The sequence below is a fragment of the Ictidomys tridecemlineatus genome, chromosome 3 (genome assembly GCF_052094955.1).
Source record: "Ictidomys tridecemlineatus isolate mIctTri1 chromosome 3, mIctTri1.hap1, whole genome shotgun sequence".
NCBI lineage: Eukaryota > Metazoa > Chordata > Mammalia > Rodentia > Sciuridae > Ictidomys > Ictidomys tridecemlineatus.
Genome location: NC_135479.1, coordinates 107181354 through 107253442, shown reverse-complemented (window position 1 = coordinate 107253442; position 72089 = coordinate 107181354).

The window sequence follows — 72089 nt, the reverse complement described above, 5'->3', positions numbered from 1 at the left end:
TCATTCCCATCATTACTAACTGTCCTAAGTTTGGGCAAGAGTTTTATTAAACATTTGGTTAAAAAAATATAATTGTTATTTATATAAGAATTTTATGTATTTAACCTAAACTATTTTTTTTAAAAAAATTAAATAAAGCTTTTCATTCATGCCTCTGTTCTCATGAAGTTTTGGGATGTAGATAATTGAAATTCACATGAAAATAACATTTATGCAATGTTAATTTCCCATGGACTAGATTCTTAATTAAATATCTAAGAACATCCAGTTCTCTAAAATAAGAACATATCCTTTGAATCTGACTTATACAGAAAATATCACTGTCTTTTCACTGATGGATTAATCTTCTGATACTCAAGAGTGTTTTAAATATATCACTTTGCATCTTTCAAACACATACCTTTTTGATAAGCCCTGGAGGAAGGGTTACATGTTATAAATCCTCATTTAAGCAAACATGTGGCAGAATATAACAAATGTTGGCTAGGATGTGGAGAAATTGCAACCCTTATGCATTATTGGTAGAAATACCAGATGGTGCAACCAATAAAGAAAACATTATAGTGGTTTCTCAAAAGATGCAAAAGAGAACTACAATACAAACCAGTAATCCAACTTCTGGATATATATCCAAAAGAATTGAAAAAAGTGTCTCAAAGAGATATTTGCATTCTTATGTTCATGGTCGCATTAGTCTAAATAGCCAAGAAATGAAAGCAACCCAAGTGTTCATAAATGGAAAAATAGACCCAAAAATGCAGTATATGCATGCAATGGAATATAATTCAACCTAAAAAAAGTAAGAAAAGTCCGGTCACATGCTACAAGATGGATGGAACTTGAGTACATTATGCTAATATAATCAGTCATAGAAGTCAAATGTTGTATGACTTCACTTATATGAGGTATCTTAAGTAGTCAAAATCATAGAAAAAGTAGAATGATGGTTATCAAGGGTTAAGTTGGGTGAGGGGGAATGGAGAATTGTTCAATGGGTATAGAATTCCATGTTTGCAATGTAAAAATGTTCTGGAGATATGCTCTACAGCAAGGAATGTAGTGAACACTACCATATTATGCACTTATAAAGGATTAAGATGGTATTATGGAATAGATGTTTGTGCCTTCCAAGAACATGTTAACACCCCCACATGTTATGGTATTCGAAGACAGGCCTTTAGAAGGTCATTTAGGGATAGGTCATTTAGTTCATAAGGTTGGAGCCCTCATGGATGAGATTGGTGCCCTTACAACTTCATCTCCCTGCTCTCCAGCATTGAGAGAAATAAATAGTCTGAAAATCAGAAAAGGGTCCTCACCGGCACTTGACCATGCTGACATCCTGATCAGAACTGCAAGAAAAAAACTCTATTGTTTATAAGCCACCCAGTCTCTAGTTTTTGTTACAGTCACCTAAACTAAGATAGGTGATAAATTTATGTCATGCGTTTTTACCACTGCAATTTAAGAGTATAAATAGGATCTATTACAATACATCAGTGTTTGATGCACATTGCTATTTGAACTGCAAACATTATCTTGGATGAATTTTCTAAACTCACAATAGCAAACTGAAAATAGACAATGGATACCATTTTTTAATTACCCAAAGAAACTTATAAGCTTGATGTGAAGGAAATAGAAGCTATAGAGGGGAAGAAAGAATTATTTGGATGATAAATGATAAAACATTTATTTTAATAGTTAATGCTCTAGGTTTTACAAGAATAGAACCAGATATTAATGGCAGAATTAAAGATAGTAGTCATTTGATTTTTACATACAGTTTTAATTATTTGATTATGAACCAAAGTATCATTTATAGCAGGCTACAAAACTGTAGTTTAGATAATCCTTTAATTAAATATTGTGCAATTTCTTGGTAGTTGTTTAATTTATATATCTATGTTTATATGTATCTATACAATAGATATATAAGACAACAATTTATTGCTATTTGTTATATTTTAAATATATAATAAATAAACATGTCAGGAAACAAATTTTAATTACTTTGTGATGTTTCTTTCTCCCTTTATTGCTTACTGCATTGTTTAATAAATAAAACATTGGCAAGGAAAGGATTACCCTAATGCACTAAGGAACCAAAATTTGAAAATTACCATATCAATCTTAACTGTAAATTATTCATGGAAAATGAGAACTGTAACATATTCTGAAGGGACAGAATAAATGGAGAAAAAGTTCATTCTTTCTTGTGAGACAGAACACTGAACTTTAACTTTTTAAATAAAATATTGTTAAAAATAACTTACAGGTGATATAAAATTCAATAAGATAGCAAATGTACAAAGATTTTAACTCAATCTGGTGAAAATGGCAATCATGGAAAATACAAATACTAAATGCTAGAGAGGATGTGGCGGAGTACAATTATACTTTGTCAATAGGACTGAAAATTAATACAAGCACTGTAAAAATCAGTATAAAGATTTCTCTAAAGACTGGGAATAGAACCATCATATGATCCACCTATTCTACTCCTTGGCATTTTTCCAAAAGAACTAAAATCAGAATACTATAGTGATACATGGACACCAATGTTTATAACAGCACAATTCACAATAGCCAAGTTAGGGAATGAGCCTAGATGTCCATCAGTACACAAGAAAATATGGTACATAAAAAAGACAAATAAATTTTAAGTTTTTAAAAATTATTAGGAAATAATAGGAATGATCAAGGACAAAGAAAACGAAATCTAGTATATTTTGCAATGTTCTAAATTCAACAAATCCAAGAATAGGAAGCTACAAGGAAGAAGAGTCCAAAAAGATGCAGCCAAATCCTTTCAATTACAAAATAACAATAATGCTTACTCCACCTAAACATCATTTTTCATTATAAATAAATCAATCCTATATAAAACAAAAGATGTTAGAGGATGTGTGAAGACAGGCATATCCAGCACAGACATCTCTGAGGTTGAGTAAATAATGCTGTTCTCAAGGGTGGATTAATTGTTAATGCTCACCCTTTCTTCCTCATGCCCAATGGCAAATCCATGAAATATGCCCATCTGAAGTTCCCTTCAGCCAATGATGATTCTGATTCCTGATATTGTATCTTCCAGGCTAGATTTTACACATTCTTGCCATTGGGCTCCCAGGATATGCAGTTTAGTTATAGATGCTGCTGCTATTTTGTTCCTTGATATCAATTTTTATTTAAAGCATCTTAGTGATCTTGAAGAATACATAAAAATGAAAAATTCTTTCCATCCAAGCTACAAATAATACCCATCACAATCAGAACATTCTAATTGGATACAATTAGCATTTCTCAACTGCTAGAAGGTAACTGTGATTGTATGACTTTAAAGTATCATTTTCTCATGATATTTTCATTTCCGGTATCCATGATAGAAAATTATGATAATTAGATAATTTGCTTACAGTAGCTATAAGTTGGAAACATCTTTCTCAATAATGTGAATGCATTATTATCCTTAGTTTCACAATTTTTTGGCACAACAGAATATCTCTCAGGATCAGAATTGTGACTTCTCTTGGTGTTATGCTCTCAAATCTCCAAAGCAAATATTTATCTGTACCTGGATTTCTCATTGGTCCTGCCTCATTTAATTACAAATTGGTAATAATGCTATTTCCTAGGACCTTCACTTTATACTGTCATAATAGGCATTGGAATTATCCCACATCTGACCTGAATGTCCTTGGAACTTCTCTTTCAGTACCCGTCAAGGGCTAGTTAACAGAATAATAGTTAAAGACAAATGGACCTTCCGGGTAATCCTAGGATTGTCACTTACCTTCATAATTCACCTACCTTTTCTTCTTAAAATTTTAAATATGCCACAGTTTTCTCAGGTGTAAAATGAAGAAATAATGCCCAATTTATGTTTCTTTTAAATATTTAAATTATATAAACATATGCAACGTATTACAGAGAAATAGAACAAACAGTAGCTGCCATGTTCCCCTTATTAAAACAGTCCAAAAATAACTAATATTCATCATTTTACCATTGAGGCAAAGATCCTGAAATGCCTAAAGAATAGTAAAATTACTCTCAAATTAGACTTAAATGTAATTTAAATACTACCTTATTCTTTTTTCTTTTAGCATTCCATGTTAGGTAACTTTTAGCAAGTGAAAATACATGACAAATTGATGCAAATAAGTATTTATTCAATCACACAAGCAAATAGGTTGTTAAATATCTGCCTCTGATCATTAATGAATAATTATTATACTTTACTTAAAAATCACAAAATTTCAATTGTTCTAATCTTCATTTTCAAATGTATTTTTTTTCCAAACTTATGTAGCCAATTTTTTTTATTATTGGTTGTTCACAACATTACAAAGCTCTTGACATATCATATTTCATACATTAGATTGAAGTGGGTTATGAACTCCCAATTTTACCCCAAATGCAGATTGCAGAATCACATCGGTTACACATCCACAATTTTACATAATGCCCAATTAGTAATTGTTGTATTCTGCTACCTTTCCTATCCCCTACTATCCCTCCTCCCCTCCCCTCCCATCTTCTCTCTCTACCCCATCTACTGTAATTCATTACTCTCCTTGTTTATTTTCCCATTCCCCTCACAACCTCTTATATGTAATTTTGTATAGCAATAAGGGTCTCCTTCTCTACTAAGTACTATATATGTATTATCTCATTGAATTCACTCACCCACACAAGGTAATTGTTATGATAGCCTTTTTTAGATGCAGAAAATATAGCTAATTTTTCAGAATTACATTTTCAGATATTAACAAGAGAGAAACAGTCTCGCCAAGTTATAGGAGGGAGATGAAGGTAGAAAGAATTGCACAGAGAGATATGAAGGAATTTTAGTACTAAAAGGAACCAGAAAGATTCTATTTCCCTAAAATGAAAGTAGTTTATGCTTGTAACTTATAAGAGAAAATTTTTATTAATTATTTACTTAAAAAAGACAAAAACCAGGGGATTTTTTAATCTGCTGTAATTAACAATTTGTTATTAGATACCAGTTACATTCTATGGGCTAACATGTGACCCCCAAAATTCACATATTGAAGTCCTAACTGTAGTACCTCAGAATATGGCTACATTTGGAGAAAGAACCTCTAAGTAGGTAATTAAACTGAGATCATTATAAGTCCTAATCAATTATGACTAGTGTTCTTTAGGAAAAGGATATTAGGACATAGACACCCACAGAGGATAGACTATGTGAAGACATAGGAAGAAGGTGGTCATCTACAAGCTTAGAAGAAATCAACCCAAGTGACTTTTTTTTATAGTATTAAGGATAGAACCCAGAGCCTCACATATGCTAGACAAGTTATTTACCACTGAGCTATGCCCCTACCCCCTGCTGACATGTCAACCTCAGAATTCTTGTGAGACAATAAAATTTTAATGACGTTTAAGCCATCTAGTTCACAATACTTTGTTATGGCAACCCTGGTAAACCCATAAAAATACAACATGACAACAATCTTAAATAAAATTAAATTAAACCTGTGGACTTCTATGAATACTACCTTTTATCAAAGGTCAAGGTACACATAACAAAAAAATAGGACTTACAAATTTATGGCATCCAGCTAACTCCAGGCATGTGTGAAATGAAAAGATTTACATGATTAACCCATGTGGAGGAGGTCAAGTAAAGACAAACTATTAAAGTGAAAAACTAGTGTAATCAAGGTCTTTATGAGATACTATCTCATAACAAAAATTGTGTGTGTATATGTGTATTTCTAGAGAACAGTGATCCATAATTTTAAAAAGTCTCATGTAAAAAGTAAAGAATTTTTTGAGTGTTAACACACTTTAAAAAAGTGTTAACCAAAATTAACTGCATTTAAAAATTGCCTCTGGACAGAGGATAAAATTATTCATCCTAATTAGTATGTAATTATATATATTCTAAATAGTGCATTACTTTGAACCTCAAGGATTTGCCTGAACTACAATGCTCACATTCAAAATTTATCCACTTTTATTGGATTAAATTTTACTAATTAATTTTTCTAAATCATTTCTGACACCACAATTAATGAAACATGTATGATAAAGTCTATGTTAACAAATGACATTCCAAGAATCTGGTCAGAATTTACCATCATGTTCCATGATGATGGTTCTCAACTCTGCTCTTTATAGATGTGCAAAAACTTAATGAAAAAAATTATAATCTGAAAATATTAATTTCACTCTTATATACAATATTTGTGGGAAAATATCTTTTAAACTTTTCTAATCCACCAATACTGGGTAATTTCACAAGATGAAATTACACACACACATATACAGAGAGAGAAAGATACATAAGCAAAATGTTGGTATTAAGCACATCTATTATATTCTTACATAAATTATTTGGTCTGTTCAACAAGGGTATACCAATGATTCTTACCCTAAAGAAATACATAGGAGATGTACAAATGACCTATGTCTCTGAATATTTAGGTAATACTAAGTCTCTATTTCCTGGTCTGCTCTCAACACCAGTCATTGCTACAATGATGATGGTTATTTCCAGATCTTTTCTGCTGCTTCTTTTATTGTTTTTCTTAATTATATTCCTACCTTCTGATTTTCTATAGCAATCATATTTCAGTTTTCAAATTCATTCCCATATATATTCCATTACCAATGTAAGACCTCTATTGTTAATAGAATGTAAAGGCAATATACTGTACAGACTTAGGTGCTTTACAGACAAAAAGACAGACCTCGAGTCTAATATAGTTTCACAATTCCAATTTCTGAAGGCACAAAGAGCACACATAACTATTTCCCTTACATTCCTAAGTTACCTCTTATAAACCCCTAAGCCTACTAAGAATTATATCCCTAATAAGACTGATTTTTAAAAAAAATAAGTAGAAAAAGATGAATTAAACATAGTGTTAGAAAATAAGAATCCAGAATCAATCCTTGGAATTAATCTACATGAAGTATAAGGTAAAAGAGTTTTGGTTGTTGGAAAAGAGAAAGCAGAGAGGTCCATTTGGAGACAGAAAAGAACAGATAGGAATGGTATCCACCAAAGAACTTTAAGCTCAGAATCAAATTATAATTTTCTCCAGCAAGTAATAGGTGGTTCAAAATGAGAAGATCTATCAATATAATTTATCACCTTGTAAATTAAAGAATAAAAACAATCAAATTATTTCCAGATTATAACATGGAATTTTTTAAACTAATCAGCTAATTAAATGGAAGTCAAATATTAACAAAAAGAAATTACTTAGAGGGGCTTTACCAAAATACAACAGCAAATTTCATTATGCATGTCCCAAGAAAGAATGACCTACATCCTCATCATTATTTGGCATTGCTTTTGAAGTTCTAGTAAATACAAGAAAAAATAAAATTAAACAGTCAGTGTCAATATTAGAGGAAAATAGAATATTTGAGGATAACTGTGTATTTAGAAAATCCCAAAAATTATACTAAGGAAAAATCCTTACCAAAATTAATAAGAGAATTGTTAAGATGCCTTTTTCAATTTAAAGGTATATAAATGCTTAACTTTCTTCTTTCACTACATTAATATATGGATGTAGAAATAGGAAAAAAGTTTTATTCTTTACATAGTCAAAATAATAAAATATCTAGAAACATGTTTAATGATTAAAAGATAATTTTAAGGAAATCTGAAAATTTAATTCAAAGATATAAAATTAAATAAGCAATATATTTGATAGTTATTCTCTCATAAAAAAAATCACACATGAAAAATGAGTATATCATTTGAGCTTTCAAGTTAACCTGTCAAATAAGTAAAAACAAAAATTATTAAAATATTACTTCTGGGATATGAAGATTGAGGTATGAAGTAAGTGGGAAATGATAACCTTTGATTTTCATTTTATGCTTCTCTGTATTGTTTAAATTCTTCTTTTATCATATGTGTTATTGCTATAGTAATAATTACTTCTTTTTTTTTTTTGGAACAAAATAGCAAATGTTTAAATAAGCCAGAAATAAATGTTTTAAAAAAACAGAACTTTAAGTCTGCCTTTGGCACATACATGATATGGAATCTTGAAGAATTTACTTAATTTCTGTAAGCCATATTTTCTGCATCTAAAAAAGGCTATCATAACAATTACCTTGTATGGATGAGTGAATTCAATGAGATAATACATATATAGTACTTAGTAGAGACCCTGTCACATAAAAGTGATAAGTACCTTAAATAAGGGCTGGGTTTTTTACTTTTCTTACCAATCTCAATTAACCGTGTAGACTTACAATAGGTAGATATATGTCTTAGTTAACATCTACATCCCAGACTAATTTTTTTTTCCACTGGTGATTGAACCCAGTGAATTGAGCCACATTTCTACCAGACAGGGTCTTGCTAAGTTATTTAGGACCTCGCTAAATTGCTGAACTGCCTTTAAACTTGTGATCCTCCTGCTTCAGCCTCCTGAGCCACTCAGATTACAGGTGTGAGCTACCACATCTGGCTTCAGAGTAATCATTAATTGTACCACTGTCACTCTCAAAAGTATGCCAATCTGGTTGATAAATTTATATGATCATCCCACTTACTAATAATAACACAAATATTAGAAAGAGAAGGAAATCAGATATTCTTTTCAAGTCATAAGTTACTTGTCTTAGCATGCTACCTATATACAATCTGATGAATGAATACTGTCAATCACAGAGAGTATAAATTTCATATATATCATATAATCTATTGAAAGATGCAACTCAATAGTATCTTTAAGCAACCAAAGTGGAGACTACCATTATTAAGCTATAAGTTTTACAACAACACAAATAAATTATTTTGAATTTGGATTTGCTTTGGGAAAGGTTAAATTGAATAGTTATGTTTGGTATTTTTCCCCATCAGAGAACATCCTAGGTCACTCCATGTAGAGAAAAAACGTTCCCTAGGGAGACAGGATTGAATGCAGTTATTTTTGTCCTTTTCCTGCCTATGCAGCTTACTTTGCTTCTTTGAATCATATTTCAGATTACTCACATACAAAAACATAAAATTAGCCTTTTCATTATAACAAAGTCCTATATGAACACTGAATTAGTATGAATTGGCTCTCTTCTCTTTTAAAATAGGTTTTATCTTTTGAAAGATTTTACTGTAAAGTTTTCATTTTTAAAAAGGAGGAATACTATCTACTATTAGAATTGAATTGGTTGAACAGAAACAATTAGAATTTTACCTGTGCATTTTTAAAAGCCCTATCTGTAATGTCTAATCACCTCAGACAAAGATATTATGTTCTAACCAAGTTGTACTTTGGCAGTGCCTCTGCAGTGCTGATCTTAGTAATTAGTACTCAATCTTCTAGCCATTATGCACACAGCTACCAACGACCCAGAAAACTCCTGCTGACATTAGAGTAATATAACCAATGCATAATAAATAGCCCATTCCCAACATATCGCCTTTTCAGTCTGTGTATCTCGTCCTTACACAGAATTCTTTTCCACCTAAATAAAAAACATCAAATGCTGAAATACAGGCAGCAGAACTAAAGAGTATAATGTTATAAGCAAACAATAACTTAAATGATCAACACCATAGTACTGAATAAGAGGTTTTTAGTGTGAGTTGTAATAAAGGGTCCTTATTCCATTTTGACCTCCCTAGTCAATTTTTAAGTTTTCTTAATCTCTAAAGGAACTCTGCCATAGCCAACAAATCCTTTAATTCTCCCTCAAACAGATCATAGTTATTTTTTACCCTAAACACTTGCTTCTTAAGTTCTCTCCAAAAAGAGTATATTTACCCACAATTTCTGGATACCAACTCTGTATATTCCACTCGCATATTTCACATTTGATGTTTTTCCTGGGCCATTTCATTAATAATGTCTTTCACCAACCAGTTTCCCAGCTACATCACAGACTCCTATCTTTCATATCAGTCTCTGAGACAATTGCTGAATGCCTAGTATTCAGTTTACCTATGTAGCAATCTGTGTGCTCAGAAAGATACAATTATAGCAGGCACCGATTATCTTTTCATCAAACTCATTTTCTTTTCACCCTACGCTTATAGCTGCAGTACATTTTCCAAGTTTCCTTGCAGTCAATCAAACGTGTATGAAAAATATGTGTGGCACTGGGCCCTACCTCATTACAAACCTCCTTCATGCAATTCTCTATGCTTCCTTTCCATATCTCTCAATTTGAGTCAATCACATCAGCCTTAGAGGATAGGAATTTGAAGATGGTACAGCCACAAGATGTATTCTCTCTATGGGGAAAAATGCTTCCTCCCCAGGAATACTTGTTTGGACTGTTACATGAGTGTTCTATAAATGTGTTGTGTTTATTCATTGGTCTTGTGTAATTCTTGTTTTAACTGCTGGTGTTACTGAAACTAATACAGACATTGGAATCAGAAATAGTGTTAACTAGTGGTTAGGCAGTAGAGAGCAAAGGAATTGACACTGAATGCTGAAAATATAGAGACCAATGTTACACAATAGCAAACATGAGCAGAACTGTTACCTGAGATAATCTGGAGTGCAAATAACATGCCTACTGAGCCTGGAAAACGGTTGCAAAAAGGGAGTGTGGATTACTTTTTCATTCTACTTTTTACAAAAGTATATCAATAAAAGAAATGTGCTGACAAAATAATTAGGCAATTTGAAGGAAAACAGAGGGGAATATAGATAGCCCAGCAACATAAGGCCTTGAAGATTAGAAAATGAAAAAGATGCGACTGCTTTTAGACTTCAAATAAAAGAATAAAAGGCTGAAAATGATTTCAAAGGACAATAGCTCGTTATGATTGCTCAGTTAAGCAAAGTGTCTTAACTCTGAGCAAATCAGATTGAGAGCATTTCCTCCCCATGAAAGCCTATCTGTGCTCCATCAGACTGAGAAATAGGGGCAAGATGAATGGAAGTCCTTTCACAAACAACACCAGGAAGGCATAGTGATCAAGAAAATGTGTTTATTAAGCTTGCAGTATTTCAAAAGCTGAAAATTGGGGGAATTTAAGAAGGTTTTAGGGCCTGGATTGAGTGATTTTAGGGCAGATATTGCAAAGGGAGGATTTGGTTTAGAATGAGCAAACTCCAACTTACTAGTTTTGGATGTGCAGACACAGAGATCATGGCTTAAAGTAGCAGCAAGCTGCTGCTCTTTTTTTTTTTTTTTTTTTTTAGAGAGAGAGAGAGAGAGAGAATTTTTTTAATATTTATTTTTTAGTTCTCGGCGGACACAACATCTTTGTTTGTATGTGGTGCTGAGGATCTAACCCAGGCCGCACGCACGCCAGGCGAGCGCGCTACCGCTTGAGCCACATTCCCAGCCCCAAAGCTGCTGCTCTTAATGAGTAAGTTAATTATTGCAAAGCCTTATATTCCAAGTGGGGAAAAAAAAGTATTTTATGAAACAAACAACTAACTTATGTTTGGTCTCAGAACTATTTAAATGGGGATGAGATATATGCCCAGTTTCATTGTTGCTTAACTCAGAGAAAATAAGCTATGTCCACAGGCACAGGAAAGTATATCTAAGTAATGGTCAACATGGATACAAGAAATTATGTTGGCTTTAGTTATTAATTCTGACTTCCACTCATTCTTCAGCCTATTCTAGAGGACAGATCATTTATCATCCAGGGTCACGATCAATCCAAATGTCCACTGCTGTTTAATGAATCATGGTTCTGTACTAAATTTGTTAGATGATCATTTATAGGACCATTTTTTCAACTCCAGAGCTGCAGAAGCCCCAACATACTATTTACAGATCCCAAAGAGAGAACTTAGAGGACTTCTCAGAGAGGCTTTAACATTTTATTACTCACAAGCTCCTTGGTGATGGCATGCCAAGACAAAAGGGAGGGCTTTACCATATCTACAAGCAGGAGGAATGTATAGGATGGGTTGCTGCCATATCGATGTTCATAGCAGCACAATTCACAATAGCTAGACTGTGGAACCAACCCAGATGCCCTTCAATAGATGAATGGATAAAAAAAAAAAATGTGGCATCTATACACAATGGAGTACTATGCAGCAATAAAAAATGACAAAATCATAGAATTTGCAGGGAAATGGATGGCACTAGAGCAGATTATGCTTAGTGAAGCTAGTCAATCCCTAAAAAACAAATACCAAATGTCTTCTTTGATATAATGAGAGCAACTATGAACAGAGCAAGGAGGAAGAGCAGGAAGAAAAGACTAACATTTAACAGAGTCATGAGATGGGAGGGAAAGGGAGAGAAAAGTGAAATTGCATGGAAATGAAGGGAGACCCTCATTGCTATACAAAATTACATATAAGAGGTTGTGAGGGGAATGGGAAAATAAACAAGGAGAGAAATGAATTACAGTAGATGGGGTAGAGTGAGAAGATATGAGGGAAGGGGAGGGGGGTAGTAGGGGATAGGAAAGGTAGCAGAATACAACAATTACTAATTGGGCATTATGTAAAATTGTGGATGTATAACCGACGTGATTCTGCAATCTGCATTTGGGGTAAAATTGGGAGTTCATAACCCACTTCAATCTAATGTATGAAATATGATATGCCAAGAGCTTTGTAATGTTGTGAACAACCAATAAAAAAAATTAAAAATTAAAAAAAAAAGGATGGGTTGCATGCCCAGTGCACAGGGGATTCCTTCAGATGTTTTATGAGTACGCTCTTTTATTTGGCAATCAAGGCCATTCTGCTTTGATGCCTACCTAAAGACTGGAGCTAAGAGAAGAGGCCAGCTTCCCTTCTCAGTTTTCTTTCTCAACACATTCTTTGGAGTCCTTATGTCACTACCAAGAACAACAAGCATTCCTAGGTACTGAATTGTGTTTACCCCAATGCTCCACCCTTTAAGTGCCTCCAAAATCCTTTAATGTCCCTCGCCATCCTGTACTGCCCCAAATCCATCTTAGAGGTGTATTGCAGCCATATCTCATAATAGCGGTACAAAGGAAAAGAGTCTCTCATCAGGCATGCTAAGCTAATTAAAATAGAATTTATTTGTTTAGATACTTGAGTTAAAGTATGAGTAATATTGTGTTTTTAGATTAGTTCTGTGTCAGCAAAGCCCATTCCATATCATTTGCAAGTTGGACTACCCAGGGAAATCCTTTTGGTGCAGTCACAGGGAGTTCTGAGCAGACTCAACAGTCAAATCTTTTTAGTCTGATATGCAACTACTATTGCCCAGCCCAGAAATAGATTACTTGTTACTAATATAATGGAAAATATGACATGTTTAATAGTTACCAAAAATGGCAAGTCAGCTTGATGAGGCACCTAAGTTAATTGTATAACTTTCCTGGGCAAGTGTACCAGACCAATCTATCTATTTGAATGTTGAGGGAATAGAAAGAATATATATGGAATATATAACTGCCATAAACTGAAATAAAGCATTCATTGGGGTACACCTGAGGATAAAACCATCTGTATTTGTGAGAGTCAGGCTCCAACACAGTAGACTTCACTTGTAAATTTAGATGTTCTCCTTTCCCTCAAGGGATCAGTTAAGTTAACCGCTGGGGTCTTACTTATAAAGTCTATGACCAACCCATGCTTATTGTCTCAGATGTGATGCCTTAAAGGGATAACAACAGTAAGTTGTTACTTGTGCCCCAGCATGGTTTAAGAAAATATTCTATCGCCCTTCTCGGACTATTCCCTGAGGATCTTAAAAGAGCGTACTATAGGGATACTGCCACATCAATGATCACAATAGCTAGACTGTGGAACCAACCTAGATGCCCTTCAATAGATAAAAAAATGTGGCATATATACACAATGGAGTATTACGCAGCACTAAAAATGACAAAATCATAGAATTTGAGGGAAATGGATGGCATTAGAGCAGATTATGCTAAGCGAAGCTAGCCAATCCTTAAAAAACAAATGCCAAATGTCTTCTTTGATATAAAGAAAGCAACTAAGAACAGAACAGGGAGAAAGAGCATGAGGAAAAGATTAACATTAAACAGAGACGACTGGGGGGAGAGAAAGGGAGAGAGAAGGGAAAGCATATAGAAATGGTAGGAGACCCTCAATGTTACACAAAATTACATATAAGAGGTTGTGAGGGGAAGTGGGGGAGGAAACAAGGGAGAGAATTGAACAACAGCAGATGAGGTAGAGAGGAAAGATGAGAGGGGAGGGAAGGGGGGATAGTAGGGGATAGTAAAGGTAACAGAATACAACAGTCACTAATATGCCATTATGTAAAAATGTGAGTGTGTAACCGATGTGATTCTGCAATTTGTATTTGGGGTAAAAATGGGAGTTCATAACCCAATTGAGTCAAATGTATGAAAGATGATATGTCATGAGCTTTGTAATGTTTTGAACAACCAATAAAAAAAAATTTTTAAAAAGAAAATATTCAGTAGATGTGTAATCTTTTTTTGTTTTGTTTTTTGTTTTTTTCTTTTTTTTCCTTTTTTTTTATTGATTGTTCAAAACATTACAGAGCTCATGATATATCATCTTTCATACATTTGACTCAATTGGGTTTTGAACTCCCCAAATACATAATGCAGACTCACTTCTGTTACATACTCACATTTTTACATAATGGCATATTAGTGACTGTTGTATTCTGCTACCCTTCCTATCCCCTACTATCCCCCCTCCCCTCCCCTCCCCTCCTATCTTCCCAGAAGTGTAATCTTGATGCTGGTGACCATGGGCATGTTAACCCTGAAATACCTGCAAGTTACTGGTGTCTGGGTTTTACATTTAATGTTCTCAGTGCCTCAGGTAAATGAGCAGGCCACCCCTGCATAGAATCATTATTTTTCATCAGGTCATTTATTCTTTCAGTTCATCTAGCTCCTGTTGGATTGTACAGCAAGTGGAAAATCCATAACATGTCCTGTTCTTGAGCCCACTGTTGCATGTTGTAGCATGTGAAATGGATTCCTTGATCACTCAGTTACATGTGGTAAAGACAGTAGAATGAATCAAACATAACTTTCCCATGTTCATATATGAATAGATGGCCAGTGTAACTCCACCTCAAGTACAACCACAAGAATGGGATCCTATTCAGAATAAGTTATACTTCATAAATGTATAGTATGTCAAAATGTAGTCTACTGTCATGTATATCTAAAAAGAAAAAAAAATAATAAAAAATTTACATGTGGTATGTCAGACCTGGCACTCATTTGGATCAACCCCTTAATAGTGCCTTCTGATTGGCTCTTTTACTGGGGAAGGCTTGCATCAAGTCTGTTACTGTGTCCACACAAGTCAATGCATATTTGGTCCCTTCTTAGAATGGGAGAAGGCCAGTGTGGTCTATTTGCTCTCACTGAAGAGACATATCACCTCCCTTGATATAACCCACAGTGTCATCCAGTCGTTACAAGTAATACTGAGAACAGGCAAGATAGTTTTGGCATTTAACAACACACATCTTTAGGGGAAGTCCCCAGCATGTCACAACTGCCACATGGTCTTTCAAAGTATGGTATGCTTTGGTCTATGGTGAAACCAAGTGGCAATTTCCTCTGCTGGGGCTTCCTGTAGCCACATTATTTTCACCAATTGTATGACCTCTATTACTGCTTCCTGGTGATAGGCTCCATGGTGAGGATGACCGTATAAGTAGAGTTGGTTTTCAACAGGTTTTAATGTTCCTCTACCCCCTTCTATAACTGTGACCAACTTCCAACTGGGGCCTTATCTCCCATTATCCTCCCATAAACCCTATCTGGGGTGACATGGACAGTAAGCTCAACAGGTTCCAGTGAGTTTGATGATGTCCCAGGAACGTGGGCCTAACTGGTTTTTTAATTTTTGAGGGGCCTGATTAAATGCCTCAGTATACTGGTAAGTTCCATCCCATCCTGAACCCCTCCTACACAAATTATATAGGGTCCATAACAACTAAGACAGATGAAGGACAAAAGCTCAGAAGCCTCAAAATTCTTATGATTCAAGAAGTAGAATTGACTGATCTTTAGCTACTACAGTCTGAGGCATAATCTTTGTCTTACTCAACTAGACAATACCCAATAATTTAATCAATAAGCCAGGACCTGGCCCTTTGTTGGGGTTCTTGGCTCATTCTCTCTCTTGCTAATGAGTCAAAAGCCCAGTATTTGCCTCAGTGAGCACATAAATATAATGAAATGGTTTTTTTTTACCAGTAGAAATCAGAACCAGGTTTCCAAATCTTATGCTACCTTACCATAACATACAACGGGGCTTTGGAGATCCTTGAGGTAACATAGTAAAAGTCCATTGTCTGCCTTTCCACCTGAAAGAAAATGGATCTTGACTCTCAGGAGTTACATCTGTACTAAAGAAGGCATTATTAAGGTCTCGTACATAATGATATGTTCCCAGCTGAGTGCTAAGCTCCTCCAGAGTGACGACTGTGTTGAGAATGGATGCATAAAGTGGCATTATATATAATTGACTGTCATGTGCCAAGTTCCTCCAGCTTTCTTACCAGCCACACAGAGGAATTAAAAGTATTATAGATTGAGAGAATTATGTTTACTTTAGTTAATTCATGTATGGTCTTTATTAGCTCCTGGTGATTACTGGGATCCTGAATTATTTGGTGGTAATTATCTGTATAGGTTTAGGCAAAACAATGGGAGCAGGTAGCAACTCCCTTGATGTTGGATTTTCAAATGACATGTGCTTAGTCTCCCAGCAATGTAAGTGGAATTCACCTATGTAGTTTGATGCATGCGAAATGGAAAATATGAATACTGGGAAGGAGGTGGGCAGCAGGTGTTCAGGCATTACAGCTAGAATTCTCACTGTTTTCCCCCCATATCCATTAATGGCTGTTAACCCACCTAAGAATTTATCAGGGTAAATATCGGTGGGCTCCTGTGCCCACAGATGCTGTTGCTCACTGAATAGTTTTTAAAGAACTGGCAATGCGTGGTTGGGCATGGTGGCACACGCAGCTCGGGAGGCTGAGACAGGAGGATTTCGAGTTCAAAACCAGCCTCAGCAATGGAGAGGCACTAAGCAACTCAGTGAGATCCTGTTTCTAAATAAATTACAAAATAGGGCCGGGGATGTGGTTCAATAGTTGAGTGCCCCAGAGTTCAATCCCCAGTACCAGGAAGAAGAAGAAAAAAAAAGAACTGGCAATGCATTGCCAATTCTCTCTATACATTGTCTTGTTGAGACATGGCTCAGACCCCTGAACCTTGACCTCCCCACTAGCTGTCCCACAACCGAGGACCCAAAGTCTCCTCAGGGGGAGCCATGGACTCTGCTTTCGTTACATTTCCTAATAGCAGATGTTTGTTTTTGCCTCCTTTTGAAGTAGGAATCCATGATGCCTCTGTTACGCACCACCCTTTTTTTTTCTTTTTTGGAGGTGAGGGCTGAAATATTTCTTTTTTAAAATATACTTTTTGTTGTTGTAGATGAACATAGTACCTTTATTTTATTTACTTATTTTTATGTGGTACTAAGGATCGAACCCACTGCCCCACGCATGCTAGGCAAGCACTCTACCACTGAGCCACAACCTCGGTCCCTGAAATCTCTTATCATTGGCAGTTATTTCCATAATTGTACCAGAGTGGATTTTTTTTTTTTCCTTTTGTCCACTCCTGCAGCTATTAAGTGCACCCCCATCTTTTATGGAGGACTCAAAGAGACCTTTCTAATTTTGGCTGGGCTTTATGGACTCCAGTGTTCTGCCAGAGTCTTCCCATCTTTCCTAGATCTATCAGCTGTGCTGCTTTCTGAATGGAATACCCTACTAATGGGGGAAATACTCATACCACAGCACCCTAAATGGGTGGAGGTGCCACATGAAACATTATGTCCCTCATCTGGCAATGAAAGTCATACTGTCTGGTTCTGGAAAAGGCTACATATAAATAGCATATTCCATTCCGAGTTCTTGGAAAAAAGCCTATGGTTCTTTCATAGAGGCCCAGGTACCCTGAGCATAGGAATATCTCCTGAATTTGGCCACATATTGCAAGTGGTGAGAAGCAGCCAAACAATAATGACACCACACTTTTACCAGCTGCATTAGAATAAAGACATTGATGTAAAACAGAGCGGGCTGTTACTGAAGCCATTTTAGAAAATTCTATACTGTTTGACATTGTCCCTTTTGTTCTGGTGTGCCACAAGCAGAGAAGCCATTCGAGTATTCTTTCTTTCATTTTCTGCCTGAACTTGGACCCCAGCTCCACTAGCTCTACTCAGACATATGGTATCAGGGTGGTATGTAAATTTCTCTTCAGAGTGGGGAGTAGATTTGGATCAGCCTCCTCAGCCACTTCTGCTAGGTCTTTAACTTTTGGACCATTACACATCTAGCTTCTCTAGCAGTTTAATCCTCTACCAAAACTTCTAATTCACTGGAGCTAGTGGATTCCTTGACTGATCCCACACCTGAGTGTCCAGTTTCCATTTGTCACCTTTTTATCTCACTGCCAGGAAAAACAAGCTTTTCTACACCCATTTGATAAAAAAAAATGGTTTTATGACAGAACTTAAGAAACTAATGATAAAATATGTGATCTTTGGAACCTGGGAAAATATGATCATACTATAAACCATGATCCTAGTTGGTAATTTACTTCTAAAATAAGAGTAAAAAGTGCCCAAATGTTAAAAAAAAAAAAGTGAACATATTTAATTCCCAGTGTGAAGAACCTGTAGTGCATAATTTACTTTTTGGCTTTCTAGGTGTTTTAGAAATAATAAGGACTCCAGGAAAGTCTATGAAATTGAAGAGAGCAGTGTTACATCTAGGGCTGCTCTGCCTTGAATCACCATCAATAGGTGTCATGACTTTCTCAGGCACAGAACTTTTGGTCTTAGATGGATGGTCAAGCTCTCCCGTCAATATATGAGCTATAACATGTAGACATGTTCCTACTTTGAAGGAATATTGGAAAGTAAGAAATGGGCAGACTTGGGACAGATGAAAGAAGCTTCAAATCCCCTCTTAGTAGTTAAGTTGGGGGTGGAGGGTCTCAAATTGAGACATGTTCTTTCTTCTCTTTGAGCCAACTTTCGTAAAGATTTCTCTCTCTTTTTTTTAAATTTTACTTTGTTTTTGAAAAGAGGAAAAATGCATCAAAATGGATCCCAGTGACTTAGGTACCATCCTGATTATAAGCATTAGTGACTGAGATAATAAAACCTTTTCCAGTTTACAGGTAGTAGATGGAAAATTTTCCATGCACAAATCCAATACGTTTGTCATCAATCACCTAATGTTTTCCTTTTAAGCAAAAATATCCATGGGGTTATTTAATTATTTTACACATTTATTGTACTGCTCAGTAAGTGTAGATTAGAGTGAGATGGTGAGGTTTAAGTTAGGGAAATCAGCAGATGGATGTATAGCCAAATAGCATAAGGTTAAGCTTAATAAGCCTTCCTGCAAGTCTGTTAAAATGAGATGGTGTCTTAGTCAGTTTGGGCTGTCATCACAAAATACTATTTCCTGGTTGCCCCCAACAATAGACATGTATTTTATCACAGATTTAGAAGCAATAAATCCAAGATCAAGGTGTCCGTATGGTTGGAGTCTAGTGAGAACTCTTCCTTTCTTGCAAAGAGTCTCTTCTTTCTATATCCTCACAAGAGGGGAGACAAACAGACACGGACACAGAGTGAAGGAACATGATTATATCTCTTCTTATAAGAGCATTAATCCCATCCTGATGATCCCACCGTCAGATCTCATCTAAATTAATTGTCTTCTAAAGGGTCTCATTCCCAAATATCATTGTATATTAGGAATTAGGGATTCAACATATGAATTTTGACAGAAAAAAAAATTCAGTCTGTAACAAGTGGTTTTAACTTGTATAGCATATTTTTTAACTTTATTTTTAACTTTGTTTTTTTAGTTACACATGACAATAGAACATATTTTGACATATCATATATTCACAGAGTAGAACTTCCCATTTTGTGGTTGTTCATGATGTGAAGTTACACTGGTCATGTATTCATGTATGAATATAGGAAGTTATGTCTGATTCATTCTGTCTTTCCATTTCCAATCTCCTTCCTTCCCCCGACTCTGCCCTGTCCAATCCAGTGAACCTCCCCTTCTCTCTCCCTCACCCACCACCTATTGTGGGTCAGCATCTGCATATCAGAGAGAGCACTTGGCCTTTAGTTTTTGGGAACAGGCTTATTTCACTTATCATAATAACCTCCAGTTCCATTCATTCACCAGAAAATGCCATAATTTCATTATTCTTTATAGCTGATTAATATTCCATTGTGAATGTATAACACATTTTCTTTATCTATTCATTTCTTGAAGGACACCTAGGTTGGTTCCATAATTTAGCCATGTGAGTTGAGCTCCTATAAATATTGATGTGGTTATGTCACCATACTATACTGATTTTAAGTCTTTTGGGTATATATCAAGGAGTAAGAGAGCTGGATCAAATGGTGGTTCCATTCGAAATTTTCTGAGGAATCTCCATAGTGCTTTCCAAAGTGGTAGCATCAATTTGCAGTCCTACCAGCAATGTATGAGTGTGCCTTTTTCCACACATCCTCATCAACATTTATTGTTACTTTTATTCTTGATAATTGTCATTCTGAAAGGAGTGAGATGAAATCTCAAAGTAATTTTAATTTGAATTTCTCTAATCACTAGAAATGTTGAACATTTTTTATATATATTTATTGACCAATGATATTTCTTCTGTGAAATGTCTGTCCTTTCCTTAGCCCATTTATTGACTAGGTTATTTAGTTTTTTGGTGTTAAGCTTTTTGAGTTCTTTATATATCCAGGAGATTGATGCTCTATCAGAGGTGCAGGTGGCAAAGATTTTATTCCATTATGTATGCTCTCTCTTCACATTCTTGATTGTTTCCTTCACTGTAAAGAAGATTTTTAGTTTGAATCCATCCCATTTGTTGAATCTTGATTTTACTTCTTGTGATTTATGAGTTTTATTGAGGAATTTGGTTCCTAAGCCAATATGATGGAGAATTGGGCCTACTTTTTCTTCTATTGGGTGCAAGGTGTCTGGTCTAATGCCTTGGTTCTTGATCCACTTTCAGTTTTGTGCAGGGTGAGAGACAGGAATCTAAATTCATTTGTGTATATGGATTTCCAGTTTTCCCAGCACCATTTGTTGAAGAGGCTATCTTTTCTTCGATGTATGTTGATGGCACCTATGTCTAGCAAAGGATAAATGTACTTATTTCAGTTTGTCTCTGTGCCTTCTATTTTGTAACATTGGTCTTTATTCCTGTTTTGGTGCCAACACCATGCCATTTTTTTTACTATAGTTCTGTATTATAAGGTCTGGTATTGTGATGCCTCCTGCTTAACTTCTCACACTGAGGATTGCTTTGGCTCTGCTAAACAACTTATTTTTCCAAATGAATTTCATGACTGCTTTTCCTTTTTCTATGAAGATTGTGATTTATAGAAATTGCTTTATAGGAATTGCATTAAATCTGTATAATGCTTTTGGTGCTATGGCCATTTTTACAATATTAATTCTGACTATCCAAGAACATGGGGGATCTTTCCATCTTCTAAGGTCTTGTTCAGTTTCTTCTTTGGAGTTCTGTTGTTTCATTGTAGAGGTCTTTCACCTCTTTTGTTAGATTTATACACATATATTTTGTTTTCCTTGACGCTATGTGAATGGGATAGTTTTCCTAATTTGTCTTTCAGTTGACTCATAACTTATATATAGGAACACAATAGATTTATGAGTGTTAATTTTATCTTTTGCTACTTTGCTGAATTTACTTATGCATTCTAGAAGTTTTCTAGTGGAGTTATATCTTTTTTGGGGGGTTGGGGTCTTCTATAAAATCATGTCATCTATAGAATAGTGTGAGTTCATCTTTACCTATTCATATCCCTTTCTTTCTTCTAATTGCTCTGGATGGAGTTTCAAGGATTATGTTGAATAAAAATGGTAAAAGAGAGCATCCCTGTCTTAGAGGAAATGCTTTCAATTTTTCTCCATTTAGAATGACGTTGGCCTTGGGTTTAGCATATATAGCTTAACAATGTTGAGTTATGTTCTTATAATCCCTAGTTTTAGTTCTGTTTTGAACATGAATGGATGCTGTATTTTGTCAAATGCTTTTAATGTATATATTGAGATAATTATTTGATTCTTGTCTTTAAATCTATTGATGTGATAAATTATGTCTATTGATTCCCATTTGTTGAACCAACCTTGCATTCTTGGGATGAACCTCAGTTGATTATGGGACACTATCTTTTTAATATGCTTTTGTATATGATTTGCCAGTATTTATTAAGAATTTTTGTATCTATATTTTTCAGGGATGGTGGTCTAAAATTTTCTTTCCTTGATGTGTCTTTGTTTGGAGTCCGGGTGATATTAGCTTCATAGAGTGAGTTTGGAAGGTTTTCCTTCTTTTCTATTTTATGAAATAATTTGAGGAGGATTGGTGTTAGTTTTTCTTTGAAGGTTTGGTGGAACATGGCAGAGGACCTGTCTGGTCCTGGGCTTTGCTGTCTTGCTAGAATTTTTATGGCATCTTCAATTTTATAGCTTAAAATTGATCTGTGTAAATTTTCTGTGTTCTCCTGATTCAATCTATGTAGGTCATATGTCTCTAGAAACAAGCCAATATATTCAACATTTTCTATTTTATTATGGTATAAATTTTCACAATGTTTTCTGAGTGTCATCTGAGTGTCATACTACATCACTAGAGTCCATTATGATATTTTCTTTTTCACCACAAATATTGTAATTTGGGTTTTCTTTCTCTTATCTCTTCATTAGCATGGCTAAGGGTTTATCAATTTTATTTATTTTTTTCAAAGAACCAACTTTTTCTTTTGTCAATTTTTTGAATTGTCTCTTTTGTTTTAATTTCATTTATTTCAGCTCCAATTTTAATTATTTTCTGTCTTCTGCTCTTGATGGTGATTTGTTCTTTTTCTGGAACTTTGAGATATAATGCTAGGTTATTTATTTGTTGTCCTTCTGTTTTTTTAATGAATGATCTCAATGCAAAGAATTTCCCTTTTAGTGAAGTCAGAATTAGACAGGCAGTCAGTATAGATAAGTAAATTGAGTCAGTTTGGATCAAGGAGGCCAGTTTTGAGTGAGTCTGAGAAGTGGGAGACTGTGCCCTGAGGGATCTTATTAAGAACCTGCCCGTGCTCCAACCTGTTGCCAAGGTAAACTGTCCCAGAAATTTCCCTTCTTCAACAGGAGCTACAAGGTTGTTAATGGGTCCTTGGCTACTTCATCCTGCCCTTCCTTCGTCAGCCCACCTGTTTTCCACATTTTGGCCCTCCCACCGAGCATTCCTGGGCAGAACACCTCCCTTCTAGGGATACCAGCTATACCTCTCTTCACAGGAGAAGTCTAAGTTACCCCTTTTTAAATATATCCTGCTTTATATGCTCGCCTCCGTGTGCTTCTCATTAGAGAATTAAACTTCAACATGTGGGGAAGCAGGACTTGTCACTGATAACTGGCAGGTATCATTAACACTTTCTTCAAAGTGGCCCAGAGATTTTGATATGTTATATTGTTATTCTCATTTACCTCTAAGTATTTTTTTAAATTTCATCCCTGACTTCTTCTGCTATTCATTGATCATTACATATCACATTATTTAGTCTCTAGGTGTTAAAGTAGCTTCTATTTTTTAATCTGTTTCCTTTTTTCATGCTGTTTGTATGTATACCCATGAAATAATAAGGGATATGAGGCAGTAGAGTTTCTGCCCTGTAGACTTATCATGTCCTTGAGTGTTTCTAGTACCTCACCATTTAGGAGGAGACAAATGATAACAACAACGAATGCAAACAATATACAGCATTAAATCAAATGTTTTCTGCTATGACCTCTACAGTTGTCACAATAAACAGAAATTATATTATCATTTGTTGCCTACAATAAAAAAAAGTAAGTTTGAAAATAGTTTACAATTTTAAATGGTGGATAAGGAGAGAACAGAAGTGATGTAAGATGTGATGGATAGAATTTAAAAATTTAAGGAAGAGTGAAAGAATAGAGATTGGCCATTAGTAGAAAAAAAAGAGAAAGAGATTCAAGGAAAACAGAGAAGTGAGAGAAAAAATATATATATAAAGTAAAAATTTTAAAAATTAAAAAATACAAAAAACTGAACTATTTTAATCAGTCTTCCTAGTTCTGAAAACAATTGATCCATGAAAAATAACTGATTTCAAAAATGCTAGAAATGAGGGGGAAAATGAATATGTCTTAATGTCCATGAACCATCAAGGTCAAAATTAAGCAGAGAAAAAAAGGATAAACAAAAAAAAATTTAAAAAATGTCAATCAAAAGTTAAAGAATTGATTCCATTGGAGTTCAAAAGATTCTCAGCTTCCCTTCTCAGCAGTTAGATGGGGATGTCTAGAGTATGATGCTTGCTCCACCCTCCACATGGGATTGTTAGGGTAAGAGAGGTAATCCATGAGGCAGAACTCCTGGAGGGGTGTGTTAAGCTCCAGGCTCTCCTCTGGATGCCAATTGGTCTGGAGATTTTAAATCAGCACACTCCAGGGTCCAGCAATTGCTGGTCCACACTGATAAAATGTACTCCAGGATCTCCCCTGGATTCCACTCATGTGGTGGAGGACCCAATTCTTAGTTCATTATGTCACCTGCACACCCCAAGTTTCCTGGTCTTGGGTTGGGTCTCCAAATTCAATCTCTCCTGCCCTGTCCCTTTTGAATTCTCTGCCAGGCTTGACTCTCTCAGCCAGTTAGGCAAGCAGCCAGATGCGAGGGGGAAGGGAAGAGCCATGTGTGTTTCTGTGACCATTTGTTCCCTATATGAACCTCTTTTCACATTTGATTTTTCTCCTGGTCACATAGGCACACTCTATGTTGTGTGGCATGGGTTTGCCAGTCCTGTATTTCCAGGACTCAGCTCTCTCAGCTACCAGTCACTAAGCTGCACCTGCAAAACATCTCCTTCTTCTGTCCTCCACATACTGCTAAGAGAGATGTCGTTTCTTTCCCATACAAGGCTACTGTGCAGCATTTTTCAGTTTAGTTGGGCAGTGTGTATGGTCTCTAAATTCTCTGTACACAAACATGCCTCAGTCGCCCTAAAAATGTGGGTTCCTTTAAATTCCTATCCCTCCACTGTGCTCACACAGTGACTGCTCTGGCTGGTGCCTCTGGCTATGGAAGCAGGTGTAGCACCGGAGATTTCTTCTTTATGTTATTGTATTCAACATCCTGAGTCCCCAATCTGCTTTGAATGTCCAATATGAAATTCCAGTAAGTTTTCCTCACCCCCATCCTTTGTTTTCATTCACCTACCTTGTTGCCAAGCTGCCTGTCTGCTTTAATGGCTTCACACCACTGAGCAGCCAAGAAAGCAACCTCCTCTATTCCTCCATCTTGAAACTGCCCCCTTGTAGAGCATATTTTTAATCATATTCCAGCTCTATTTTGGTAAAAGTTCTGTCATAAAAGCTAACTACTATTGAAAAAAATCCATAAATGTTATCATTATTCATTAGTTTTGTTTTTTGGTTTTTGCAAACACCAGAACGTCCCATCCTAGATGTTGTTTGTAAATGACATGTTTGTCTGTCTGTTCTATTGTAATATTTTCAATCTAAGTTTCTTGGTAGTTGAATCTAATCAGCTAAGATACTGAATAATTCATTAGAAGAACTGGTTCTAACAGAACTGAGGATTTTTTACTTATCTTTTAGCTAAATCACAAGAAAACTAAAGCCAGATACTAGATGTATCCCAAGGAGTTGTTAGTGATGCAGACACCAGTATTAAGGATAGGAGATTAATATCATGGATATCAAGTATATACTATCAAATCTAGAAACTTAGAGCAATAAAGAATATATTAAACATTTAGAAAAAATAAATGAGAGCTTCAAATTAAAGCATAGTAATCTTTGACTCTAGTCAACTAGATCTTGTTCTGCAGGTGGTGATAAAACTAAATGCACTACAGAAGCTATTTCATGTAGTTTTCAACTTGATTCAAATACCTTAAAGCTGTCTATTCTCAACTCATTAACTGATTCTGGAAGATACGTAAAAATCACCAGTTTCAGGTCTTTAGCCAGGAGTCTTCAGTGACCTGAGAATGTTTTATATTTCTTAAACTGATAGGCATCAATCAAGAACCACCCCATAGTAAAACCTCTCAAACTTTACAGCAGGATTAATGGTTAACAGTGGCTGATAATGTCTATTTCATAGAGGTTAAAAGGCTTTCCTTTTTTTTTAATTGAAAGAAAAAATTTAAGGTTTTTCAATTTTTAACATCTCTTCTAGAAACAAAATGACATCTCAGTTTATACAAAGTATTTTTTTAGGAAAAACCTGGTGGTGATAAGACTAAATGCACTACAGAAGTCCCTTGTAATATTTGACAATGTCTGCTTTCAACTGAACTGTACAAAAGGTGAAATTCCTCAATTCGTGAATCAGCCTGTTTCTAACCTATTAAAAAAACATGGAGGAAAGTGAAAAGGAATCAATCTCATTATAATTAAGCCCAACAAATATGTCTTAGACCATAGACTTCAAAGGACACCGAGATCTTTAACATTTTTCATTTTAGGATCCCTTTTGTTCCTTCCCCCTCTCAAAGATTGAGGGAGGTAGCGATTATGAAGTTTTTCAATGAACATTGAGACCTTGAAAATCTCTTTAATGAAAGTCTCAGGAAAATGGGTGCCTCATCACTGGAAAGATCACAAACAAAAACCGAGCAATTTTTTCAGAACCATCACACTTTAGTTTGCTGGCTGAAAAAATTGTCTGGTTAGTATTGGGAATACACAAACAATGACCAAGATATATTTAAAGCTCATTGTGGTTATTAGCTAAGTAAAATGGGATTTTGAAAACTTTTGATAGCTGAATACAGTGAAGTAAGACCTCAATGAGAAGCTGTGAAAAGTGACAGTATGAATTATTCCACAATATTATTTCTGAAGAACAAGAATGTCCTGGAGAATGTAGCTCAGTAAATTTTGCTTGATCTCAATATTATTTAACATAGAAACAGAAACATTGACGGGCATGGTGGTACACACCTATAAAATCCCAGCCGCTCGGGAAGCTGAGACAGGAGGATCACAAGTTTAAAGCCAGCCTCAGAACTAAGCAACTCAGTGAGACCCTGTCTCTAAATAAAATATTTTAAAAAGGCTGGAGATGGGATACGATGACTAAGCACCCATGGGTTCAATCCCCACTACCAAAAAAATAAAAAGGAACATAAGTTTGGTTTTAGTAGTACAGGGACATGATGTTATATTGGTTTCCATTTTCAAGAACAAAGAGATAATCATTTTTTAAAACCATGTTTAGGAAAAAACTTTGGAATCAGTTCTTTGTGTTAGTGTATGCAAGAAACAGATTGGAAGCCTACTAAGTTTCTCAGTCAAATGCATTGCCAATGAAGCTGTGAGCTGGGGTTTAAAAATCCTTTGATTTCTTCAGATCTTACAAAACTCTTTTTTTTTTTTTTTTTAATTTTTTATTTTTTTATTGGTTGTTCACAACATTACAAAGCTCTTGACATATCATATTTCATACATTAGATTGAAGTGGGTTATGAACTCCCAATTTTACCCCAAATGCAGATTGCAGAATCACGTCGGTTACACATCCACAATTTTACATAATGCCCAATTAGTAATTGTTGTATTCTGCTACCTTTCCTATCCCCTACTATCCCCCCTCCCCTCCCCTCCCATCTTCTCTCTCTACCCCATCTACTGTAATTCATTTCTCTCCTTGTTTATTTTCCCATTCCCCTCACAACCTCTTATATGTAATTTTGTATAGCAATGAGGGTCTCCCTTCATTACCATGCAATTTCCCTTTACTCTTCCTTTCCCTCCCATCTCATGACTCTGTTTAATGTTAGTCTCTTCTTCCTGCTCTTCCTCCTTGCTCTGTTCATAGTTGCTCTCAACTATGAACACAAAACTCTTTGCGTGCAATAAAACTGCACCAGTACCTGGTAACTGTGAGATCTGTGCAGCTCCCAGGGAGGACATACTCTCCTATTCCCACTTCCATTGTGGCCATGGAAGATGATAGACAAGGAGGAATTTCTCATCTGATGGAAGAAACAACTATGGAGAACATTGAACAAGAAAATGTTTCCAGAGACCAGAATTACAATCTAATAGGTAAACTTCCTCTTCAGGCAAGATAGATTCTTCACTTGCTTTCAGCTAGAAGTAATTAATGTTACAAACTAGAGACAACTATGTCTTTCCCAATATCTCATTTTGGACATAAGAGATAATTTTAGGACAGTTATCTGCTTTACCTTGGCATGTGGAACATGTGTGGAAGCCTAAAGGTGTAAGGGATAGAGAATAGTTTGTCTTAAGTTTGTTTTGTTGTTTTACTTCATGGACCACCAGACAACATGGAGCCATAACAAGATTTGAAAAGAAGAGTGCTGCATAACAATGAGATCAGGAACTTGGAGCTAGATGCTACCTTTGGGTGTCGTTTTTTGGGAGATGTACAGGCACAATTTACTGCTCCTATATCTGAAAGAAAATACATATATTGTTCCTTCTAGTTTCGCAATCAATGAAATGCTTAATTCAGAGAACTTCACCTCTACTCACCAAAATGTGTGTGGATTTCCCCACCCTAATATCAACCAAACAATTTACAGGTAAAAATCAGTTGAGTATACTGTTTACAATTCAATTTAATACTATTTACCGGAGATAACATTGATCCAAAGATTGAAGGCTCAAGATTGCTGCTTCAGATGTCAGTTACAAGCCTCCGGTTTGACCTCTACTTTTGATTGACTGGCTAGGTTACCATGACCCTCTTCTTGAGTTTAATTAATTGGCTAGAGGGGCTCACAGAACTCAGGGACACTTTACTTATGTATTATAAAGATATTGCAAAGAACATCAATGAAGAGTCAGATGAAGAGACTCACAGGGCAAAGTCTATGGGAAGTGATATAGTGTTTCCATGTCCTTTTTGGACACGCCACCCTCCAAGCACCTCAGTGTGATCAAAAATATGGAAGCTGTCTGAACCCTGTTAAGTTTTTATGGAGGTATTATCATATATAGGTATAATTGATTACATTATTGGCCACTGGTGATGAGCTTAACTTTCAGCCTCTGACCCTCCCAAGAAATCAGAGGGTAGAATTGAAAATCCCATGCCTCTATCACATGATTGGTTCTCCTAGCAACCAGCACCTATCCTGAGACTATCCAGGAACCCACCAAGAGTCACCGCCTTTGAACAAAATATTTTTCTACTATCCAGGAAATTCCGAGAGATTTGGAAACTCTATCAGATGCTCCTAGCACTCAAAAGATTATAAAATTTTTATGAGCTTTGTGCCAGGAATCAGAGTCAAAGACCAAATATTCCAATAAAATATTCTCCCAGCACTCATCTGCAGTATTGTAAAGAGCTCTCACTCAGGAAATGGTGCATAAATTGAACAAACATGTCTTATTATATCACACTTTATTGTCTGTATGCTAGGCAATATGACATAAAAGCAAATTAATTAATTAAAATTAGGCACTTGCTCTAGAATATACTTTGTACTGAAGGATAAGATAGTAAAGCAACTATCCATCAATAGATTGTATACATATAGACCTAGACACATACCTAATATATAACCAAAATAGCAGAGTATGGCTGAGACTAACCACTAGCTGTGTACCAGACTCTTTTCCTCTTCTTCCTGGTATTATACCTTGACTACTTTTCCCAATCTCACCTGAGGTAAGGTGTGGCCATATGACTGAGGTCTAGCCAATGGGAATTAAGCAAAAGTGATGTGTGACTGGGCCATTGGGTACTTCCTACATAGGATCCTCCATACTCTTTTCCATTCTGATTTGAGGCAGGCAATCACAGTAGTCTTGGAAATCATTTGGTGACACTGGCAAAATCACTGAATGATTCCTAATGAGAATCATTACATAGAGGAAAGCCACTTCTTGATGAGAAATATAAACTGAATAGTTTTATAAACTACAGATAACATTTCTCCTCTTAAGCCACTTTGAAATATGGAAAATGTTTGTTACAATAGCTTCTATTATCCAAGTTAAAAAAAAAACAGGGCAGATTCAGGCTCATAAACACCTGGCTTGGTAAGCAGAACAAAAGAAGGGCCTTTTCCCAAAGCTCCCTTCAGCCATGCCCCTGTGCTGGGTACTCTGAACAACTAGACAGAGTGGCTATTATTGCTTCATTTTGCCAACCTTCTTTAAAAACACCATTTGATCTTAAAGGAGGAGAATTGCAGATTTCTTTTTGTAGTCTGCCCAGGAAAGCACAATGTGGCCAGTCAATAACATCCATTGAATTCAGTTCAATTTCTCATTGCTTACATTCAAACACAAAGTATTTGTCCCTAGTAGTCTGGTGCCTCTCAAACATCTTTCTAGCCAAGATTATGCTTCACCAAAATCCAACTTCAGGGGAAAACGTGAATTCAAAGAAATTTCTAATCGAGAAATAAGACTGTTCAAATGACAGGTTGGTTACTAAGCTGTCAAAATTCTCCAGACAGTTAAGAAAAACCCTTAAGTCTTATAAGTTCTGTAAATACATTTCAGTTTCAGGCCAGAGCACTATGTTCATCTTGCCATGAACATGAATGTGAAAGGGAATTTCTATGTTTATGGTCCCAGAAATTTTACTTACAAAATGAGTCAAAAATCAATAGAGTCACAAATGTATTTCAAAAAGTCCAGGACCTTTGTTTTTTAATATATTTGCCATTACTTCCTAAGTAGAGATTTTGCCAACAATTGGCAAACTACTAAGTAGAATCCAAAATTTATACAAGATAACTGGCTCTGGACTAGTTCTAATGATAGGAAAACCCAGCAAAAAATAGATCTATGATTAGCTAGCCATTTCTATAAAAGTGTGATGCCTCTAGAGTCAGACAAAATACTTTCCTATATTTTTATAGTCTACAAGCAGTCAAACATCCAAGAAAACAAAACAATTTTAGTCACAACATTTCAGTCTACTTCTGCCTTGTCCACTAACTACAAAATATAAGCTGACCATGGCTGGTGTCAGCATTCTGGGTAAGGCAGCCGAGGAGTATCAGTGACTTTCTGTGCCTTTAACTTTACCACATTAGCCAAGAATAATTAGCAATGGTCTGAAAGAAATTGGATTTTTTTTTTAAAGGCAACAATTCACACTTCAGCATTTATGCAAATTTGGGTAATTTAAATGTATGAGATGATTAAGAAAGAATCTTCTCTTTAATTCCCCAAGAGCTTGCATGTTCTTTTCTCCTTATGCAAATTTCTAGGATAGTCTGTTCTTTGATTCTTTTCTTAGATCACCACACTGCTTAAAAATAAAACATTGTAAATATACACAATAGAATCAGAATCTTGCCTATGGCTTCACATGAGACTATGTAAATACTTAGCAAGAGTGGTATTTTAACTATTTTTTTTTTAATTGTGACATGCCTACATAGAGAATAGTGATGAAGAAAACTATAAAAGCAGATATCTATGGAAACTCTTCAGAATAATTTGTCAAGTCTGATAAATGTAGTGCCTGTATCTAAACTCTTAAGTGCCTTACTGCTTTGTGCCCTTGCATCAATTAACATTTAATTTGACTTTTTAACAACCTCACTTATCAATAGTTTTTTCATGCCTATGAAGTTAACAAATGTTAGCTTTTCAAAGCTGACAGTTTATGATTACTTATAACCAACACAATTTCAGGGTAATGCAGTAAGAGATTAATGGACCACGGGGATGATGCAGCCACAGGGCTTGCTGTAAAAAGAGGGATGAAACTACAATCCTGCTGAATGTCTGTTTTGAATAAATGTATTTGAAAATCAGCTGAACTGATGTCAACAGGGAGAAAAATTCATCTTCATTATATTAACGGTGCTTTTAATTGTACATTTCAGAAGTGATGTAAAGCCATAGTTTATGAAAATTCTTTTACTAAATACCATAGCCAATATTGGAAGCGAAATGAAAAAAAAAAGATGTCAAAGAAAAGTTTGATTAAACAGCATGATGAAAGCAACAATTTTAGACTCATATTAATAAAGCAGCATCACTATTTTGCTGCAGGGAAAAGCAATAAATTTGGTGTTTAGGAAATATACTGAGGTATTAACTGCATTAAATTGAAAAAACATTGCAGTAGTAAATTAGTCAATGACTGGGGAGAAGAGTCATTCAGCTCTTTTCAAGGATACACATAGCGTTTTATGTTTCTAAAGGCAATCTTCATAATCCCACCATTTGCTGTTTAAAATTGACTAAAATTTCCAAGACAAAAAATTAAGCACCAGTTGAACCAAGAGGACTATCTAGCACTAATTCTGATTTCCCTACTAGTTTTTTAGCCACTCAACCTACATCCACATCAGTATTCTCTGCACAAAACAAATGGGAGAAACAAGTTGCCACACCAAAGTCATATGACAGCTTTTGCCACACCAAAGTCATATGACAGCTTTGCCCTGGCAGAAAGTTCATTCCATGCTTAGTATTAAGTGGGCCTGTATCCCAAGGTTAACTGTAGAGAAGGTGACATTCAAGGATTTTGTCCTTATAGATAGTTCTTTCAAAGAATCAAACCCCTATTTCAGTCTCACACTACAAACAGTTCTCTGAAGAGATGAACCACAGCATCTTACTGAAAGTCCAAGATAAATTGTATTGAATCCCTTTCAGAGAGTGTTTCTTTTTAAATTAAGTGTTTTTAGCTATGACAGTTGAAACATTTAGGAATGTCATTACTGAAGCTAGGTTTCCAATTGTGCCTACGATATTTTCAATTACATTTTTATATTTTTATCAAAAATGGCTGAAGAGAATTTTGAAAAGTTCCAAAAATTAAGAAAGATTTTGATTTTTAAAGCTTTCTAATATATGTAAGTACAAGCTGACCACATTCTCTATCAAAATGCCAAACTATCATACTGGGAAGGAGTTCCCTTCTATAGTCTAAAAAAATAAAAAATAAAAATAAAACCTCATATCTTTGTTTCAGTAAGTTTTGTTCACTTCTGTGACCAAAAGACCTGACAAGAATAATTAGAAGAAGAAAAGTTTATTTGGGAGCTCAGAGTTTTAGAGATCTTAGTCCATAGATGGCTGACTCTATTCCTCAGAGTCTATAGTGAGGCAGAACATCATAGCAGAAGAGTGTTGTGGAAGAAAGAAGGTCAAGAAGAAGGTCAGGAAGCAGAGGGAGTGCTCTGCTCAACAAGTACAAAATGTAACCCCAAGACACATCCAGTCACACTCTATCTGCCTACAGTTACCATCCAGCTGTTCCCTATCAGGGGATTAATGCACTGATTAGGTTGACTCTCACAACCCAATTATTTCACCTCTAAACTTTCTTGCATTGTCGCACACAAGAGCTTTTGGGGGACCCTTTATATCTAAACCATAAAATCTCCATGAGTTCTTTTAGAAAGTTGCATTAATTCAGACTGCATACATCTCAAACATATATCCTTGAATAGATGATCAATGTTACAAAGGGAGAAGATTCATACATATATTTATATATTACCCAGGGGTATGTATCTTTCAAGTAACTCAATTTAAAACAATACACACACACACACACACACACACACACACACACACACATAAACACACACATGTACAGCTTAAATTACATTACTCTACAAGAAATCAATGAAATTGTTGTCACCCCTTGTTCAGAATCTTCCCATCTGTGTTAGTCAGCTATGTGTTGCTGTGACAAAATATCTAAGAAAATCAATCAAAATGAAAAAAGGTAAGTTTTGGGTTTCATGGTATTTTTCTTTATTGTTTTCAGGCCTATGATGAGGCAGGCTATCATAACAAGAAGCACATGGTGGAACAATGGTAGCCAGAAGAAAAAGACAAAAAGGAAGGGGCTAGTGACAAAATATACCCTGTGACCTGCTTCCTCCAAGTAGACTTTATCTCCTAAAGTTTCCACCACTTTCCAATAGCCCATTAAATTATGAATCCATAAATAGATTAATGCATTCATGAAGTCAGCTTCCTCAAGATCAACTCACTTCCCCAGGCCCAACTCTGAACCCTGTTAACATAAGGACAAAGTTTTCAACACATGAGATTTGGGGGGATGTTTAAGAATCAAACGATAGCTCTGTCCTTCAAGATCCATCCACTTAATATTAAACTTTCAATGACCTTCTAATATCCTCTCTCCAAAACTTCCATAGCTTTTAGTCTAGAAGGCTCAACTTAGTTCTAGTTTGTTATTTCTATATATGGACATGGGCCTAGATTTACTAGATCTTCATATTTTAAAAAAATGAAATTTCTAATTTCATAAGAAGTTTTCCAATTTTTACATCAGTGGGTGGTTTAGGACATCTGCTTTCAAGGAAATTGGACTATGCTGCAAAAATTTCCCCATCCCTTACACCCATCCAAATTTGCTTTCACTCTCAGAAGAATAGGATTCTCACCCAAAAATACACACTAGCTACTAGTACTGGGCAAAATTCTCATTTACATAAACAAACAACAAAAAAACTCACCAAAACTTTGTGGAAAAACAACAACGGATGGTACCAAACCCTACAAACAGAAACAGTAACTTCTGAGGGAGTTTTATTACTTCAGAAAAAGAACACTTCTGATAAGTATTATTATTTAGGTATTTACATGTAATTAATATAGATGAATTTAGATGTGGGATTATAACAAAGAAAAGGGAGGAATAGTTTAAGGAAGAAAAAAGACTCAAAGAAACAAAGAGAAGAAGGAAGAGAAAGTGATAATTCTTGGAAATTCCATTATTTACTTTCAGTCTTGAGGGAAACAGATAGACTAAATGGTTGAGAAGTTCAAGCTGAAGATAAATTATTTCAGATGAAAAATCAAGCACAGGGATAATAATCAAATAATGTGAAGAGAAAAAAGTTGAAAAAATTATGAAAAATATTAAGATACCAAATTATGCCTGAAAATTCTGCAATAAAACTAATAGGGGCTCCAAATTAAAGAGGACAATGAGAAAAGAAGAAATTGAGCAATATTAAAAAGAAAGGAAATTTCTCTGACCAAAAAAAAAAAAAATTAAGACTTCAGAGATTCGTGTAAGTAATTAAGTGAAAGAAGTTGACTTAGATATAACTCAGTGAAATTTCTGACATACAAAAACACAGCAAATTCTAATGTAATGCAGAAAGACAGAATATGTTTTTCAAAAACTTGCACATAATCCTTAAAGATAAAGATAAGATAAAGATAAAGATGCTAGGGGCTGGGGCTAAGGCTCAACAGTAGAGCATTTGCCTTGCAAATATAAGGCTGAGTTCAATCCTCAGCACTACATAAAAATAAATAAACAAAATAAAGGTATTGTGTCCATCTACAATGAAATATATATATATATATATATATATATATATATATTAAAGATAAGGATGCTATAAAACTATATCATCAAAACTCAAGTACAAGGAAAATGTAGATATTTTTAGGAATTTTATCATACATAAATTCTTCTGAAATAATTTCTTGAGAAGCTATTTACTATTGTGTTTTACCAGAATGAAAGCTAACTACAAAAAAACTAAGACATGATTTAAGAATGCAGACCCCAAGATATAAAAATACTAATAACATAAGATCCAAAGACATGGAAATCAAAATTTCAAATCAATTCCTGAAAGTTAAAGTTCTGGAAAGACAAAAATGACAGAAAGCAGAAAAGGACTAAAAAAAAAAAGTAAGTATAATAAATAACAAAAAGAATAAGTTCAGAATTATTGATAAACACAAAAAATGTAAATAGATTATATTCTACTATAAAAATACAAACTGTCGCATTAGAAGCTGAATTTCTAATCCAGGTATAGCATCCTAACAAGATATGATAGTTAAAACAAAATGACAGATTGAAAATAGAGAAATATAAAAACCACACATACACACACATACATTTATGTCTGTAGACTAATACATGATAGATCTTCGAACATCTACCCTTCCTTCCAAAAAAGTAGCTGTTTACTACAGTGTCTAGAAATCATTAATGATAAGAGTAACAATTCACAAAAAAAGTTGTATGCAAATAATTACATAAATTTATATCCCCTCAAGAACCTTTAATATTAAAACATAAAATTCTAAACTGTAAGGAAAAATTTACAAATCATACATATTCAGGTAGACTTAGCATGCATATCTCCAAAATTATTAGTGCTCAAATAAGGAAACATAGAAGCATGATATCAGATAAAAGAATGTTTTACCTATCAAAGAGAGAATGCACATTGTTTTAAAAAATGAAGCTTTTAAATATTATCCACAAAACATCTAAAATCTTTTAAAGTACAAATCACAGAAAACTATAACATTCCATAATGCTATAGAAATAGATACTATACAAGAAAGAATAAACCAAAACATTTATACATTTGTAAATTTGAAATTTAAAAGCACTCTTCTTGTTTTCAATCATCTTCCAGTTGCATTTTTAAATTATAAGAAATCCTTTGGCTTGAAAAAAATACAAATGTGTTTTGGCAGTGATTCTCAATACCTGAGGAAGTTAAAAAATAATAAAAATCGTAGGTCCCAGCTCTTAAGCAGCAAATCTTTAAAAGTTTTTCCAGATTATTGTAAAATTCAGTGGGTTTTAGAAGCGTGAGCCCATTCAGTGGCCAGCAGGCAATTTGCTATGTGGGTTGAACCTTTGGGGACAGGCCAACTACAGATCACAGATTTGAGAGTTAGGCATAGGAAGTCAGATAATAAGTGCTGAATTCATCTGACAGAACCTTTTATTTGGCCCAGCACTGTGGAGTTTTGTTTGGTTTACTTTTTTTTTTCTAAGGATAACATTAAATGTCTTTAGTTTTTTCCAGTTTGCCACAGGCCCCATCATTTCCTATTACTTGTACTGATCCAGTTCACATATCTAATTACCTGCCTGCTCCTCTGCTATAAAGGAAAGTTAAAATCATGACAATGGGTCAGATTACCAGAGAAAAGGGAGAGGTTCAGTGAGTCCTGCAAGTAATTTAAACGAATCAGCAGGAGAAGAGAACCCCAGGGAAAGAAAATCAAAAGGAAAGGTAGGAGAGATAATAGAATTGACAGAAAAGGACTGTCACTTCAGCATATAAAATTAATAGGGATGGATGCCCAAACGTATGACTAGAGACTTAAATTAGTCATTATTTAATGAACCTCATTGCCACACTGATTGGAAGGGCTGGAAAGGATAGATTTGCTAATAATGTATTGTACGTATTTCTGTCCTACACAAGAAGAATAGAAAAAAATCTGCAAAGCCATAGATTGAGTCCATGGGGAGTCTTGAACTAAATGCTTTGCATCTAACGAATAAGATGTACAGGTTTCTACACGAAAATAAAGTGATTTAGCAAGATGCAACTTGTATCATCTACTCCACCCCTGCCTTCAACTGTAGCAACCACCTGCTGGTTTACATGATAAGAGAACACTCTCTTTTCCATGTCTAATTAATACTTACTTGCTTGGAGATTGTTGAAGAGAGTGCCAATTAGTGCCACCAACCAGCTAATAAATTTTCACACAGTTTTAGACAGCAAGAGAAAGAAATTAATTCTGTAATGTCATTCTTGTTTGATCAAATTCTTTTTTCAGTTTATAATAATTAAGAAAAATAATCACGCATCTTCATACACTTAAACATCTTCATACAATAATTCTAGGGATAAAATACAAGACACAAGAACAACATGAACTCAAATACATAGAAGATCAAATATAGAGATTCTCTTTAATGCCTGAGTGTTGGCTCCTTGAGGTTCAAGGACTTGTTTGATTCATCTTTGTATCTATCTGTATTGCTAGCATACTCCCTAATACATAACTAAACATATTTATGGTACTAACCTGACTGAATGTTGGCTAAAAATATCCAACATTAAGAATGGGTCTAAATATTCAATGACTTATATAAAAAAGATTCTGTTGAGGAGACAAATATTCAGTATCCCTCATTCCACTCTAGGTTTCAACCATATGCACTTGCAGGGCACTGTTTGAAAATAATCTTACCCTTGTCTACTTTGCTTGTACACATTTAATACATACCAATCATATCAAGCAATTTTGAATCCAGAGTCATTCTACCATTAAGCTACATCCCAAGCCCTTTTTATGTTTTTTTATTTAAAGACAGGGTCTCACTAAGTTGCTTAGGGCCTCGATAAGTCACTGAGGCTGGCTTTGAACTCACAATCCTCCTGCCTCAGACTCCCAGTTCCTAAGATTACAGTCATGTGCCAACATGCCCAGCCACATCAAACAATTTTCACTTGCCAGGAATAGATCTAAGGCAAGACATATAATTTGGAATGACAGTCTGGCAAAAAAAAAAAAAAAAAAAAGAAGAAGAAGGAGAAATGTTGGGAATTTAAAGAAATATTTTCCTTTTTATAAGAGAAAGACTGAAGAATAATGTCTTCCATCTATTCCTTCTATACTGAATGTGAAGATATTAAATGCAAATATGACATTTGAATTATCCACAACGTGTAACCAAGAGGAACCATATCACCAACACTGAGAATGGCAAGGTAGAGAGAATGCAAGTCCTTGGTAACAATTCTGAGCCTAATCCCAGACTCATTATTAGACTAACAAGAAGTGTCCTTGTGGTTGAAGTCATTGCTAGTCAATTTTCCTGTTTCTTTTTATTAATAATTTTTATTTGTTTTAATTAGTTATACATGACAGTAGAATACATTTTTTTGCACTTTGATATATCATACATAGATGGGATATAATTTCTCATTTTTCAGAGTGTACATGTTGTAGAAACACATTGGTCATGCAGTCATAGATATACATAAAGTAATAATGTATGTTTCATTCTACTATCCTTCTTATCCCCACATTCCCTATCCCCTTCACTTCCTGCTACCTAATCTAATGTAACTCTATTCTTCTCTAGCCCCCCCCACCCCTACTTATTGTGAGTTAGCATTTGCATATGAGAGAAAACATTTGGCCTTTGGTTTTGGGGGATTGGCTTATTTCACTTAGCATGATATTCTCCAACTTCATCCATTTACCTGCAAATGCCATAATTTCATTCTTCTTCAAAACTGAATAATATTCCATTGAATATATATACCACATTTTCCTTATCCATTTGTCTATTGAAGGATACCTAAGTTGGTTCCATAGTTTAGTTATTGTGAATGGAGCTGCTATAAACATTGACGTGGCTGTATCATTGTAGTATGCTGCTTTTAAATCTTTTGGATATAAACTAAGGTGTGGATAGCAGGGCCAAATGGTGATTTCATTCCAAGTTTTCTGAGGAAGTTTTATACTGATTTCCATGGTGGTTGTACCAATTTGCAGTCCCACCAGCAATGTATGAGTGTACATTTTCCCCCACATCCTCACCAATATTTATTATTGCCTGTATTGATGATTGCCATTCTGACGAGAGTGAGATGAAATCTTAGTGTAGTTTTGATTTGCATTTCTTTAATTTCTAGAAATGTTGAACACTTTTTCATGTATTTGTTGATTGATTATATTTCTTCTTCTGTGAAGTGTCTGTTTAGTTTTTTAGCCATTTGTTGATTGGGTTATTTGATTTTTTGGTGTTAAGTTTTTTGAGTTCTTTAAATATTACTAGAGATTAATGCTTTATTGGAGGTGCAAGTGGTAAAGATTTTCTCCCAATCTGTAGGCTGTCTTCTCACATCATTGATTGTTTCCTTTCCTGAGAAGAAGTTTTTTAATTTGAATCCATCCCATTTATTGATTCTTGATTTTGCTTCTTATGCTTTAGGGGTCTTGTTAAGGAAATTGATCTTAGGCTGACATGGTGAAAATCTAGGCCTATTTTTTCTTCTATTAAGTGCAGGGTATTTGTTCTAGTGCCTAAGTCTTTGACCCACTTTGAGTTGGTTTTTGTGCAGGTGAGAGATAGAGGTTTAATTTCATTTTACTACATATAAATTTCCAGTTTTGCTAGCACTACTTGTTGAATAGGATAACTCTTCTCCAGTGAATGTTTTTCGCACCTTTGTCTAGTATGAGATAACTGTATTTGTGTGGGTTTGACTCCATGTCTTTTATTATGTGCCATTTGTCTGCATGTTAATTGTGGTGATGATACCATGCTGTTTTTGTTACTATGGATCTGTAGTATAGTTTAAGATATGGTATTGTGATACTTCCTGCTCACTTTTCTTGCTAAGGATTGCTTTGGCTATTCTGGGTCTCTTATTTTTCCAAATAAATTTCATGACAGCTTTTTCTATTTCTATGAAGAATGTCATTGGGATTTTAATAGAAACTGCATTAAGTCTGTATAATGCTTTTGGTAGTATGGCCATTTGACAATATTAATTCTGCCTATCCAGGAGCATGGAAGATCTTTCCATCTTCTGAGGTTTTCTTCAATTTCTTTTTTTAGTGAATTGTTGAGGCTATTCCTAATTTCTCTTTCACTGGATTCATCGCGGATACACAGGAATGCATTTGATTTATGGGTGTTGATTTTATATCCTGCTACTCTGCTGAATTTATTTATTAGTTCTAGAAGATTTTTAGTGAGTTTTTTTTGATCTTATAGATAAAGAATCATGTCATCAGCAAATAGTGATAGTTTTGAGTTCTTCTTTACTTATTTGTATACCTTTAATTTATTTCATCTGTCTAATTGCTCTGGCTAGAGTTCCAAGGATAATGTTGAATAGAAGTGGTAAAAGAGGACATCCTTGTCTTGCTCCAGTTTTTAGAGGGAATGCTTTCCACCATTTGAAATTATAAACTGTTTTAACAATTTTTCTGTTTATACTATGGATAGTTATTGAACTTATCATTTTGATTTAATGCAAGAAAGCAGTAGATGCCTTAGTGGGAGCTATTAAGTTTTAGACTATATATTGTTTACACTGGGCACTGTTGATATTGGTCTCACCATTAAAAGTGAGGCACTGGAAACCTTCAGGGACACTATAGGTATGTAGGATAAAATTTGTTCTGCCTTAGATCCACACTGCTAGATAGGAAAACACAAACAACATGAAAAAACAAGAGAACAAAGTGTCCCAAACAAACCAAAATGTTCCAATGACAGAATTCACTGATGATAACACAGTAGAAGAAATGTCCAAGAAGAACTTCAGAATGTACATAGTTAAATGTATTTGTGAAATAAAGGATAGTATAAGGAGTGAAATCAAAGAAAAAATACAGGAAGTGAAAGATCACCTCAATAAAGAGTTAGAGACTATGGGGGGGGGAAACAAGCAGAAATCATTGAAATAAAGGAATCAATAAACCAAATTATAAATCCAATCTAAAGCATCACCAACAGACTAGATCACTTAGGACAGAATCTCAGGCAATAAACACAAAATATAAAATCTTTAAAATAGAGAAGATGGTAAGAAACCATGAACAGGACATCCAAGAATTATGAGATAACATGAAAAGACCAAATTTAAGAGTTATCAGAATAGATGAAGGATCAGAGATACAATCCAATGGAATGCACCATCTTTTCAATGATATAATATCAGAAAATTTTCCAAACTTAAAGAATGGAATGGAAAGGAGAATCAAAATAAAAGAGGTTTACAGGACCCCAAATGTACAAAGTTACAAAAGAACCACACCAAGACATACACAGAGACTAACACAGAGGACAAAGATAAAATCTTAAATGTCATGAGAGAAAAAAATAAACTTTTTCTATTTCTTTTACCAAAACATTCCAATAAAATATTACACTCTGAATTAAAAACTTGTGGAGACTGCCAACAGCCTTTCTTTTATTGTCTTCTTTGCCAGAAAATATATAGTTCCACTATTAGGCTAAAAATGTCAAGAGACTTATTTTCCCTTCTTTACTTGATCAGTGAGTATCAAATGTCATTCTGGTCTGTTATTTCTCAAGGAAAGTTGATGGGAATTTTTCCTGTTATATTTCTTCTTCCTAAAAATGAAGCACAAGGAGAAGCCTCCACTGCCTTCTTATATTTTAATAGGGTGCATGAAGATATGAACTTGGAGCTATGGCAGCCATTTTGTGATCATGAATGGAAACCTAATGGAACTGGAGAAAAGCCAACCAAAAGTCTTAATGTCTTTGAGCAGCTGAACACAATTCTGGAATCACATGTCTTATTCTGTACTGGTAGTTATGTGGACAAAATAAAACCTTCAAATAAGCCACTCTTTGTTGAGCAGTATATTATTACAGATAAAATAATTTAAGTATTCATCCAATAGAGTAATTATAATAATTCAAAGAGAAAATTCACATGAAGTGCTTAAAAGAGTGCCTATTACAAAATAGATACTAGAAAGTTAGCTAATATTGCTAGTTTTAGTAAGTAGATCCTTTAATGTCTGTCCAGAAATCTTCCCTTCTTTTAGTACTATCAATCTCCACTCTGATCACATAGTCTGATTGAGAATTGCATTCTTCTAACCAGTCAAATTCCAAGGTCACACTCCTTATCCACGAGTGAAACTGGGCATCTATCTGATATACTCCATCACACTGGTTACATTTGTTAGTCCAGTAATTGACATATATATGGTCTGCCTCCAGAAACTCCAGGCATGCATAGTTTTAGGCTCATGAGGAAAGCCTTCCTAAGAAGATAAAGCCAACACAGAAAAGGAAAACAGTAAAAAATAAAAAGAACCTGATTACCTTCAAATCCCTAATTCATTCTCCAGGTCTCATACCTGCTCTGGTTATTGCCTTGCTGGGGGACAAATATAGAGCCCTCATTCTAGGAACTACCCGAGTATCTTCTTAATTGTTAGTGAGTTCCTGCCACTTGCTATCATAAGAATTCTGATGAACAAATTGTTCTCCACGTTATAAAGTCTCACTTACCTTTTATCAAGTGTCGGCTGTCAGTTGTATTCTTTCAACACATACCTGTTCAGCATCTCCAATATTTCAGGCACTATGATAAACACTACAGACACATAAGCAACAAGTTGCTTACAGTCTTCAAAGACACTTCTAAAATGATTGCCAAAGAGTATATTAAGCACTTGAAGCAGGTAAGAAGGCTATTTACTCTAGCCAAGGGCAGGGACCTGGAATCTAAGAAATAACTTACGATGGAAAGACAACTGAGAAGACTCTGAAAAGACGAATAGAATTTAGCTACAGAGGTTTTCATCAAGGATGTGACTGTATGTAGAATCACAGGACTTAGTGACCATTTGAGCAAGGGACTGAAACAAAGTTTCATTTGAAAACTTAGGTTGACTCTTGATTTCATCATTAACTTGGGAAATAGGGAAAGAGGAGAGAAGTAGCTTGTAGAAGAAAAGAAGATAAATTATGGGCACAGTGAGTTTCAAGTACCTTGGAGACATTCAAGGGAGGTAGTAGGAACTTTGATATATGGCCTGGAACTAAATTTTACAAAAGCAGCTTGGCCTAGAATTATATATTAAAGACTTATCAGCATATAGATGACAATTGGAGTCATGAAAGTGAATGGCATTGTGAGAAGAGGATGTGGAGGACAGAAGAGGTCCAAAAATGGAACCCTGGGGAACATATCATGCCCTGAAAACCAATAGAGGAAATTTCAAGAAAAGAATGGTCAATAATTCATAGCCAGAGAGAGAGTATAAAGTAAAAGCAGTACTAAAATATGTCCTTTGATTTTAGCAACAACCTTGACAACAGCAGGTTCAGTATGCAGCATATGATTATGTGGATTAAAGAAGAAATAAGAGAAGTGCATGTGTGGATGGGACTATAAATTAATGTTACTTTTTTGAGAGGCTTAATTAGCAAGAGGAGGAGAAAGATCAGGTGGTAGTTAAAGTCGTGTATTTGTGGTTTATTCGTTTAGTCCAGGAGAAGTACTAGAGCATGCTCATATGTTTAGAAGAAGATCCATTAAAGAGTATAAAAATAAGCAAAAGAAAAAATAATAAATAAAATGCTAGCAGGAATTAGATTGAACTGGATCCAGCCTGGTCCCCACCCATGTCCTTCATGATGCCTCTCCCTGTGCCCTCTGCCATTCACTCGGCTTCAAACACAGTGCTCCTTTGCTGTCCACAACATGCCAAATTCACTCTCAATCTGAGATCATGAACAACCTCCTTCCTTTTCCTATAAAGCATTTCTCATAAGATGTGCCTTGCTGATTCCCTGAGTTCCTTCAAGTCTTTGTCCAAATGTCACCTCAGTATGGACTTCCGTGACCATTCTAGCATATAAAGTAACAATAACTCCCTCATTCCTAGCCCACTCTACCCCTTTTTAACTTGCTTTGTATTTTTCCATAGTTCTTATCATATTCTGATATATATACATCTGCTTGTTTATTTGCTTATTGTCTGCCTTCCTCTTCTCAAATGTACACTCCAAAATAAAAGTTAAATTTATTTATTTCTGACACCGAATTCCCAAGTTTCTAAACAAGTGACTGGCATTCAGTAGGTAATCAGTTAAATGTTGGTTAAGTGAATGAATGAAATAAGGAAAAAAAATGTATCAGTATACAAGAGATTATAAGTTAGTGAAGTTACATCAGACTGTCAGAAAGAAAACAGAGACCCAAGAGCAGACTGCCAACAGTAAGAGATTCAAAGCAACGTCGAGATGAGGGTTATGGTTAGAATAAAGATCTCAGGTTTAAGATCTCAGAATGTATGCCACAATCCAGGAAGCGACCTGGGGAGTGGATACCTGAAGCATGGTGAAGCAGAGGAGTTTAGAGAGCCAGAAAGTTCTTATACTAAGATGTTGGATGGTGTTTTGGTCAGCTTTTTTCTCCTGCTGTGACTAAAAGATCTGACCAGAACAATTTTAGGAGAAAAAGTTTATTTAAGGACTCATGGATTCAGAGGTCCCAATCCATTGACAGCTGGCTCCATTCCTCAGAGCTCAAGGTGAGGCAGGAACAGCATGGAGAAGAGTGTGGCAGAGGGAAGCTGCTCACATGGTGATCAGAAAGCAGAGACACCACTCTCCAGTTACAAAGTATATACCCCATAGCCCTGCCCCCAGTGAACCACTTCCTCTAGCCACACCCCACCTGCTTCCAGTTATCACTCATTTAATCCCCTTAGGAATTAATTCACTGATTAGGTTAAAGATAGAGCCTAATCATTTCTCCTCCAAATCTTCTTGCATTGTCTCACAGGTGAGATTTTGGGGAACACCACGTCTAAACCATAACAGATGGGTTGTGGTCATAGTGTGACTGTCTAGAGGTGCTGGGTTTGTTGTCTTCATTCAGCAAAGAATTGAACCACAGGATACAGAGGTAGCAAGCAAGCAGCAGGTTTCTGAAGAGAAGGGCCACAGAGCCTGGAGTCTGGTGAGGAAAGTTTGGCTTGTTCTTTTTATGTCTCTGGCATTTCCTTTGTTCCTTATCTTCTCCCCTCTCCTTGCTCTCCTCACTCTTATTGATCAGTGCCCCCTGTGTCCATGTGTCTATTTTAGGTTTTCTACTGGATTCCCCCACTTAGGGACACAAGTATAGACATATCTGTCTGACTGGGTCCCCGACTTGTATCCAAGAGCACTTTTGTCAACCAGGAAGTTGATCTCATTAGAAGGCCCTCTCCATGCTCCTTTGTTCTGGCCCTTCCCCCCACCTCCTTACTCACCTTCTTGCCTTGGCTGCCTAAGCCCTTCTTTATCTCCCTCAACAAAAGTGGAATATTCCTGGGGTCATGACAAGAAATACTGTGTAAAAGCAAATAGTGAATGCCTACCATTATTTAGCAGACTAGGTGTGTGTAGGCAATAAGTGGTGATGGTAAGAAGGAAGGTGGAGAATGGGGCAGAGACAGGAGGTGACACCAGTCACATGGGACAAATTTGAAGCAAGGTGAGTTTGGTTGGCCTGGATTCTCCAGAAAAAGAGCTTTGGTGATACCAACCAGAGAACTGATGAGATTCACAGTTTTTGACCACTATGAGCTACCTAAAACCTTTACTGTTTGAAATAAAAATAATGAGGCAATGTTTTGATGCCCTTATAAAATGGAGTCCAGAGGAATCTGGATATAATGAAGAGTCTGATTACACTTTGTGAGGCTTGACTGCTGACAGCATTTAAGTCCACCTCTTCCTTTTCCTTCTTTTGACTCTCATCTGAGCAAGCTGCTAAGTAAGCCTCGATATTCCTTCCTTTGATACTGGCAGGAGAGTCAAATCAAGCAAGCACTCACCCATGCTCAGGTATACCAAGTCTACTAAGTCTTGCCTCACCCTCTAACCACAGTAAAGCCCCAAGTTAGTCTCATTTTCTATTTGCTGACCAGTTTGAGAAGCCTACCCTGTTCTCCAAAAAAAACTCATTATGTAAGTAATAAACCATTTTATACCCTGTGTGGCATGATCAGTCTCCACATTTGGTCCACATTTTGAGTGGGACCTATCCTGTTTCTGCAGTGTGTCTACAAAACCCAGCTACAAAAGACTTCGACAAAGCCCTCTCTGATCTCAGCATGCAGAATTAGTCACTCCTTACCTTATGCTCTCATTTATGTTTATTTATATCTCTAGTGCTCACCACAGTCTAATATTTATCTTAATTGACTGTATATGTATCTATCACTATCATTAAGATTCTTGAGGACAAAAATTGTATCTTATTTATCTTTGTGTTCCTTGGAAATTTACATAAGAAATGCTTGATGCGTGCGTATTTGATTTATTGAATTTTTCTGAAGGTACAAGAACAAAGTGGCATTCCCTTGGGATATTTAAAGTTTCAGTTTTCATTGGAAGCTTTAAAAAAGATAGTCCCCCTGAATGTACTCTGTCTCTCACGGGTTCTCAGAGCTCAAATCATGTTATACAAACAGTAAAGCAAAATATAAAGATGACTCTTAAAAGATCGATTCCTTCCAAGCTGCTGCCAGTCCCCTTATGGAATTACTAAACAGAAGGTTTAGTCGAAGATCTCTGCAAGTTCATTCATTTTCTATGAGAGCTTTGAGAATGCTCATAAACCTAGTTTTGAATGGGAACCCACCCATATGTTTTATGCTGTTTTTCAGGCAGTTAGCCTAATTAAGCCTCCTAGGCAGGTTAGAGTCCCCCTGTGAAAAGTAAATTGAGTTTAAATACAGAATTATCTCAAAATCTATGGGCTTTTGATTGATGCCCCAGTTAATTTTGACAGCTGAAGTGGCTTCCTGCTTCTCTCCACTTTAGGAAGATGAATAATTATGGAAATGACCTCATTAACTCTTTGATACCAATCACTGGAATTTATATATAGTTTATGCACAAACTTAAGACCAGGGAGACAAAAATAATCACTCCATTAGATTTTTGTCTCATTCCACTTAACTGTCATACCCATAGTAGTGCTAGAAATATGTGTTTCAAATAACGTAAGAGGAGATTAAGGAAAAAAAACCTCCATTCAAATAAATATGGCCCTTACCAATACCAGGACTTCCTACATCTCAATATTTTCTTTTCTTTAATCTCGGTTTGGCAATGGATTTCATCTCATTGCATATGCAGCCTCATGTCATCTCAGTCTGGATAAGCAAGCATTTGATCACCAGAAGAAAATCTTTACTCTGAAGAAAAAGGTACATTAGGGACCATAAAAAAGAAAATAACAAATAATTCAACTCAGGAAATAAAAGTATCTTGAATTCATTTCAAATAGTCAGATAAAAAGAGTGGATTGAACTCAAAACCTAATCTAAACATTGCAACAGAAGTTATTATCAGTTCAACACTACATGTCTTTTAGGTTGATCAAGGCCAAATTGCTAAAATTACTCCACATATTTTCACTCATTCTCTAGCCTTTTACAAAAGAAAAATTGCACTCATTTCATTTTTGCAAAAGGAAGTTATGAAAATGATTGACAAGAATTCTCCCACATCATATATCATTCTTGTTTGCCTCATTTATGAAATAATATCAAATGATAATACCTGCCAAGAGAGGTCCAAGGATGACCTTAACCTTAAGTGATTTTAGTGTGTAGGAAGGTACTTTTGCAAAAATTACTGAATCAATATTTGTTATTGTAACATGGATCTAGGCAGATTCTTTGTGTCATGAATTTAAGGAATTAAATTTACAAACACAAGGGTGAAACCAAAGTAATAGGATTTCTTTGAGTAAGAGAAAGAAAGAAAGCAGACCTCCAGAAGGGAAGGGTCTCAGGAGAGGGATGTCAATTGGTGTCTGTTGTCTGTGGTTTTAAAAGGTGTATCTGATGGCTCAGCACAGGTGATTGGTACAGTAAGGGATGCCAGCATGAACCAATCAAGTTCTTCAAGCTTCAAGGTTGCTAAGCAAATCAGAAGTGCATAATTTCAATTCCTTATTTACATCATTAAGAGAACAGGTTCAACCTTGTGGTTTGATATGTCTGTAGGGGAGAAGAAACATTTCTGGTAAGGGTCTGCTTCTGGTCAGCCATTGCTAAGGGTAATGGAAAGGATAAGTAAAGAAGGGCTACTGTAGTTAAAGCTGTGAAGAACAGATTATATATTTTCAGTACTGTTGGTTGATTGTTATCAGCCCAAAGACCATTTTTCTAGATGATCCAATACTTTCATTAAGAGACTCTCCTTATAAAAGGTAATGGGAGAGAGAATATCTCTGTTTTCAATGTAAATTACAGGATTAGAGAGAAACTAACATAAGCATTGTGAAAAAAAAAACTGTGTTGAACTGGAATTGTATTGTATTTAAGATCTTATTCAACTTGTAGAATGCCTTTCCTTATGTAAAACAGAGTAGTTCTAAGATATACCGGTGAGGGTAGTATTTCCACAAAAATATTTAACTTGCTTTGGGCAACAGTACAAGAATTCACATAAGTAGTAGAATTATGCTTTAGTGAACCATACAGGACATCAAAATTGCTTCATCACATTAGAGTTTCACTAAAGCAGAGAAATACAACATCTACTATACAGAAAGGGATGCGGTTCTGGAGTTTGGATTGTTAGTTTCTCTGTTTTGTGAGACAAACTTCCCCAATCCAATCTTTTCTTCCTGCCACTATATGCAATTCAGAAATTCTTTTGAATTCAATACTTTTATGGGGCTAGTAATAAGAAATCACAATGTTTAGCCTCTGTAAACTTGTCAGGGTTCAAGACTCAATCACATTGCTTACCTAAATCCATATTCCTGAGTTTTTTCTTTTTTAATATTTATTTTTTTAGTTTTAGGTGGACACAATATCTTTATTTTACATATATGTGGTGCTGAGGATCAAACCCAATGCCTCATGCATGGTAGGTGAGCACTCTACCACTGAGCCACAATCCCAGCCTTCCTGCGTCTTTTCTTAAATTCCTCTGCCAATGACTAAATATTTCATTGTAGATCAGGACACTCATCTCTCTGGGCTTCAGTTTCTTCATATAGAAAAGAAGGTATTAAATTATGAAATAACCTTTATGATACTGTACAACTTAAGTAGCTTGTGATTCTAGTATCACATTAAGGATACAAAAGGCATATGCTATAGTTTGGATCTGAAATGTCCCCCCAAGGCCCATGTATTGAAAGCTTGGTCCCCAGCCTGGGGCACTATTGAAGGAGATGTAAAAATCCTGGCTCCATCTCCTCTCTCTCTCTCTCTCTCTCTCTCTCTCTCTCTCTCTCTCTCTCTCTCTGTATGTATGTATGTATATATATATCTTTCTCCCTCCCTCTCTCTCTCCCATTCTCTGCTTTCCAGCCACCATGAGGTAAATAGGCTGCCTCCACCACAAACCTCCCAACCCACCATGATATATTGTGCTTCTCAAAGCAACAAGACCAAGTAACCACAAGCAGAAACTATGAGCCAAGATAAAACTTTTCTTTCATTAGGTTGATTATCTCCCACCATGATAGATAGCTAATAGCATATCATATCCAAAACAGTCAAAAATAAAGTTAAACTTGTTACACAAAGAATCTGGTTATTCTCAAGTATTACAATTTTGATATCATTCATGGATCTCTCAGTGTTAAAACCTCAGAGTCATAGTTGATTTCTTATCTGATTAATTCTAAGGCCACAATGCCACTCAAATACCACTTCTCTCTTTCCCATATTCTTTAGAGAAGATGAACCTTCATTATCTTTTCTCAACTGGTGAAATAGTCTCCTCTCTTACCTGCCTGCTAGCAGTTTCTTTAACCTCCAAGCTGTCATCTCCAACATCAATGTCACCTTCCTGTCATGAATTTGAAACCATTTTGATTACAAATGTCTCTTTGTGTCCTTCAGAAAGAAGTTCACATTCCTTACCCTGGCATGAAAGGTGTTCAAAAATATAAACCTAAGCTGGTATCTTTATTTCCGCCTACATCCCATATAGCCTTACCATTCCCAAAGCAGGGGGATGATGTATTACCAACTTCTCCATGTAACTGTGAGGCTCAAATAAGACAATGTATGCAACAGCAGCTTAGAGAAACACTTAATGCAGAAAGAGTTAGTTAGTGTTCCTGGTTGTTAAATTTACTCTCAGTATGCCCTCTGCTTTCCTGCATTGGCTGTTCCTGGAGAAACACTTTTCACAGAATTTCTACCAAATTAAACCCAAGTCATCTCTTAGATCCAATCCAAATGCCTCTTCCTTTGTGAAATCTTACTCAAGATGTGTCAAAATCAACCCCCCTCCCAGCACTGTATCCCACATAATCTCCCTTAAAAAATCTGTGTATCACTTTTCACTGTGCCCCAGACTATAGACAGTTCATTTTTTTCATTTAACGAATAGATTTAGAATGAGTACTGTATGGGCAACATTGTCAAGTTTTGACATAAATGATTAAATGATAAAAAGTATATTCTCTGCTTTCATCCAACTTGCATTCCAATTGGAAGAGATGGATAATAATAATAATAATAATAATAATAATAATAATAAACATGCATAGTACCTCAGGTGTTATAAAAAGTCCAGGGAAGAGGCAGGAGGACCTGTTCTAAGTTCTCAATCTCCTCTTCCACATTGGAAGTGTCTTGTGTCCTGAGACCATCTCTTTCTCCTTCTCTACCCCTTATCACTTAATTCTGTATTTGGCATTGTGGACTATGAATTTGAATTTGATTGAACTTGACTTCATTAGTGAAAACAACATGGTAAGCAAAATCCTTCAACTTTTGTCCTAGTTGCCTCCTCTGAAAGGGACATTACCAATATTTACTTTCCTGTTATTCAGTAAATAAAATGATATTTATATAAAATACTACCAAGTAGGAGACAACAAACAGGCTCTTTCTAATGCCATTATTGTTGCTTTTAAGAAATGTTTTTATAAGTCTTGCATTAATTGACTCTCTTATGAAACATAACCTTGTGAAAACTTTCATTTTAAAGACTATTTTTAAAAAGTTTAACAGAATTCAGTAAAATATTGTTACTCTGGGCCACCTGTAGAGATATGTAAATGGTCTTGATACACCAAACCAGACATTTTTATTCATTAAGAGCAGGTTTTACTCAGAAAATACTTAAACTTGTCTAATAGATTTTAAGACAACAAAAGATCAAAAAATTACTTTTTGGATGAGCAATTTAAAAAATAATAACCAAGTTCAGAAGTAGCTAGAGATATTCACATAAATAGTAATAGAAAAATCATCAGTGTATCCCAGGGGTTGTGATAAAGAGAACTTAAAAAAAAATTTTAAATCCTTTAGTCCAGCCTTTTATTTTACAAATTAGATCCACAGAGGAGGAATGATGTGCCAAATATATCACAAAGAGCTGGCAGAGCAAGCACCAAGCTTCGACTTCCAGCAGATTTCTTCAAAGAAGAGGGAAAATACTGTGCTTTCTCTGCCTTCTGACTAGAAAAGGATCTATTGCCTCACAAAGGAAGATGATTTCAGTCCACCACGCTCTAAGACTTTTCTGAAGTACACACACGTGTGCTTCCATAGTTTTCTGCCTCCAGGTAAATATGTGACATTAAGGAATGGTTTTATGTTTCTTACCCAAGTGACCTGTTTTGGGGTGTTTAAAGGTTTCCTTGAACTTCACTCCTACATGGCAAACCTGACAACCATCATCCTGATGAACCTCCTCTGTAATAACCCATTACAGGTTAATCAACCTTAAATATTCTTTATTGTGTAGCATTGCTAGTGACTGCCTCCCAAAAGATAAAAAAATCAGCACTAAAGTGTGTCGGCTTTTTCCCCACATAATAGAGTCTTAAAGAGGAGCAGAGACTCAAATGGAGTTCAATGTGGACACTGAATCACAGATGAAAGAATCCAATCAAATGCTAACAAAAGAAAAACGTCCTAACAGAAGGGTAAGCAACAACCTGCATAAAACACCATAACCACCCTCACAACAGTGCTCTCACACCTACTCTGGGGAAATTCAACACCCCATTAGAGGGGCAGGAAGCAGACATCCTGAAGGAAAACTCTAACCAGCCAAGACAAATTGATGCGACATTTTCAGAATCATCACTGCACACATGACACCCGAGACATTTACGCTCCTTCCTCTTCTAAGTTGTTTGGGAGTTTTATAATGAGGAAATATGAGAAATCACAAAAGTAATAAGTCTCGCTCACATATAGCTGTAAGGAGAATAAAATAAGGCCACTTCATAAAATTCCTCCTTTATGATATTTCCTTTCCTGAAATACCAAAAAAAAAAAAAAAAAAAAAAACCTCTTCAAAAATATTAGTTTGGCAAAGGTTAATTTGCATTATTGTTGCTCCAAGTAAAATGACGGTTATTTTATGCTAACAATATTAAGAAAAATTATAAGCTTAAACAGTAATACTGGTCATAATAATATTGGTAATCACATCGTCTCAGCATCCACACTGCCACCACCCAGTCCTGGCCACCATCTTTATTTACCTCATATTCTGAAAATGATTCCTACCTGCTCTCCCGGGTTCCAAACTTTCCCCACTGCTGGATTGAGTTCTGAAGTGTAAATGAGATTCTTTCCTGTTTACTCTGCAATGGCTCCTCCTTCCTCTTGGAAGAAAAGTTAACATTTCTACCCTGAGCCATAAAGCCCTGACTTGTCCCTGCCGGTCTCTGTCATGCCCACCCTTCTCCCCTTGCTCACCTTTCTCCTGACACTTGGATTGTCACTATTCTTTAATATCCAGAGCTCCTTCCCATTTCAGAGCCTTTGCCCTTCCCACTGCATCTGTCTAGACCTTCTCCCAGGTCTTTGCATGTTTCTCTGATCCTCCTTATTCCCTTCTATAGAAAGACCTTTCCCCTGCACCCAATCTTCCATCTCAGCCTCCCTATCTTCCCAACCTCACCCTGGCTTCACCTTCCTTCCTGTTACCTCCCCATTGCATTCATCACCATCCGACATTGTTTTATGTATGCTCTGGTTCCTTTGTTTATCACCTGTCTTCCCTCACTTTAATGTAAGCACCAAGCAGCAGGGACGCATCTTATTTACCTAACACTATCTCTCCAAAGTCTAGAATAATGTCTGGCACATAATTGACAGTCTGTAAATAGTTACAGAATGAGTAGGAATAGTAATTTAGTATCTATCATGCACTGGCTAATTTATAGTGTTTCTTTAAATGTTTACTTTTTAGTTATAGGTGGACACAATATCTTTATTTTATTTTTATATGGTGCTGAGGACCACATGCAGTGCCTCATGCATGCTAGGTGAGTGTTCTACCTCTGAGCCATAACCCCAGCCCTGATTTATAGTATTTTTAATACTAAGCACACACATACACAAAAATGCATAAATCCCATCAGATAAACATTCTCATTTTCTTATATAAGAAGAAAAGTGTTTAGAGAGGTTGAGTAAATTCCCCCAAAGTAGTATACAAAATAACTGACTGAGCCAATATTGAAGTCCAAAGAACTTAAGGCTCTATTTTCTTTCTATTGTAAAACACATGTTTAAATATATTAAAGTTAAAACCAGATGTGGTAGCACACACCTGTAATCTCAGCAGCTTGAGGGGCTGAGGCAGGCGGATTGCGAATTCAAAGCCAGCCTCAGCAATCACGAGGCAGTAAGCAACTCAGACCTGTTTCAAAATAAAATACAAAATAGGGCTGTTGATGTGGCTCAGTGGTTAAGTGGCCCTGAGTTAAATCCCTGGTACCAAAAAAAAAAAGTGTTAAAAATAATAGTTGAAAATAGTATTTCTCAAGTACTAGACACTTTTATAAGTACTATATATGTATTAGATCAATTATTTTTTTATGACAACCACCAATATTGGTGCTTTATCTCATCTTGTACATAAGAAAGCTAAGGCTCAGAGAGGGTAAGTAACTTATCCAGGTAACCAAGCCAGTATATAGAAAATGTGAGAGTCAAGACCAGGCCATTTGGATTTAGAATCTGTGTTTCTAAATCCTATGGACTACAAGTAAGATCAGATGAGCCCTTCATTTCTAAAGTGAGATAAGTAAAATACAAATGATGTCAATACCCCCCCCAGAAAAATCACACTGCAACATTCCTTCAGAAGCATCATTGTCCTCTCCGCCACCACCACCACCACTGCTGATTCCTAAGGTGTCTCAGAACCCAGAATACAAAGAAGACCTGGGAACCACCCAGAGGAGGCTGTAGGCTATCATGCTGGTGACCAAAAACTTAGGAATAATAGGCAGTATTTTGTAAAGCATTTCAATCTATAATTCACATAGCATTTTGATAAAAACATCCCCAACTAATTTTAATAAAGGTATTTATTTTATATAGTCATGCCAATCAAACTATTTTATTTCAAATTGTTTTGAACCAACTTATTTTATGATAATCACTGGTAGCTGGTTTTCATACCTACTTTCAAGATGAGGAAACTTGGATCCAGGAAGACTCAAACCTATATCATTTGTTCAAAACCAAACAGAAATGAAGGGGGAAGTTTTCAGCAGAGTCAATACAATTGGCCTGAGGCTACTATCTTTAGTCTGCTGCCTTCAAGATTCACCCTTGCCTAGCATCTGGGAACTTGGTTTTTAGAACATAGGTTAAGTGGTAAAATCTGACTGTTGAAAATATATGAATCTTTTTTATAGTGAACATCTACTTTCTGTCTGAGAGAACTTAGAATTTTGATGGGTACAGGTGCCTTTGTGATCAACCCCAGGTGAAAACTTCGACCTTCAGTCACAGTCTTACCTAAGCAGATTCATTGCACACATGTGAATTCATTTTAACTACTACTGCAAGAGTGTTGTTCGCCCTGATCTCACAGGAAGGACAGGGCATAGGAAGCCTACGCATGGATTCTCCAGATTCTGCCTGAGAAATGTACTTTTTTTCCTTACTGATCTGGCAGTATATCCTTACTGTGCTGCTGTAATAAATATTGACTGTGAGTATGCTGCTGAAATCTGTGAATCCCTCTAGCAACTCACAATATGCAGGTGGCCTTTGGGGTCCCGGAGACAGTAAAATGAGAGGAACCATTGACTAAAGTAACAGAGACAGCAGAGTGAAGGCACCTCTGTAGATACCCAGAAGTCAAGAAATCCACTTGGTCTACATCTGATTTCATAATTCACACCCAAAGTTGGAAGCTAGCACCTCTGGTATAGAAGTCACTGATATTAATAGTAGGGTTGTGCCTCTAATAATTATCAGCAGTTAATTCACCATCAGGCAAAAAAAAAAAAAAAAAAAGAGAGAGAGAGAGAGGCTACCTGAGCAATTGAAGTATAAACCCCCAAATTTTCCAAGTGAGTTAAAATTATAGTAGAGAATTTGGCTTTTCTTGGACGAAACTCTGCATACTGATTAGCAGCCCAAAGAGGCAAATTTATTCAAATCTACCTCCCTAAAACAAATGCCATCTTCTCCGTGGGAGTAAAATGGTGTGGAACTATATATAGGGTACACCATTTAAAATTCCTTTTTCAGGAAAATTCCTCTCCACACTCCTTTGCATTAGTTGTATTTGTATCCTGGGTAGCAGCTGAACCTCATTTCAAAAGAGATGGCTCACTAATCCCTTGAGCCTTGTTCTGATGCCATGTTGTATAATCTATGAATGAATCATGCAACCTATACAAACACTATACAGTTTGTTGCAAAATCTCTTAATAGATGTCTACTTCGGGGTAAACTCTTTAGTCCACAGCATGTCAGCTTTCTTTTAACACTAGTCCCATATCAAGTTTTTCAGAAAGAAACTGATGTTCTCACACACAGAGAAGACTCAGACACATATACACATATGTGCATACACATAAGACACATATTAGAGGAGATTTGAAACCAAAAATCACTTTACTAGAATTGGCACCCCTTTCTCAAGTGGCTGAGAAACATCCAATTAGAGTGGAAATGGTGATTCTTATGTAAAAAACCTGGTAGCTCAATGCTCCTATCACTATATTTATAAGGGTTAGGGTTAAACTCAACAGGGGAAATACATTTCCATATATTAGAGTACTAATTTTTCTTGGGGAAAAAAAATGGATGCCCAGGTTGAAAAGTATGCTATGTCCTTAGGTAGATGGGAAAAAGTGATGGCAATTGAAGATTGCATCATTGCCTGCACCATGGGTGCTTGTTTTGGTCCCAGGGTTGCTTATGCAACCTCTCCACTCCACCTTTGGAGTCATTAAATTCTGATGGAAAAAGGAGAATCGAAGTCCTATATTTATAAACCACTAAAATATTCAGAAAAATATGTAACCTTCTCCTTCAAAGAATTGAAACTTCTCGAAAGATGGCAAGGCACCCAATGCCATGCATCTGACAACAGTACTTCTAGGGAAAGGAGGGAGCACAGAGAAGAGATGGAGATCTGGAGGTCGAAACACACAGGAAAAAATAGGCTCATGTTTTTGTTAAAGGGAAATGTTTAAAGTGCCTCCTTCCCATCACACGTCTCCAGTGCCATGTGGTGGATCAGGAAGTGTGTTCCAAAGAAAGGCTAAGTACTTCCCAATCACCTTGGGAAAAACTGTAGGTGAGGAGGGGAAGCCTTTCTTACTGAGGTTCGTAAGTGGCATCATAATAGCATAAATTTCCTCTGGCAACCAGGACCCTGCCAGCAACATGAAAAACAATTAGATAAGTCTGCTCAGACTGGAAGTTTCTAGAAGTCAAAGAGCATATTTCTTCTTTAATGTGCCGTTTTTTACCCCAGGAAGGTATCAGCTTAACAATGTATTTCTGAATGAATGAAACAGAGTTGATTCCTTTATCTAAAATGCTGCCATATCTACCTCTATTTGAGCCTGTTAAAAATGTATACTTGTAGCTGGGTGTGGTGACGCATGCCTGCAATCTTAACTGCTTGGGATGCAGAAGAGACAGGATTGCAAGTTCAAAGCGAGCCTCAGCAATTTAGCAAGACCCAGTTTCAAAAATTAAAAATAATAATAATAATAATAATAATAATAATAAAAAGGGCTGAGAATGTGGTTCAGTGCATAAGCAACCCTGGGACCAAAACAAACAAACAAACAAAAAAGAACTACATACATGTTGTGAATCCTTGACAAAGTTTTTCTTAATTCCTCTGTCTACATCAATTCTCTGCCTCCTAAGAATACTCATTGTGTTCCATTATCTTGGTAGTGATTATCTATATAAGTGTGAAATAAAGACATCTGTTATTTTATTCTTTTCTTTTTCCCCATCCCACACCATCCCTGAACCCCATGTACAATAAAATCCTTGAAGGTCATATACATCTTTATGGCCCTTTGTTTGTTCTGGTATAAGGCATAGTATCTTAGTAATCAGGAGTTCAGATTATTTTAATTTAATTTTATACTCATATAAATGGTCTGCAGGTTATTTTCTCCTGTTTATACTTCTCATATGCCATAATTATCTTTAAATAATATTACAATATTCATCCCCCATTTTATTGTGTGAAACAAATCGTTATTGCCATATTTATTAGGCATAATTGCATAGTGGTATCCTAATACTGTACATATTTCTATTCCTTGCCACTAGCAACTGAAATATCTTCATTTATGAACATTTTATTGTTTTTAGAAAGACCTACTTCTCCCATCCTGAGCTGGGTAGATATGCTCATTTTGTAATTTCACCTGATGTTGTACATTAAGTTGAACTGGATATACTCAGTGGGAATCCTGAGGATAAAGGTTGCCTCACTGGATGACTCGTTAATCCTCATCGGTCAAAACACTTCTGACTTCTCATTTGTAAAATGAGATTTTTAAAACTTTCATCATTATTTATTAAGCATCCACTATTCCCTGGGAACCTAATAAAAGAGATTGAATTCAAAGAGCTTAAAAATAAGGCATCCAGTTGCAGGAAGGGGACATGGTAGGAACTCTCACCCAGGGTCACTCCATTTCCAGTGCTTTACATATTAAGAGGTACCAATTTTATATCAGCTCAGATGCACAATTTGTAAGAAGGCCAGCAAATGATTCTAAGAGAGATTGTATCTTGGTGACAGAAAAAGTATCAGGATTAGAGGCTCCACAGCTGGATCAGTCCAATAAGAAAAAGAAAGGCAAGATTAACGATTAATTCAGAGTATTAAAAAGTTTTGCAGGAAGAATAAGCTTTTTCTTTTGCAGAGATATGAAGAAGTTGCCTACATCAAGACAAACACTCTGAACACTTCCTGTTTTCCCTACAAGAAAGAAATGTTTATTTTATACACCAAGCACCATAACCATCAACTCTTTATTTAAGTCACAAAATTCCACCTAAAACGAATCATGACCAGACTTCCAAGCAGGCATATTTAAAAACAAATCCTAATTTCTCACTCCAGACAATGAGGCAAATTCTTTTTACTCTTAGCTTACCCTTATGTTCAAACAAGTCAAAGAGTAGTAAGTAACTATATTTACAAAATGAATTCATCAAAAAAAGAAAATAAATGAGAATGGATTTTTATCTTTGGCCCTATTCTTGTCTCTTTCCATTTATCTTAGTGGGATAGTTTTTATTTTCCCTTGCTATAGAATTAAACACAGAATAATTGTTTTCATGTAATCAAACCCATGGGTATAAACATCAAATAATTCTAATAAGTATCCATGGTAAAATCATGTTTTTGAATATAGAGTTCTTTTTTCAGTCTCTTCTTTAACTTAATAGCTTAAAGAAGTATCGATTATTTTTATTATTTCTACCCTATTTGTTGCATAATAATAGAAAGTAGAGCCCAAGGGAAATTTCATGATCATATAATCCAATTCACTAATTTTACAGTTCAGTAAAAATAAATAAATAAAGACATTTAATAGCAGTGCAAGTCCCATGATCCTAAACCTGACGTTCTTGCCCCTTTGTTCCACCTCCTCCCTACCACAAAGTGTTCCTGAGGGGAAACTTCACCTTGTTCTCAACTGCCATTAAGAATGCACCTTCCAAAGACCACTCTGACAAGAAACCTCATATAAATCATGTCTGAACCATTTGAAATGTGCTAATAGATCTTGATTTCAAAAGTTTACCTCTGAAGTCCACACTTTATATTCAAAAGTGTTTCTTACGTAAAAACATTTCTTATTAAAAATTAATTAATTCCAATGATCAAAATTCAACTCCCAAGAATTTTAAAACACACTGGTCCAAGAAATTTAACTTAGGTAAATGACTTCCTACTAATTATACCTTAAATACATCTGAGTGTTTATAAAAATACATAAATAAATAAAATTTCAGCTAAAACTCCAGGGAAGTATTGCTGTTTGCAAAACATAGCTTCAGAAGGAATGTTAATTTTCTATTTTGTCAAATATAATTTGCAGCTCTGCATAAATGAATTTTCCAATTGCAACAGAAAGTCTAAATTTCTGATTTCCTTAATCAAAATTCATCATATATGGAGAAAACAGTAAAAAGGAGATCTTTTTAAAAGATGCAATTGTATTCTGTTCTTACAATATTTTTTCTCAAAATAAAGAATCTTGTGTCAAATTTAAAAATAAGCACTAACATTTAAAAACATTGTTTCAATGTTGAGTGGTGAAATAATGCTCCAGAAAGAAATAAACTAAAAAGTATAACAAAAGTAAATTAGAGTGAATGTTAAAAACTAGAAAAAGTTGCTATAAGTGATAGAAATGTTTTCTTGCTTACTAGTGTTTCTGATTAGTTTTTGAGTCAATGGAAAAATAATCCCATTATTAAATGTTATATAATAACAGATGTATTTATTTATGAAAATGGTATTTCAACTGGAATTATAAGATTAATTAGCTTTGATAGCATAGATTATTTGCATATGTTAAATTTAAGTTCATAAATCTCAACAAAAACAAATCTGAACATTTAAAAAATTTAAGCCTCTTGAAATAAAAATCTATACCTATCATATTTATTTTTAGTTTTAGAATTTAGTAACAGAATTTAGTACACAGAAATTGCTTGATAAAAATGCCCCAATGTGTGTGAAAGTATGAATACTTTCTGTATCATCAGAATCCTCATTAAAACAGCAAATATATTGAGGCCAGTTTAAGCAGAAATTAGATTTATTAGATGACATCAGATAACCCCAGAGTTCCCATGAGAACCAGAAGGTCAAGTGCCACAGTTCTGTAGCCAGAAATAATTTTCAAAACAGAGCGGGACTATTCTAGGATAGTCCTTTGCCACTGCCACTGAGCACAGACACTGTGGCTTGCCCTGCTGACACTGCATTGCACTGGTCCCTGAACTTGTACCTTAAATCTTTCTTGCTATTCTTTGCCAGTGAAGTCAATATGTGGCACTCACCTTCTACTTTCTAACTTCTTCCCCTTGTATAATCTTTAAGCACATCATTTGCTTCGTAGGAGAGGTTTTATCAAACAATTCCTTCCTGAAGATGACATGTTTCTGTTCTTCCAACTTCTACTTTCTCACCAGCAATTGATCAACCATTAAACTGATACATAAATTTAGGTTTTTAGTACATTGGCACTCCAATTTTCGTCATAAATTCCTGCATAGTAGTGAAATGCAAGGTTCTCATTTCCTGGTGACCACATCCATGTAAAATTCCCTTTGCTGGAGCATGGAAAGACCTGTAATGTTCCTTAACAGATAGAAAGTGTCAAAGAGGATGGAGTGGCTCTCTCTTGATTTTGTTACATTACATAGTAAAATGTAAAATCTAAGCAAACTACAGACACTCTTCTGCTTACCTTGAGGAAGGAAACAGACATGTGTGAACAATCTATAGAGAGGGTCACAGGACAGGGAATTGCTGGTGCTCTCTGGAATCTGAGACCAGCTTTCAGCTGACAACTGGTTAAAAACTGAGACCCTCCATCATACAATCACAAAGAAATAAACCACTGATAACCTTAATGCTATTGGAAGAAGATTATTCCCCATTCATGCTTCCAAATAAAAAGGAACCCCGTTGATATCGGGATTGAAACCTTGTAAAACACTAAACTGAACTGTCCGTAGCATCTTACCCCATGAAAGCTCTGAAATAATAAATGTGTTATTTTAAGCCGCTAAATTTGTGACAACTAAGTTCACAACAATAAACAATAATACATCTTCTTATTAAAATTCAATTTTATGAGCCTTATTTATTTTTTGCATACTTTATCACTTTTTTATTTGAAACTTTTTGTTTTGGTAATTTTAAACATATGGAAAAGTCACAAGAAAATCTAATATATCCTTTATTCACATTCATCAATTGTTCATATCTTGCCTATTTGCTATATTGTTTACTTTTACTATATTGTTTACTTTCTTACATATGTGTGTACGAGTTTTCTTCTGAGTGTTTGAGAATAAATTGAAAAAAAATGTTTGTTTATCCTTACTTCAGTGTGCATTTCTCCCTCTCAAGAAATGGCATTTTGTTGCCTTCTAGTTTAATTATTAAACAGGTGATTTATGTTTAATTTTCTAATCTATAGTTCATAGTGAAATACAATTGTACCAATAAAGTGCTGTTTTAGTCAGTTTTTCCATAGCTGTGACCAAAACACTTAACCACAACAACTTAGAGAAGGGAAAGTTTACTAGGGGCTCCCGGTTTCAGAGGTCTCAGTCCACAGACAATGACTCCATTGCTCTGGGCCCAAGACAGTCAGCACATCATGGGATAAGAAAAGCAGCTCCCCTCATGGCAACAAGGGAGCAGAGAGGGTGAGGGTGGGAGTCCCTCACTCCACTCTCCCACAGAAAAGATGCGTCCTTCCAGGGCCCTACCCCACCTGCCTACAGTTACCACCCAGTCATTCAAACTAGGATGGACTGATTAGGTTACAGCTCTCATAATCTAATCACTTTACTATGCATATTCCTGCATTTATGGAAGTTTTGGGTGTCACCTCACATTCAAACTATAGGAGGTCCTTTGAAGCTAATTTCTTTGTTCTAGGATTCAGATTATACTCATGTCATTTCAATTTTGTTTCCTTTATTCCAGAATTGTTTCTTAGACTGTCTCTGTCATTCTTGACCTGACATTTCTAAGCATACAATCAGGGTTTATTTGAGTTTCTTCATGACTGGATTCAACATATTCACGATGGGCAGGGACACCACAGGGATGATGCTGTGTCTTTCCGGTGACACTATTCAGGAAGCAGATGACGTCTGCACTGGGGGTGTTTCTGGCATTGGAGTTCAGTGAACCGTAATGTTATGAGCATACTTACACAAGTCTTTTTGTCACTGTTGTGTTTCTCTTCTGTAACTACCTAGGCTTATTGCTTTTGGTCATAGGATAAATATATCTTTAACCAGACAAAACCCCTGCAAACCATTTTTAAAAGTTCCCTCTATTGTATACAATTCACATCCTCACCTTCTATTAGTTTCATCTGTCCATGTACTGTTTTACTGTCTTCATTGTCTTTTTAAAATTTTTTAAAATTTATATATATGACGGTAGAATGCATTACAATTCTTATTACACATATAAAGCACAATTTTTCATATCTCTGGTTGTGTACAAAGTATATTCACACAATTTGTGTCTTCATACCTGTATTTTGGATAATAATAATCATCACATTCCACCATCATTAATAACCCTATGCTCCTCCCTTTCTCTCCAACCCCTCTGCCCTATCTGGAGTTCGTCTATTCCTCCCATGCTCCCCCTCCCTACCCCACTATGAATCAGCCTCCTTATATCAGAGAAAACATTCAGCATTTGGTTTTTTGGGGATTGGCTAACTTCACTTAGCATTATCTTCTCTAACTCCATCCATTTACTTTCAAATGCCATGATTTTATTCTCTTTTATTGCTGAGTAATATTTCATTGTGTATATATGCCACAATTTTTTTTATTTATTCATCTACTGAAGGACATCTAGGTTGGTTCCACAGTTTAGCTATTGTGAATTGTGCTGCTATAAACATTGATGTGGCTGTGTTCCTACAGAATAGATGACACAGAGACTAACCCACAAAACTACATTTATCTTGTATTAGACAAAGGTGCCAAGAACATGCAGTGGAGAAAAGATAGCCTCTTCAACAAATAATGCTAGGAAAGCTGGAAATCCATATGCAACAAAATGAAATTAAACCCCTATCTCTCACCATGCACAAATTTCAACTCACAATGGATCAAGGATTTAGGAATAAAACCAGAGACCCTGTGTATAATAGAAGAAAAAATAGGCCCTAATCTTCATCATGCAGGATTAGGCCCCAACTTCCTTAAAAGATTCCTATAGTGCGATAATTAAAATAAAACATGGGATGGACTCAAACTAAAAAGTTTCTTCTCAGCAAAAGAAACTATCAATGAGGTGAACAGAGAGCCTACATCTTGGGAGCAAATCTTTACCCTTCACATATCAGATAGAGCACTAATCACTAGGGTATATAAAGAACTCAAAAAGCTAAGCACCAAAAAATATTAATAATAATAACCCAATCAATAAATGGACAAAAGACCTGAACAGATATTCCTCAGAAGATGATATACAATCAACAAATATATGAAAAATGTTCATCATCACTAACAATTAGATAAATGCAAATCAAAACTATGCTAAGATTTCATCTAACTCCACTCAGAATGGCGGTATTATGAAGACAAACAACAATAAGTGTCGGTGAGGATGTGGGGAAAAGGTACACTCATACATTGCTGGTGGGACTGCAAATTGGTGCAGCCAATATGGAAAGCAGTATGGAGATTTCTTGGAAAATTGGGAATGGAATCACCATTTGACCCAGCTATTCCTCTCCTTGTCTATACCCAAAGGTCTTTGTTGTCTTTTTAACATTAACCATTTTGGCAGGTTGGTAGTGTCACTTTACTTTCATTTTTTAAATTCTTTCTAATAAGTTATACAGCAGAATGCTCTTTGATTCATTGTACACAAATGAAGCACAATTTTTCACTTCTCTGGTTGTACACAAAGTAGGGTCACACCATTGGGCAATCATTCATGTACCTAGGGAAATGACTTCACTTTCATTTTAAATTGTGATCCCTACACCTGGTGATGTTGAGCACTTTTTTCATGTGCTTATTGGCTATTTTTGTATCTTCCTTTGTAAGCTATTAATTCAAGTCTTTTGCTCATTTTTGCATTGCATTTTAGTTATTGAATTGTGGGAAATCTTCATATCTTCTGGATAAAAATTCTTCATCCCATATATGGTTTACAAATAATTTCTCCAAATGTATGATTTGTCTATTCATCTTATTACCAATCACTTTATAAAAAGTTTTTAATTTTGCTGAAGTCCAATTTATCCACTTTATGCTGATTACTTTGTTTTTTCTAAACTTTTCTGAGAAGTATATATGTTTTTCCTAGACATCTTAAATTGGTTCCTAAATTAATAAGAATATGAATGATTTTAATAACATGTTTGTAATTTGAAATTATTACATTTCATTTCACCTTTTCTTTATTCTTTTTCCAATCCAATATTTCTTGCCTGGAGACTCTAGAGGATATTTCATAACATCTGGAGACATTTTTGTTTGTCATAACTGGAGGAAAGGGTGCTATTAGCATGAAGTAGTAGAAGCTAGGGACTTTGCTAAACATTCACACAGGAAGTCCCTTACAACAAACAATTGCCCCTCCAGTCAAGTACAGTGCCCATGCCTTTAACTCCAGCTAATTGGAAGGTTGAGACAAGATGACAGAAAGTTTTAAGGGCAGCCTAAGTAACTTAGGGAAACACAGAACAAAAACAAAAAGGCTGCATATGTGTCAGAGGCAAAACAATTTCCCACAGATGCACAAGGCCCTGGTTCAATCCCCAGTAACCACCACCCCCTCCCCCAAAAAAAAATCCCTCCCAAAATGTCAGTTGTGGCAAGGTTGAGAAACCCTTTTTTAATGTCTATTCTGAACTGGAGGAAGGAAGCAACACTATTTATATCTTGATTTCATTAACTTACAACTGAGATCTTTACATGTTTGAGCCAATGGAAATTAAGTAGCATGACTCATATGCAAGTGTCTAGGTTAATCTGAAATCCCTAAGACTTCCTTCATCACAGAAATCTAAACCAGTGCTTTTTGTGGCTGAAGAAACAAAAATGAGAGCAGATTTGCCTCGTATAGAAGGAGTCCCATTAGTAAAGGGTTACTGCTCAAGCTAAATTAAAACAAATCAGTGACATTTTTCTCCCCATTATGTGCACAAATCTCCCATAAAAATCAATGAAAGCCGCATCTGTGTAACTGAGATCAGAATGCAGCTAATTCCAGCTCTAACTTGCTATCCCTTCCAGGGCTCATAAACCCCACAATCATTGCTCAGGAACAGGAGGACCCTGTGATGAATACAGCAGCTCAAGCCAAATCCTGGATGAATCATCCAGATCACTCAGTTCTCTGGTTTATTAGGCAGCTGAGGAATCTTAAGGTTCTGGATGCAGTCACAACTGGAGCACAACTCCAGGGAATAATCCTGAATCAAAGGGGGAGCTACTGCACTTTAAAAAAAAAAAAAAAAAAACAGTTTGTTTCTCCCAATTATTAAAGTGACCTATATTTCCTCTAAAGATCATTTTTTATAAACAATAAGTAAAATTTAAAAATTACTTATGAATTCATCATCTAGAAGCCTACTATATGTGCAGTAGATCAGTAGATTTCACCTTAGAGAGATTTGTCTATGCAATTCTTTTGTTTGCTGGTTTGTTTTCTTTTTTTTACTTAAAGATCTAGCTTTATATACAATTTTATACCCTGGATCTTTCATAGAATATTTTTCCATTGTAGCTAAAAAAGAAAATCTTTGAAATATTACTCTGATGTGCACCTGCTATGCTTGGATATGGATTGTGTGTCTCCCAAGGGTTTGTGTGTTGGAAGCCTGGTCCCTAGTGTGTGGCATTAAGAGATGGTAGGACTTCTAAGAGGGGCCACTGAGAGTTCCTTAGGTCTTTTGGGGAGATGCCCTCAGAAGGTTTTAAGATAGCTCTCATGACCCCTGACCTCTCACAAGAGTGAGTTGTTATAAGACTAAGGCCAACTCCAGAATCACCCCTGGCTTCCTGTTTTGAGATGATATCATCTATTCCTTCACATCTGCAATTCACCATGAGGTATTATACAGAACCATGCCAATGTTGACGTCATGCCCTTGATCCTCCAGTATGATGAGGAAACAAACCCCTTTTCTTTAGCAAGTTATCTTGCCTCTGGTGTTTGATTATAGAAACAAAAATGTACTCAAATAATCAGTCACCAGGTTTTACTATTATTTAATCTTTTTTATTATTTGTTGTTCTAAACATTACAAAGCTCTTGACATATCATATTTTATACATTTGATTCAAGTGGGTTATGAACTCCCATTTTTACCCCGTATAGAGATTACAGAATCACATCGGTTACACATCCACGTTTTTACATATTGCCATACTAGTAACTGTTGTATTCTGCTACCTTTTCTATTCTCTACTATCCCCCACCCCTCCCCTCCCATCTTCTCTCTCTACCCCATCTACTGTAATTCATTTCTCTCCTTGTTTATTTTCCCATTCCCTTCACAACCTCTTATATGTAATTTTGTATAACAATGAGGGTCTCCTTCCATTTCCATGCAATTTCCCTTCTCTCTCCCTTTCCCTCCCACCTCTCCTCCCTGTTTAATGTTAAATTTTTTCTCATGCTCTTCCTCCTTGCTCTCTTCTTAGTTGCTCTCCTTATATCAAAGAAGACATTTGGCATTTGTTTTTTAGGGATTGGCTAGCTTCACTTAGCATAATCTGCTCTAATGCCATCTATTTCCCTGCAAATGCCATAATTTTCTCATTTTTTAGTGCTGAGTAATACTCCATTGTGTATAAATGCCTATTATTTAATCTTAACATTTACTTCATTTGGGGCATTATGGAAAGCCACCTGTGAGCTATTTGAGCATCTTCACTCAGCCACGAGACAAGGAGATTTAGGTTTGTCATTCCAATCTGTTTTGTGGCTCCTCCCAGTCTATGGATTGCACAAGGCACTGACCTCTGCCTTCCTTGGACTAGGGAAACCCATCTAGTAGCTCTGGAGTTGGGCGTCCCCCATTGTAAACCCGACAGCCCACCTCCTACCTTTTTTGACAAAGAACATTCTATGGAAAACCTTTGAAGTTTCCCCCACATAATAAAGCAAACATGCTCTAGCTCTCTTTTTCCAGTGTGGAAGCTGGACCTCTAAGGTCAAAGAGTCTTCCCGCCCTTGCTTTCTAAAATTACTTTCCATGTCCTGTGGTTTTTTCCCCCTGGCCTTCTTTTCTTAGCTTTGTTTCACAGCCAGCTCTCTTCCTGCAGAGGAACCCCAAATTCCATCACCTGCACTGAACATGGGCAAGAGGGCATCTAGGTTGCTCCATTTTGGATAATGCAGTAGCAATTATCTTTCTGAATACATCTATTCCTCATTTTAGTTTTTCATAGATTATAATCTCAAAAGCAGAATTACAGAATCGATTTACACTGCTTTGAAACTATATATAAATGTATATATTGCAAATTTTTTTTCTGAAAAGCATTGTGTCAATTTACATTCCCCAGGGCAGTATATTTTCCTCATCTTACTATCAACCCAGTAGATTTCTAACTCAACTACTTATATTAAATATGATAATATTTATTTCATCTTCTCTCTCTCTCTGAAGGAGATAATAAGAGAATCTCAGCAGACAAACTTGTTAGTAATAATTTGCCCTTCAGTTGATAACAATGCAGAATGTTATCCTGTCAAATATCAAAGAAATAAAAGATTCTAACAATGCAGTGTACTGATCTGCAATGGTAGCAGGCTTAACTTTCAAGATAATATAACCTTTGCCTTCATATAATTTTAAGAGATCCCTGTGTACATTTAAATATAAAGTCAATTACAATAATTTTTAAATTCATCTTCATGTATGGGGGGAGCGCAAAAATCCTGTATCTGCACTTTCATGAAATGACCCACCTTCATTATAAGTAACATGTTCCGCTATGTCAATGGGAATCAGAATGGATGCCGAAAATGAGGAGATGATCATATTAAAAGACGAAGCAGTCTCTTAAGGCTTGGGGCTAAGTGTTTTCACCTTTGAATCATCAATTCCAGGAAGAACAATCATTTTGTCTACTGTTTCCTTTCCCCCATTCCGTTAATTTGACTAGATTGCATTGGCCCAGGGAGTAGAAATGAGAAAGAGACTAAGAAAATAAAAGCAAGAGATAAAGAAAAAAAGATATTCTTTAGTAGGCCAAAAACAGTGTGGGAGCTAGTTATCAATGTAGCATGTTGAGAGAGGAAAGAGCTTTCAGAGTAGCACAGAAAGCTGAAGATCAAGTTGGTTGTGACTGGAGTCATAATCCTAAACTGCCTCTTGTGATTTTTAGACTCATCTGGAGGACAGAGGTCATCTCAAATTTTGTTTCAATTTATAGTAAAAAGATTCAGTACTCTACATATGGTAAATATTCATAGCTTGTTTTTCTCTTGGGATATTTATTGAGTAATTCATCAAATATTTATGAAATGCCTACTATGTACACAATACTGTTCTAGGTAGGCACTGGGAAACCAGCGGTGAGCAAAGCAAGGAAGTGCCCTGCCCTCATCCAGTGTAAGCTTAGAGCTCCATCTCTAAAAGCAGGTCACTTTTTCTGGAGGCGATTGTTTGCCAATTCAATATTTTTTTAAATATTACATTTAATATTATTTATCTTAATCACTAAGATTTTCTGTATTCCTTTAAATCTTATACTTAATATAAGGACCTTATTCAATTTATCCTTACCCCAGCCCTAGTGAGCTTTGTTTTTGAAAAACTGACAAGCAAATTTTAAGATGAAAATCCCTTGGGATATCAAAGATATCAATTTATCCAGACCACAAAACACAATAGCAGCAGCAATAGCAGTTACTCATCTTTGGAAAACTTCTTAGGAAAAAAAATTAATTAAAAATATTTATTGAGTACTTAATCTTGACCAGGCAATATTTTAGAGTTGATAATACAGTTGTGAGGCTATTGACAGAGTTCCTGCCAACATAGTGCTTAGAGTCTAGGGCAAGGCAACAAACAAAGAAAATAAATCATTAGGTAACATTGGAAGTAATAAGTGCTCTAAAGAAAGGAAAGTGGGAAAATGAAATATCACATGAGGATAGGGATGAGGAATGGTCAAGGCATTGAGTCTAGGGAGGTAATAATTTTATGAAAATTTAATAATCTCAAGACATTTAATAATCTCAGGAAAGATCATTTCAGGTAGAGAATGTAGCAAATACAAAGACTGAGGTAGACAACTTTTGTTTTCTTAAAAACTAAAAAGGAAGAGAAGTTGAAACAGTTAGAGAAGTAACCAGGTAGGATCTTATAGGTCCTATGAGAAGTGTAGATATTTTTCTTTCCTGAGTCCCATGAGAAATCACAGAAGTCCTTCAACTTGAGTTGCCTATGAAAAGACCATTACAAAATGGTCTGAATGAAAACAAAAATAGAAGCTGTTTGGAAATATTGAGGTCTTGCTGGGAAGGAACTGTGACTTAGACTACATTATTGTAATTTAAAATAAAGATAAATGGATAAATTTTCTGGACAAACTTTGGATGTAGAACTAATAAGCCTTTCCTCTGATAGGATCTCAGCTCCACTATTTATTGGGCAATTTTATATAACCTCTTTGCATCTAAGTTTCCTCATCTGTAAAATGGAGATAATAAAGACATCTATTTCATAGAATTGAAGTCCTTACAAGACATCCTGGCAGATACTAGCATAATCAATAAATGTGAGTTACCACCATCTTTATCACTTAAAGTAAGGTATCAGAAATGGCCTCTAGGTCTAGTCTGATCAACTGGGTAGGCAAGGTTGTTTTGGAGTAGAAAATAACTGGGAAGATGTGAATTTCAAGAAGAGGAAATCCAGAGTTGTCTTTTGGATTTGTTAATTTGGAATATCTGTGAGAAATCTAAATGGATTTATAATTTTGGAACTTAAGAAAAGAGTTAGTGGTGGAGATAGGCCTTTGAGAGTGTTTTAGTCAGCTTTTTGATTGTTGTGACCAAAAATCCTGATAAAAACAATGAAGAAGAAGAAAAGTTTTTTTCAGGCTCACAGTTTCAGAGATCTCAGTCCACAAATGGCTAACTTCACTACTCTGGGCCCAAGGTAAGGCAGAACATCATGGTGGAAGGATGTGGTGAAGGAATGCAGCTCAGGACAATGCAATCAGAAAGCAGAGAGAGTGCTATTCACCCAGGACAAAATGTATATCCCAAAGGCATACTCTCACTGTCCAGCCTCCTCCAGCCACATCCTACCTGCCTACAGTTACCACTTAGTTAATCCATTCAAATGAACTAATACATTGATTAGGTTAGGGCTCTAATAATTCTGATCATTTCACTTTTAGACTTTATTGCATTGTCTTTCACAGGAGCTTTTGAGGACATCTCACATCTAAACCATAATAGAGAATCATCAGCATAAAGTTATATTTAAATGCAGAGATCTGGAACGTGAGGGGATAGTGTAGACAGAAAGAAAGAAAGGTCAAAGGCTAAACCCTTTATAATGTAAAATTTTCAACTAAGGAAGGAAAAGGGAGTTAGCAGAAAAACTAGTAAACAAGAAGTGTGTGGTGTCCTGGAAACCAGGGAAGGATCCTAAAGTTTTAACTCACACTTATTATTTTATAATGAACAGTTATATTTTTCTAATAAAATAAAAGTTAAAAGCACAGAAACAATTTCAACTTCTCTGTAACAATGCTCCACACCAATTTTAGAACCTTGCAATGAAAAAGTTGAAAAAACATTTTGTAATTTGGTCTGGGATATATACTCTTTCCTAGCTTAGAAAGAAATTCTCAGAACAATTTCCCCAGAACTCTGTAATTCAATGCAGTAGAATAAAAAAGATGAGATAAATGGAAATTATCATATCAACATCAATGTCAAGTTCTATTACTGTATATGAAATAAATCCCCCATATGACAACGACAATATAAAATATAATGCATAATTTTATCACCTAGTTTGGAAAGATCGATACCAGAGATTGATAGAGTTTTTATTGACAGCTCCTTTCCGCATGAGTGTTAGGAAATGGAGAGCATGTTTGGGGGATTTACTTTATAGAAATACAAATAAATTCACATCATGAGTTTAAAACTGAAAGGTAACATGCAAAATAAAACAGTTAAGAAATATATTTGAAAGCATGAACAACAGCTTTACTTTTAGCCTAGCAGAACATTGTACATGGAACAGGAACAATAATTCTTATTGTATTAGCAATAAATATGATAGGTTAAGCAAAACAATATCTATATTTTCCAAAGAATTATATCATTATTCTTAATTTTCACAATTAAAAAAAAACACTGCTCATAGTTACATCTTTATTCAGCATTATTTTTCCAAAGTCACATTATTGCATATTTATTTATATCTTTGTTAAGTCACTACACAAAAAAAATGAATAAACAAATGAATAAAATAATTGAGAGGAGAGGAGTCAAAGAAATTTAAGGATAGAAAAATTGTAATTCTACTAGTAAAACTGCAGTCAGAAATTTTAACTATTCAATCACATATAGGCCTAAATAGGGTCATAAATTGGGTTTACATTTCCAAGTAAGCACTGCAAAGAGGAGATAAAATCATAAGATTTATAATATGATTAAAAGTGAACTTCAAGCAAATATTCTCATTCCTTGGTTCCATGGGCAATCT